The sequence below is a fragment of the Aphis gossypii genome, chromosome 2, assembly GCF_020184175.1.
Source record: "Aphis gossypii isolate Hap1 chromosome 2, ASM2018417v2, whole genome shotgun sequence".
Classification (NCBI taxonomy): domain Eukaryota; kingdom Metazoa; phylum Arthropoda; class Insecta; order Hemiptera; family Aphididae; genus Aphis; species Aphis gossypii.
In genome coordinates, this window is record NC_065531.1 from 52,529,296 (window position 1) to 52,592,492 (window position 63,197).

Consider the following 63,197-nt stretch of genomic DNA (forward strand, 5'->3'; position numbering starts at 1 on the left):
AGTTATTTTATATTTTATTACTTAAAAAATCGTGGTAATTATTTAATATTAGTGAAAGCTATCGAGTTGGTCTTAAAAGACGTGTATCTTGTTTCATAACAATAAATTTATCATTGTTGTACCTACCTAATTACCTAATACCTACTATATAAATCGTATTATAACACATCCCGATGTGAGTATGTGACTTTTAATGTATGGTATCGTGATGCTGAGGAAAATGTATATATCTTATTTTCAGTATTAAAATAGATATCCTTAAGCGTGATCGTAAAAATGTTGAAATATACTTGTTTTTTTTTAATCGAAAATCGACAAACGTGATCTTACTAGAGAATAATATTGATTTTATGGTGAGGTATAAGCATAAAACAATAAGTCAATAACAATGCCTATCTAATATACAGTGTAATACAGTGTCTTAATTTAAATTTACAAGTGATGAAAGTATGTCAAATGTGAAAGACACTCCTAGAACAGAATTTAAAATAAAAATTCGTATACCTAATATAACATTACTATTACAGAATCGTAATTATTAATTATTCAAGTAAATCTGAATATTATGTTTTTCTTATATGATTGCCACTGAAGTATAAGTAATTTATTTTTAAATTAGTAATAAGATAATATTATATTGAACTAATATTTGACAAAACATAAAGTAAAATATATTATTAATTATAGTAGAGAAGTTAGCCGACTAGACGAGAATATAAACGACTCAAATAACTATTGTTATTTATATATTAAATATTAAAAAATGTATAAGAAATTATAACCTAACGTCAGAAAACTACATTAACGTGTTTTGTTTTAAATCTAGACAAACGAATAATTTTACAAAAACATTTTTTTAATATTTCGAAATACTAATTATTTTACACAGAATAATTCAGCTAAAAAAATCAATTCTTCTATAGGAAAAAAAAGGAACTCTCAATAATGATTAGCTATTATTAGAGTTTGTTAATAAATCAATAAATAAAAAATTTTAATGGTATTTTTAAAGCAAATTTTTATTGTGATTTTAATTGCATGGCACTACTGTCACATACCGTACGACGCATTTGTTTAAATCTCTAAAATTTCTATATTATTACAGGGTCAATAACAGTATTTTCAAAATTAATTCGAATAAAAGTTTATCAAATATTTTTCCACTGTTAAATTGATTCAATACTTTGTGTATTTATTTATGACGTATTTCGTGTATGTTTATGATAGTAAATTATTACTGTATCTAAAATGTGATAACACTTCATATACAGTATTACATATACATACAATACTTACAATACATACATGCATCATGTCACTTACAGTAACTTTTTAAAAACAATAATTAAACTAAAGTTTTAAATTTCATTTCATGTTAACATTCAAATAATGATTTTTCTAAAAAAATTTCACTTTCGCAATATTGATTTAAGTATTTTTGAAGCTCTGTGCATGGATAATTTAATACCTATACATTAATACAATTATACATAATAAACTCATAATTTTATTTTATTTTGATAGTTATTTAAGTATTCAGATACGATAGTTTTAAATACCTAGTAAATTTGTAACAATTTTGGCTATGGAATAATTTATATTCACCTACAATAATTATCATTTAATGCATAAGTCATGTAAACATAATATGTATTTTATTATTGAATTTTCCATTGTGCTTTAATCTAGAATAAATACATTGATTTAATAAAAAAATAACGATGATTAAAAAGTTCTAATAAATCAAAAACAAATGCGTTTTAGGTATATTAACACAGCCTGTGTGTTATTAAGTAAACTAAACGTCATTAAATTATGATAATTTCATGTCAAATAAAATATTTATCACCCATTTATATTATATTAAACAGGTGTTCAAAACAATTATCGTTTGTAATTAAAAATATGTTGATGATACTGAAAACTTTTAAGTTATTTAAGAATATCCTAATATGTTTATTATATATATTATTAATTATTACTACCGTTAGCTACCAAACTAAGAACGAACCGACCTCTGAGCCACTGAATACTGTTGATGAAAATAATAATCCAAATGAAGATGTACAAGATAACACACGTCTTATTTCACCAAAACCTGATGATCCGACGAAGAATACGGAAACAGATAATAATAAAAAGGCATACATGAATTCAGTCGTTATGCAAGAAGCTCTTCAGAGGATTCGTGAGGCCAAAAATAATCCCGCTCAAAAAAAATCAAATGATGATGAAATTAACACTGAAAGAAATGATACACCTAAAACAAATACTGTTGAACAACAGCAACCAGTACCTAATAAAGAAGAATTACCCATTGAAGAAAACCCATTATCTCAAATAACAGTTGGCTTAACTTCTGAACCTGAAAATGAACAGAATACCGATTACGAAAAATCAAAAAAAAAAAAAAAAAAAAACAAGGAACAATTAGGAACTGAAGATAATGAAGCTGGATCGAAAGTAAACGGAGAAGATAATACTGAAAATCAGCAACCAGAAACCTCAATGAATAACATAGAAATCAGCTCAAATCCTGAATCAACCTCAATGAATAACATAGAAATCAGCCCAAATCCTGAACTGATAACCGCTACGAACGTTGAGTTGAAAGAAGCAAATGATCAGAGTACCCATGGAGAAATTAAACTAGAAGAAGTAAATGACCAGAATACCAATGACGAAAAACCAAAAAAAAAAAAAACGGAAAAAAAAAAAAAAAAAACAAGGAACAATTAGGAACTGAAGATAATGAAGCTGGATCGAAAGTAATTGGAGAAGATAATACTGAAAATCAGCAACCAGAAACCTCAATAAATAACATAGAAATCAGCTCAAATCCTGAACTGATAACCGCTACGAACGTTGAGTTGAAAGAAGCAAATGATCAGAGTACCCATGGAGAAATTAAACTAGAAGAAGTAAATAACCAAAATACCGATGCCAAAAAAAGAAGAAGAAAAAACAAAAAAAAAAAAAAAAAAAAAAAAAGAGAGAAACTGATAAAATTATCGTTAAAAATATTCCAACACAAAATAATATGGAAATTAATCCAACGGACATACCAGTATCTCCACTGGAGGCGGTTGCAATCGTAAAAATTAAAAATAACGATACAGAATCTGAAAATATAAGAAAAGAAAAGAAAAGAGGTAAGATACAAAAGTAGGTTTATTTTTAAAATTTTAAAGACTGTTTTGATCAATTATCTCATTCAAAAAACTTTTTTATAAGAGCTAAATTTATCAAGCATTAGTAAAAAATATTGCTATGAAAGATATATTAATTATTACCTAATTCTATATTATATTTTCGAATTATGAGATTCTTAAAAATTAAATTAACAAACTTATTTAAATTATTGTATTAAAATATCATCTGACTTTAATTTCCGATCTACAATAACATTTTGGGTAGATACCTAGTACTATTATCAATACTTGTACTTGACTTCTGAGAATCTAGAAAAAAAGCCACTTGAAAAAAATAGGTTTTTTCAATATTTTTACCTCTGCCAATAGTTTTAACGATATCTAAAATATTAAGTAAATTTTTTAAACAGCAGGACATTCATCTTGTAACCTAAAGCAAATATTATAGTTCATTAAATGACAAAAATAATTTTTGGTTACATTTTTTAACAACGATTACTCCAAAATCAGTATATTGTAGATAGAACTAAGTTCTTTTCAACATCTTCAAACCAAATTACTGTTCAGACAATTAATTGTTTAGTGAGGTAGATACAGTGGTCTTACATTATGTATAATTAGACAGTAGATCATCATAGATAGGTAAATTATATAATATACACGTTTAATGTAGCTATGAAGGTAGATAATAAATATTGATTCATAAACCAAAAGGATGTAATTTAAATAAATAACGTGATTGGTAATATATTTTTATTAACATTATATTTTGTATTCTAGTAATCTTTACAGATTATAAAATTTCGAGCAACAATACAGCGCGCATACATTGTACATTTCTAGGAGATGTGCTCAAAATGTACAACAAAGTAAAAAAACGTTTTGTTGGACATTTTTGTCATTCAATCATTATAGGCACTCCAATCATCTTAAGAGATTATCAAGTACCCCTGAGCGAGAAAATGAAAGGTATATAATACATATTATAATATATTAGATATAAATTAATAAACTGTATTAATTTCAAAAATACTTATCCTAATAATTTTTTTTCCATACAGAGAATTTGGAAAAAATACATCCAGATAAAAAAGAAAGTTTACTTATCGTAATTATGCAATATTCAAGCTACAGCGATTGGGCAAAAGCGTTAGTTAACTACAATCAATTAGTAATAAATATAATTCGTACGGTTGACCAATATAATATCAATGGAATATTATTTTCAAATTTGCAACCAATAAAGGTATGAATTATAATTTTACTTATTATAAATCCCTACAACTTATTGCTCAAACTATTTTAAAAGTAGGTCATATATGTACAATGGCTCATATAAATACATAAAATTTCAATTCATTTTCATTTTATGTTTATTAATGATTAGTGCTAATAAAACAAATCTATAGACAGAATACAGAGATCGACTGTTGAACAATTATGATTTTATTTTTCTAATATCGGTATAAGATAGTTGGATATTATAATTATTATAGATACCTACAAATATCTTTACTAATACCCAGTATAAATCATCGCTTTCATAATAAATTTAGAGTATAGATCACTCTTCACTGTAATGTTTACATAGATATTAAAAATGTTTAAGAACTCATGAAATGAAAAACAATTAAAGATCTTGAAGTTTAAGGTAACATAGGTGTTGAATAAAATAATATAAGTATGGACATAACTTTGTACTAAAATCGGTCAATCTAAAATTACTAATTATATTTTTAAATATGTTAAAAAGATAATAATAACGCTGTATATTGTATTTAATTTCCAGGTCTTTAAAGTATAACTGAACAGTTTAGTATAAACATTTATTCAATTTGATCCATCTTCCATTAAAATGATTTCTGATTACCAGTATTACAATTCACAATAATACAATTAAAGCCATTAGCCAATAACATTAAATACGGGTCTACTAAATTTTTTAAATTATCCAACACTTAAAAGGGTTCACCTATATGTGTTGTCTCTGTCTTCCAAACGTACGAGTATAACATGACAAATTTGCTTTTTTTAACTTTAATATTAGAGCGAATTAACCTATTGTAAAACTTAAAGGTAAAAACATTATCTGTAATCTGTTATCAACCTTAAGTGTTTTACGATATTTCAATTTTTAAGCAAGTATATGTATAATAGTAAAATATAAAAATGCTCAAAACTTTCTCAATACTTAAAATATCTTGAAAAACCAATGAGTGATAACAGATTATGTTTATATCTTTAATTTTAATAATAGTTAAACAAATTCCCTTTAATATTATTAACACAAAAATAAGTCTACTGCAGAAAGCAAATGTATTATGTTGTATGTAATCTGACGGAGACAATACATGCGGATTAGGTTACATTACTAAACAAGTAAAAATATAAATTAGGTACTAACTACTAATTACTTACCTCTCTAAAACATCAACTCAATAAAAATTACCAATCAAAAAATTGTATATTAAGATCCATGATATTTTGAATACATTCCTTTAACAACAGAATTATTGTATGAAAACGATAATCGTAATATATATCTGTGTGTGTGAGTTATTCAAAATGTCATATATTATTATAAAAGTATTTCTTAAATATTATATTATAAAGTAATAATATTCTAAATTTGTAGAGTAAAAAAAAACATAGCCTTTAATAATGCATATTTTAGATTGTGAGCACTGAATTAAGCATGAAATTTAAACGTAATGGTTTATGTATTTTTTATTTATTTACTTGTAGTTTTCAATTAAATATTAAATTATAAAAGTGCTATTCACTTTGTGATTAACAGAAACTACATTGTTTCTCCCATAATTCTATATATTGTTTTTCTTTTTTTTTTTGAATGACCAACTTAAAAAGTTATAAAAAATTATAAAAGTAAAACGTTTCATAGTATTATTTGGTACAATAATCATACATACAATATCAATATGCATATTACACTCAATTACAGGGATTAAAAAATTAAGAAACATTCAAAATAAATTTAAAACATTTCAAACCTTTAAAAAATACTGTGTATCTAATATATTATAATAATATGTAGGTACCTATTCATTTTTAATGTATAATATTGATAATATTATGTTATTATCATCAAATTAGAAAAAACTTCTGAACCTGTGAATAATTATAGGGACAAGATCAAATGGATGACAACATGATGAATAATCTAATAACGTTCATCGAAGAACTAACAAAAATGAAAGATAATTTAAAAATTGGCATAACCATTCATATGCACAGTCAATGGATCGTATCAAGTAAATAACATACCTACATCAAAAATAAAATGTGTATGATATGATGTTAATTATATATTTATTAAAAGCTGATAAATTTCCAGAAAGTAGATAAAAGTATTAAAAGTATTATTTTTTTTTTAACTTTAAAGGCATAATAATATTTAAACTCAATCGTAACTTAAATTAGTTTGTGATTGTATTTATACTATTTTAAACTAAATATTATAACAAAACTAACTTAAGTCAGTTATACAAGTTATAGTGTATAGTGAATACTGAGAAAGAGTTTATAAAAGCGGTCCTCATTAGGGTTTTAGAAAAGGCCAAATGTAATTTTTGAAAATTATTCACGGACCGCATACATTTTTAATGATAATAATTAAAAATATAAAAATTATATACAATATTATATATACATATATACATATACATATACATATACATGAATAATATTGTTAGGAAAATGTATTGTAGTGCAGTTATAGTGCGGGCCGCACTATATTTGTTAAAAGGCCACATGCAGCCTGCGGACTTTATAGTGGGGACCGCTGGTTTATAAGATCAATGATTACATTGATTCCCAAAATGGGAACTCAATATGTTATACTAAACAGTCTAAATTTAGTATTTACTATACAACATAGTGAATTTACAGTATTTTTTTATTAAATACATATACTTTTATATTTATTAGGTAGGTACCTACTTAAAATCTTTTTAAATATTATCATATCCCTAATATTATCTTTGTAATATAGAATTTAAATTAATGAATGGATATAGTTAAAATTTGAATTAATTTAAATTTTATAATAGTTCCTAATAATAATTTATAAAGTCATACTTAAACTGGAAAACATAATTTAAACTTAATTCATAATTATTTGAATGTTATAAAATAAGATACAGAATTTACTTCATTCGATCAATTAAATAAAGTGGTCACTTGGTATTCATACTATACGATTTCTATGGTAAAATGTTCAGATGCTTACATATCTTCAGGCACTTCTCCATTAGACGGAAAAGAGAGCTTTGTAAGTTTACTTTGTTGATTATGCAAGTACCTATGTGACTAATGGATATGTAGGTACTCTATCCAGCGAAAGAACGCGACGCGGGCCGACCAAAATCGTTTTTTCTACGCATCCTTAAATGTCACCCTACCATAGGGAAACCGATTTTGATAGCAGGGAGATGAAAGAGGATGAGCAGAATTGGCGCGTTCTCTCGCTGGACAGATAATATTATATATTGTTTTATTAACATGTTTAAATGTTTAATGTTCATTCATGAAAACACGTTGTATAATTGATAATTTATAATTTTTATTTTATTGTTCTATTACAAACATTTAACATCTATAATGTATCTTTTTATAATAATAACTGACTGACTTACTTTAAATAACAATTTCAAATGAACTTTTTATCAAACTTTTACATCTAAATAATATTACTTTAAAATACTTAAATAGTAAAATCTACTAAAGTTTCATAGCTTGAAATTTATTTAAACTCTTTTAAACAATTATTAAAAACCTTTCTACATCCATTAAATTATTTTAAATATTAAATATAGTTCAGAATAATAATTAACTTTTTACAATAAACATTAGATTATTTAATTTATAAATCAAAACTTATAAAATATAAATTACAAAATTCTATTAGCAATTATATAACATATAAATAGATACATTTTTAAATTGTAATCTAATTTTATAAATTTCCCATAAAAAACAAATATTATATTATTTATTTTATGTATTGCTAGACTAATGCACTTGATACAATACAGAAAACCAAAATTGATATGGCAAAACTTATAGTTGGTATACAATTGTTTCCAAGTAAAAATAATGAATTAGAACCATTTACATACGAAGAGGTAAGTTTGCTAACACAATTTTTAAAAACATTCAAATTTTTTATGATAAAAACTTTTTAAATTCTAAGCTAAGTGATAACTGAATTTATCATACAATAATGTTATTTACTTTTTTTTTCCTTAATATTAAGAAGATTCACGAATTTTTACGCAAAACCAGTATTCAATAGAATTTATTAAATTTTTTGATGTAACCAAAAGACAAATTACCGTAGAAATTTTCACTAAATGCTTATTTTATCATACAGCCTTTATTTTTACAGGTGTTATAATTTTCTAATAATTTTAATTCTTTTGAACTATTTCTAGACATTTGAAATTTTTATCTCTTTTTCTATAAATATTAATAAAATACAATTAAGACTGAAAAATGATTTTAAGAGTGCCCCTCTATCCCTTAAATTGGAAAATATCTATCTTAACCATTAATTCAGCTATGGCTTACCCAATTTATTTTATTTTCATGTATCTGCAAGTTCTCTTTTTAATTATTTCTTACTGAATATGAATTAAAATTGTTTTTAACACGCAGTGGCGAATTCTCCAGGCATGCTCAGCATGCACCGCATGCTTAGAAATAAAAATGTTATTAATCAAAATACAACAATTATTTTATAATCAATAATATAGTACGTACTTTAAAAGAAATATAATGTGTTACATTAATTCATTTATTTCTGTTATACCTATTTAGGTATCTGTGTTTATCTTTATTCTAACATTTAATGATAGAGCATGCGATAGATGTTTGCGCAAGCTAACGACCCTTATTATCGTTTTAAAAACCAGTTACTCCGAGACCCTCTCTACTAACTACCACGTATTAATCATCCGGGGTATGCTCATTCTGTTGCGCTTCTTCAACGTAATTTATAAAATTTATATGTACGAGTAAATGGCAGTTTTTTTTTATTTTAGTTAAAAGAGTTAGTCAAGTTTCAATTACAATTATTAAAGTATTATTTAAGTAAGTGCTATTGTATATAATATATATTAAATTAAAGTCTTATTTATAAATTAATACAAACTTGTGTATTATTTATTAGTTATAAATTAAATAAAACTATCATACATTATGATAAATGAGCATGCCTATACATCAGAGTCGGTATTCGCCACTGTTAACACGGTTTGTGTAAATATAATATAATGAAAAAAAAACTGCGTTATAATTTATAGAAAATGCAATATAAACATAAACCTAATTATATGTTTACAGTATTTAATATCATTTATTTTTTTAAGTTATGAAATAAAAATAATAAAATGACGCGTGTGTGTGTGTGTGTGTGTGTAATTAGTTTTGTTCAGCACCAAAGGAAACTTGGAATAATTGGTGTGCTGCGCAGCCTGAAGATCTTCGGTTAAAGGTATCATTATAATGATTGTTTTATTTTATATACCTACTGATCAAGACATCAAGTAAATACATTAAGGACCAATTAGCTACCTACTAATGTTCTATTATTTAATTATCGATAATCTTCACGTGATTTCCATTCACCACTTAGTATTTTAACAAAATATAGTGGAATTTTCGATTATAGTTAATCACCTGAAAATTGTTTCTTTTCCTGAAATAAATATAAAGATTTTTTTGTTACGCAAACTCTTAAGTCCCTTAATAACTATATTAATCGTTTCTCTAAAAATTCCAATAGTCACTCAATCAATATTTTTTTTTAATTTTGTATAAATGTTATCGCCAGGAGGTGGTTCTGCAATAATGTCACTGGCATAAGAAAGTGTATTATGTCTCCATTACACGCTCTCTAACCTATTGTAAGCGAATGTTAAATTTGACGGTATCAAATACGGATTTGACATTTATTTGTTTGGACCACAGTTTTGGATCTTGGGGTTAAATGGCATGGACACATATATTGTATTTCAGACTACAGTTAGGTGCAGTTTGTGCAGTTCTGTTGTTTCATGTTTATTAACGTATATTATTCTTTATTAAGATCACCAACGTGACCGAGTAGTTATATATTATTTATGTACCACAAATACTAAATAGCTACGACTTAAATCGAATTGAGATGTTTAAGTACTGAAAAAATAAGCTCAAAATGCTATACTTACTAGTTACTACAAAGCAGAAACGAGTTACACATTTTTTTAAATGTTTATTAATTATTTTACATAACAGTTATAACCGATATAGGCACATTTTATTACATTGTGGGTACTTACAGAAACTAAAAGTGCCCATTTCAAAACTACAAAAGTAAAAATTTACTAACTTGTACAAGGATAGAGTAATTTTACTAATTTTTCAAATTTTGTGTTTTAAAATCACGATAATATATTTTAAAGACCAATAGTCATTTGCAATAATAAATTAAAAATAAGCTCTATCTTATATAATACTAATGTTTTAACAATAAATTATCAACTTTTTGTATGATATAATATTATAGGGTATACGTTTGCGGCCTTATTCAATTTTAGGCGTTCAACTGTTGTATATGCACTCGGACGATTACAGGTCCACATGCGGCTGCCATTCATTCCCGTTGACCCGAGGACTTCTTCGTGGCTTATTTGGTATTGAGGATCAAGAAAAATGTGATTTTTATACTGCACATAACTAAATACCCACAATCGAATCAAAAGTCATTATATTATTGTTTTTCTCGTTAGTCACTTAGTCGTAATTATTTTTGGAATATAAACATTATTATATGAATGCTTTATGTAACAAGTTTTATATACGACACATTTGATCATTTTAATTTGCTAAACGTATTTTCATTATTAATTAATATAATATTACAGTTGTATAATTATTTTCATAACGTGTATAAAATACAAAAATAATGAATGTGTTTCATAAATTTAGTTTTTTATTATTATTGCAACTTATGTTGCAAGGTTAGGTAATCAAATTAGTTAAAACGTAAGTACCTACCTACCTTATGTCACATATCAAGACACATTATTCCTATAAGAACTAAGCAGTATAGTCTGTAAGTATTTATCTACTACTTTTAGCATTACCTATAATAATTAGTTATTATTACTACAACCTCGACTCTCGAGTATTTATAACCATATTTACGCCTTGGGAGCTTGGTTTTAATAATAAACCAAAATTTAAATAGTATAAATTATTTGAGGCCGTTTATATAGATAGGTACTTAATCCATTAACCTGATACCTCTATATAGTTAATTAAATATAAACTATGTTATTATTATTATTATGTATACTATTTTATTATTAAATACAATTCTTTCATAGTTTAATAATAAATGTATCATATTTAATTATTTGTTTAAACTTCTGTATAGACTATAGGCTCAAGAATATGATGGGTATGTTGTAAGAATAAATTAACAAAAAAATAATAAAAACAAATAGATAACATAAATTGACTTTATTTGATAATTTGCATTAGGTAGTAATAATTAGAAAGTACAGAATACAATGTGTGCAATTATACTGGTAAGTATTACAATTATCTTCAGAAGTAACAGACTATTTTTTAATGAACATGTCGATATTTATTAAATTATTGCATTAGCGTTCAATAAGATATCTTTTAAGATCCATTAGGTTATTATCAATATGATGTTTGATGCGTTTTATAGAGAAAATAGGACAGGAAAAAACATGAAATTGTACTAGTTCTAATCATTCAGGACAAGAAGTAGTTCCATTTACACAAGTTTGACTATGAAGTAAATTTCATTAAGTCGGCGTCCTGTGTACAGACATTCTAAATAGAAACTTTCTTAAATTATTTTTACTGCTAAAAACAAGAAAGGGGAAACACTGTAATTTGTAGCAAATATATCTTAATAATATTCTCTGAACACGCTCGATCAGTGGCGAGGTAAACGATTATTTCAAAAGCAATCTCACTGATCTCAAATCTTTGAATTATTTTTTAGCAGGGGGTGAGACGGGTAGATGGGAGTCAGTGCTAGTCCTTTAATTATAAATGTAATGACACTCAGTAGTAAATAGTCAATGATGATCTGAAATATAATTAGTTGTTTTATATTAATATTATTATTATGCATCATTAGTTATATCAATTTATATAAGCCGTCCCGTCCCTCCACCATTTTCTGCATCCATAGTGGTGGATGGGTCCTTGATACCTATATTTATATTGACCTCTGGAAAATATTCACCACGTCACTGAGTTTGAGTAATTCAGTTGAACCTATTTACGACGAAATCCTTAAATATTGGAAAATATTCAAGTGTTAACCTGACAATAAATTGAGACATTATAACATAATGTATAGATAAAGAGCTCATTCTTAAACTCTTTTGTATTTCTAACAAAAAAATAGTTTTAAAACAGACTAATTCTATATAAGATGAAAACAGTACTCGATGTTTTTCCTGAATGAACCTTTTCCCGATTGGTCTTTAGCCCAAAAACCCAAAACTTTTTTTTCCAAACGTCTTTTTACCAATAGTTATTGTTCCCTAAATAAAAAATTTTAAAATGTTGTTATTACGAACTACAAAGTGCTACAGTAGAGTATATTTTCTATGTATTATATTTTATAACTAAAACACCTGCAATTATTTCTAAAAACAAATATTGCTATACATTCTAATCTAATAATAATTATTAACAATTAATTATTCAGTGCGATAGTACATAAAGGGTCATTTAGAAAGTAAGGTTACAACATGTAGGTACCTACTACCTATGTAAAATTCAAAAATGCTTAAATTTTAATGAAACTTACAGGATACCTACCTATGTCACTAATATAATAAATAATTTTTCAATATAATCGACTTCAAGTTCGATGAATGTTTGTAGTCGGGTGGCCAGCTTTTATATAGTTGTGTTGTTGACTTCTCCCCCCAACTCAAACTACAACTTTACGAAAAAGTATGGGTATCTTTCCTTTATCTCACTTTACCGTCGTTACAATGATATATGCCTTTTAATATTTAATTATTACACAAAATAATTTATTATGTAATAATTAATTTTTATTTTTTATACATATTATAATTTATAGAAATATTGATTCGGGTAAAAGCTGTTCGGGAAAAAAGGTTACGGGTTTAAGAACTTTCAAGTAAAATTTCATTTGAAAACCGATGAAAACATCAGGTTTCGTTGAAATATCATACCAAAATCTCTAATATTGTTGACTTCTTTGACTCTATCACCAAAAATTAAGTATTTATAACCTATTTTTTTTTAAGAACAGTAAAATGACATTTTGACACATTTCGATAGGTACCTATGTTTAATCTTAGACCGTTTTTAACCGAACGCTTAGGGCTTAGGCTATTAACATCATTCTGTATTTTAATGGAGTTTTCACTTGAATTTATACATCAACATAAGTAAGTAGGTTACTACTTAAATTAACTACTGACTTTACACTTAATTTATCTAATTATGTCAAAAAGCTTGATAATTTAACAATTCAAGATAATTCAAGTACTTCATGAATTGTTTTTTTATAGTTTAAAATAAAAACGAAAATACTTACAAAGTTATGTTATTTTGTAAGTGTGTTAAACTAAAATGTTGATGAAATGTATTCAAATCTAAAATAACAATTTTTCTTTAAACAGATTAATTATGTATCCTACACTTATACATTGTACCTAATCTATTACAGGAGTTTTTAAACTAAGCACTATACAGCTATAGCCTATAGGCCAATTCTGACTACTAACTGCAATGAATAATCCAAAAATGAACTATTCATATTTTATTATGTTGTTTAATTTTATTATTTTCTTATGAAGTATAATACCACCCTAATACACACTAGGTATAATAACTATTATAATTTATACACATTTAATAATACAACTAAAACCTACTCCAAATTTAAAATACTTTAAACAACAGCAATAGGTACATAATAACAACTTGTTTTTATTTATTATAGTTATTGTATTTTTAATTTCTGTAAAATTAAAAATTGTAAGTGTAATAACTGATATAATTAATGTGAATTACAAACAATTTTTAATTATTCCCGAGTTAAGTTTGCTCCAAACTTCTGAATTCTATTTGAACAAAAACGAATATATTGTATTATAATGTAATAAATAATAATTTACTATGACGTACATGTATAAGATGGAGACAACACATGTGACTACAACATTTTCTTAAATGTCAAGTTTACAAATTCAACTTTTCAACGATTTCAATTAATGTAATGGTTACATTTCCAAATAATAAAAAAATATATAAAAATATAAAATCTTGTTCATAATAAGTACATTTTTATGAAAATAATATTTTAATTACTTATACAAATTCTATAAATCACATATTTGCAATAAATTAGTGATAAATACATATCTTCTGTGCATAATAATATATACATTATACAAATACTATACTTATTGTCCTGTGATAGGCCACTGCAAATGTTCAACTTTGATCTATGTTTTTAAATACAAAGAACATACCTAAAAATAAGAAAAGATTAGGCTATGTTACAATATTATACTGTTACATTATATTTTATATTATGAGACTTCATCATATGACAGCATTTTACAAAAATCATAATAATATTACTTCAACTTCAAATTATTGGTATAATATGAGTTTATGTTTTAAGTTTAAATATTAGAAAATAACCATGAAGTTAAAATTTTTATTTTCCAATGTTTTATATGGATAATCCTTTTAACTTTTTTTTTATTAAGCACCATATGGGTATTTTAAGAAAATAAGCACTTATTGACTATTGTACAACTAATAACCAATTATAAAACTTCTTTATAATAATAATCAGACAGCTTGGCCCACTGGAAAAACGAGAGGTTCGCTATGACCTGATATATTGGAATTTGTCATTGACATTACGGATATATTATATTATTATTTAAATTTTTAATTTCTTTATACTAAAAAAATATATATTAAAATATCTAATACATTTTACCGGCTAGAATTTTCATCTTAAAAAATATTGGATATATAAAATATTATGCATACTTTAGTTGTACAATATAACCATAAGAGGCGTTTAGGAGGGACACGAGGGGGCAGTTGCCCTTCCCCCCAGGAAAAATATTGAGAGGACAAACTTATCATTTGGTCTCCTCATAAATTAAATATTATTTAAATAATTTTTAATTATTATAAAATATTTATGTTGAAATTACTTTTGTACCATTATATAAGAAAAATATCCCCTATGTTAAGTCAGATTAATATTATCAATATTACCATAAATTAATATAAACTAATGTAAATTCTATAAAGCTGTGGATATTAATATAATATTATGATTACTTTTATAACATAACATATACCACATAATAGTTTTTTATTAAGATGCACAATCTGTACTATTTAGCACAATAAGTGTATGTGGTGATAGAACAAGTCAAAAATACAATGAAAATAGGAATAAGAAACCACCCATTAGTAGCACTTACTTGACTGGGAAATCATTTTAAATATAAATTATAAAAGTATAGAAGTGTGAGATGTTATCTGTTCTTATTCAGATAATAAATAAAATTTAGGTGGAATGTATTAAATAAGTTTAATATGAGAAGATTTTTAAATGTGTCAGTAAATTATTATGATTAATTTCCCTCCTCCCCAAATAATAAGAACCAAGTACCGCCTATGAATAAAATGCATTTAATGATCAAATAGTTGTCCATAACATAATATGTATTTGCCTGTAAATTGTTTATAATTTAACTTCCTATATTTTTAACAAATTAAATACATTTTTAAAGTAATTTTATGCATTTTTTTTCATGTTTTTGGGGGTAATCAAATTTTGGGTCCTACTTATGAATGTTTCTCTCAACAAATATTAAATTATACACAATATATTTATTCATAATTATATATTAATCAATGACATATTTAGGAGGCCAAGAGGGCTTGGGCCCGGGACGATACATTTTTAGGGGCGGTCAATTTTAGAGAACATTTAGATATAATACGGTACCTAGGTCATTTGGGTGATAAAAAAAAGTAATGGCAATCAGATAACCTGGGGTGCAAAATTCCTAAATACGTCTCTGATACTAATTTTATAATAGCCTCTATATTTATAATTAAGTTAATACTAAGTATTTAAAATTTAAAATTTCTGCTTTAGTATAAATCTAAAAAGTAAAATTAAATTTTAAATTTAAGATTTAGTATATAATTTTTCTATACAATAATGTATCATTGAATTTAAATTTAACACACTCATAATAGTAACCCACTCAATATCTAATAAACAGCAAAGCTATATGCTTATCAACCTTTTTTCTTGTAAATTGGTTTTTTGTTAGATTAGTAAATTTAAAATCAAGAACATTTTAAAAACATGAAGTTTGCTCCTACACGAGTCTTCTAAGTGGGGCCCAGTATTTCATTATATGAAATTAAAATTGAATTACTTAATTAATTAAGTAATCCAGACAGACGAATTACTAATGCAAACAAACTTAAGTCTGAATTCTTATAAATTATCAGAGTTCTTGTATAAGTTTGTACATTAATCTATTTTACAATTTAAACATTTAAATTTGTTATTTTACCGATTTAATGTTATGAACTCTTATTTGAATGTATCATGTTTCCCCAAATCTTTTCATTTTCTTCCTTAAGTTCTGAAAAAATTGATAAGAAATTATAATATTTTTTTTAAATAACTTGTGAAAATTCTGAATAATATATAGTATATATATCTATCACAACAAAATTTAACATTTAAATACCTATTGAAAAACAAAATTAATATATAGTAATAAGTAAAATAATAAAATTGTACCTAGTACAAAATATGTAATTAATAACCATGTTACTAACTTACTTTTTAAATTTTCTTCTTTAAGATTTTTAAAATGACGTTCTATATTTGAATTTGAGAAGTCCTAAAAACATTGGTAAAATAATAAAGTAATTATACACTTGTTTAAATATGAATAACTATTTATATTTACTAATAAATTAACTAAATTATACGTAAGTAAATAAAATATGAAGAATACATAAGAAAAATATATGAGGAGAACTAATTAGGTAGTCACCAACTACATAACGTATCTTATAAGTTTTAAATATATAAAAACAAACCAAACGTGAGTTGTTTTTTCTGTTTGTTAAAGACATAGATTCAGATAGTTGTTGAATGGCCATTCCTCTACCTCCACATTTATTTTGACGTAGTTCAGAAATTGTTTTTGGCTATTCAATCAATCACAAAAAATAAGATTATTATTTTAAAATAAATAAAACATTAAATATGCAATGGTTACAAAAATCTTAATATTTTTAAATTAAATTAATAGATAGTTTTATTATTTTTATTGTGAATAAATGCTGCTAGCGTATATTGTTTACGTACATTTGAATTCTGTAAACAACCAGATGCTACAGAATCACAGTTTGGTCTATCTTGGAAACGATATTTTGAACTTTCATTACTTCTTAACTTGCTAGTATGAGAATTTGAATTTATATTTGACATTCTAAAAAAAAAAAAAAAACTATTTTATTATTAGTATAATATTCTGATAAGAGTATCATGTAAAAACAGCAAAATCAAAAATGCAAAAATGTAAATATCAAAATAGCGACAGAAAAACAGATAAACATAAAATAACTAAAATATATAATAGGGTGTATTCAAAACAGCTAAAGTATATTATTTTAAAATTATTATTATTATAAGTATTTAGGTCAGTGTGAAACAGTATAATTTATTCTTGTAATGATTTAAATAATTTACAATATTTCTTTTCATATATTGTTTTTGAATTTCTACAATTCTTAATACAGTATCTTAATATTTTTTATTTTTTTTTATTGGGTTTTGTCCTCATATGCATTGCTCTACTTTCATTTCTGTATTACTATATTCTTGTTTGAACCATTCTATAAGTTTCAAAAGTGTTGGGCGATATGATTCAAGTAAATGATTAAAACCACAAATATAACCTCTTTAATATGCAAAACTCTATTAAACATACACCGTAGCTGTCGAATATTGTGATTGTATATAATCCACCTATTTTATAATTATATCTCATTCGAAATATTAGAAAACCCAGCTATAAAACTAATTGTGATAAATAATAAGAATAATAATTTTAAAATAGTATACTTTTGCTGTTTTTAATATTCACTGTTACCTTATATCTGTCTTTTAGCTATTTTAGGTTCGCTATTTTGACATTCATTTTTTTGGATTCACGGTTATGGCGATCTCTCTGATAAGTGTAAAATAATTGAGAGCAGTATATTTTTTATCAAAATTAATAATTAACAACTAAACACCTAAAAAAGTAACAAATCACCTAATTAATCAATTACTGTAACAAAATATTATGTTATATTAAAATATTACCTAAAACCAATGGTAAACAATATATAAACGGGAAATAATAAATAAAAAACGAAACACCAGTAATAACAATAATTAAATCATGGGATTAAAACAATTAAAAAAAGCTTAATATTATAGTAAATAATATGACGTACTATTATTAAATGTTATGTAATATTGTAATGGCATAACAATATTATAAAACCCACTGAGATAGATAAGAATATACTCTTATAGAATATAATATTCCTATCTATCTCAGTGATAAAACCATAATTTAGTAGTTATTTTTTATAAATAATAATTGGTCCGTGGCTTAATCTATTCTGTGATAATACCACAGATAATACCTTAATTCTATAATAATATAGAAGATATCTTCTAAGACTGTGGATAATACCATGAAGACCACGATTATAAAGAACAGGTTATACATCGGAAGGAATATTTTCGGTCAGATTTTGTTACAGTGGTGTAGTTCTTCAAACCGCCGAGCGCTGCAAGTCATCCGTGTTACATATTAACATTTTCCTATGCAAACCATGTAAAAACTAATTTTTTAATTATTAAATTAATTAACCTTTTGTTTAAATTTTAGAGTCGTATTCATTGGCAATTTATAGACTTGAATTTTGGGTGCTGTAGTCTACTGTATTTTTATACTTTCTTTTTTTTATTTCGCCCCTACGTCTCTAACAATGTAGAGAAACTTTGATGATAATAAATTATTTTTCATCAAACTAATTGAATTATTATATCGTTATTCTGTGTGGTACAAAGTAAATATAGTTTTAAAAAGTACATTTATAATCGTGATGAAGACTAGAATATTCTAGTCTTCATGGATAATACCACGATGTAGAGAATTTCTTCTCTACATCTTTTCTACATCGTGGATAATACTATAAAAAAAAAACAATATAATCACTGTGACAAAATCAGCGTGACAACAATTTTGACGTAAAATTTCGTCTAGTCCATGAAATAGATTGTGATGTATAATTCCTGCCTGACCTCCGACAAAGCACCAATAATGAAATTCATAAGAAAATTTTAGTATCTTCAGTATCTTGTCTCGCCACCAGCGATGTTCTCAGGAATTTTCAATGGGGGTGGCCCTGAAGGCCTGAAAATTTATTAAAATACAAAAGTGGGGGGCTCTGCACCCCACACCCTCCATAATCATAATAATTAGTGTAATTAAATATTAGTTATAACAATTATAAATGCCTATAAATAGCATTAAAATAAACGAAATATTTTGAAAATTAAATCATGTAAAGAAATAGCTAATCTAAATAACTGGTGAAATTTTCAAGTGTCTACGACTTATACTTTTTGAATAATAACAAATATATAAAATCATTTGAAGATAAATCGTTATCGTTACGCGATTTCGTAAAAATTTAAAATTCAAACGTTCATAAAATATTTCCTATAATGATGTTTCGAGTTTTCTCTATAGGTATTTGAAGGAAAACTTATGGAAAACTGAGTGTTGAATTTTTAACCTTAGAAATGAACAAAAAAAATTTATGATTTTTCAACTACTACAAAATAACTAGCAAATTTTCGCGTATTTGACATATATCGTAAAATTTTAAACTATAAACGCTTATAAAAAAAGTTGTGACCAACGATTTTTGATTTTCTTTTTTTTTTTTTAACTACAATAAGAACAACTCATAAGGAACCTTGTATTAAATTTTCAAGTTTTTTCGAACACCCAAAATTTTTTATCGACACTTCAAAAAAAAATTCTCAAAAAAATCAAAAATTTCAGTTGTCTTTAAATAGCTCAATTTGACTGTACATAGATAACACTAATATAAAGATTTGGTGAAAATTTCAAGTATTTACAGTGATCGATTTTTGTGATATAGGTACAAGTGTACAACCATATAAAAAATCGATTTGGTCAAAATTCCCGTTTTCCGTCACTTTTTTTTGTTTTTCTCGATTTTTTTGAAAAATGTTTTATTTTGACCTCTAAAATGCACCAAAGATATTCACTTTTCCATCGGAAACCCCCCTGAAGTTAAAATCAATACATTCATCATTTCGTTCAGAATCTAAAAAAATACGGCCAATGATCAAACCCCATGACCCCTCCCACCCGTGAGTACACCACTGGTCATTGCTCGCCACGAATGGTACGCACTCAACAACGCAGCGATATCGTCATTCGTCAATTAGTAATTATGATTTACAATTTATAATTAATAATCTAATGATTAGTATGTTTATCAGCAGTAAAGATTTCATCCAATAATGGTTGATGTACGACGAAACCTGTAACATTGAACCATGATAATTAAAATATTTTATTAAATTTTCATCTATAATTTCATTATATTATATGAAGGTATTTCATACTACACAAAACAAATAATTTTACGTCAAAATTTATAAATGGGAAAAATGGGAATTTGAAGCTTATTTCATCAAAATACGGGGAATTTTATACTCGATTTAAAATAATAAAAAAAAAAATTAGAAAAATTATAGAAATATATATTATATGACATTATATTATATAAATTAATTATAAACATTACACATATATATATCTTAATATATATAAATCTCGTGTCACAATGTTTGTCCTCAATGGACTCCTAAACCACTTAACCGATTTTGATGAAATTTTTTACACCGCGTGTAATTTGGTCCAACTTAAAAGATAGGATAGTTTTTTTTCAATATGTATTATTAATAATATGTGCTCAAACAGGAATATTGAGATTTACGAAAGAAATTTTTATTTATAAATGGTTGCTATGGGGGTTATAAGATTTGAGAATAATATTTATTTATTTGTGGTTGCTACCTATGGTAATATATAAAATTAATATAATGAATTACGGATTTTGATAACATTTGGTAACCATTTAATAATATGAATATAATATAATATAATATAATATAATTCCTCTTATTGGTCGCAGGAAAATATGCTTATGTAATACAATTTTAGGAAAATACACCAGAAAAGTTCAGAATCTGGGTGTAAAAAAACAACAACAACTGTCACTGCAGTTGTTCAGCAAGAAAATAAACTATATTAAGATCGCTATTGATTATGATTGAATATAATAGTTATAGACCTGATGTTATATTTTGTTAAAACCATTACAACAAAAATAAGAATTAACGAAATAAGTCAATGGCCACAGTAAATTTAAAATTCACAGCAATAGTTAAATTTAAATTAAATTAAACTTACCAATCGCGTGAATGCACGTTGTGACTACAATAACCTTGATTATTTTTTTGCCAGACGCATCATCGGCGAGCTGGACGCTCTCATCGGATTTTAGTGCGTTAAGGTTGGGTTAGGATTATGTACCTATTAATTGATTAATATAATCCACCGTACTATGTCAAACTTGGTATAACTTTGATATTTATTAGAGTTAAATCATACACTTACATACAAACAGCACTAGGTCCGCGATCTACCGCAGATAGATTGCCTACCTGATAAATGATAATATACTTCAGCAGTTCAGCGAATCAGAATTTTTATTCCGGGCAAGTGGGCAACAGAAAACTTAAGATAAATCTAGAACATAATCCACCGAATATTAAATAATGAATTGAACAAAGTTTGAGTCATATAGAGTTGGTATATTTAACGAGCAAGATAAATATTAGTTAGTAACATTATAAACATAGATCATTCTTATATTAATTATTTTGAAAATAGTGCTGGGATAATACACAATATAGTATGGTGTATCACATAGTACATAGGTATTTAAATGCAATTTTAATATAAAATTTTCATATCTCCGTGATAAACCATATTTATATGTTTTATTAAATTTTCTCATACATAATAACACTAATACATGGCCTACGAAAATGCAAAAAAAACCAACTAATACGCGGGCAACGCCGTGTCGGGACAGCTTGATTATAATATATATATTTAATATACATTTTTTTACAGCAATAGACTAACATAACAAGTTATACTAAGTTTTATTGTTTTACCAACAGGCAACAATACAAAAACCACTTGGCACATTATTGTATTTTACCCACTATAGTAAAAAAAAAAATGACATAACTTTGAAACTTAAGTGTTAGAAATTATAAAATTCTTATACACATCTCGCGGGGTCCGCAATCTACCACGTGTGGATTGCCTACATGATAATATACTGCTCACATAATCATAAGAGAGTCTCACGGCAACGGTAAGCAGAATGACTATAATATTATGACTTGAGTAACTCACTGACTGATAAACGTAAAGCCTGAACAATGATAGATCGATGCTTACAATTTACACGGTACATTCGTAAAATCGTATCACAAATTTAGTGTGTAATAAGAAAGCATTTTACAAAATTCGCATATTAAAGTGGTGCTTTCACAAGATTTTTGAGAATCAAAACAGTCAATGAAAATGTCTAAGTTTTGAACACCGTTAAACCGAATAGTAAATAACAAATTAATCAAAATTCGAATCATATTATATAGAATTTGCATTTTTAACGGGCAACGAAGTGCACGGGGTCAGCTAGTTATATATATATATATGAGTATAATTTAAAATTAAATTATGTTAAGTCTAATATTGCGAATTTTTAGAGTACAACCGTGGTAATGCGTGAAATGTGAATAATTAGTGATATATTGCCGTTCTAAGAAAAACGCCGTAAATAAAAAAAAAAAGGTATCTGTATTATTATATATCAATACAAAGCGCTGATTTTTATGTATTTGCATATTTATTCTGGTTGATCGTATGATACGTTATGATCGTATGATACGATCAACCAGAATAAAAAGGTTTCGTATGAATGTATGATATTGATGTAGGTATAGATAATAATAGATATCATAATATTTTCATGGCATACTGATTTAAAAAATTACTTTTTTATTTCATATTTTTGCATGTTTTGCCATTTTTATATTATAAGATTTTAATTGCACATTTCAATGTTTTTTTGTTGCTTTTTTAGATATTTTATAAATGTGTACTTTTGTCTATTATAATATGAGAAAAAATATGATATATTTATAGTTTCGTTTAATAACAAAATTAACTAATTGGTACACCGTATACTCGTAGGAATAGACGGTTTTACCTTATAAGACTTATAGATTAATAATCGAGGAAATAAAATACATAAACTAAAATAAAAAAATATCGGTTTTGATTATATGATCGAGCATTGACTTTATTTCACTATTGTTCAAAAAATATAGATAATATTTAGTATTTACTATCTACACTGTACAGCACGGTCTTAGATTAATACAGCTCTACAGTAATTTATAGTTATTATATTATTATTATATTTATATAAGTATAGCAATACTAGTGCCGAAACTACCGGGTGTGCAAGGTGTGCATTGCACATCGGCCCCGAACTAATGTAATATATATATAACCATATACGCCCCCAAATCAATGTGTTAAAAATGTTAAAATTATATTCAAGCCCTAAATTAAGGTTTGCTCATCTACTTCATGATGTCTAGTTGCGGCACTGAGCAATAGCCAATATACCACTAGTAGCGATGCTACTAGATTAAATTATATTGATTATAATATTTTTCATGGCAGTTATAGTTTTGAGATGTAACAATTATATCACCTACCTGTCCTACCTATATTAGATATGAAACTATAATTGTTTCAAATTGTCCTATATCTCTGATTCCTCTGCCACTGAATACCTACCAGTGGCCAATGGCGTATATAGAAATTATAATTATTTATTTAATTATATTTTTGGATTTTTTGTATGACCATAAAAATGTGCTTGGACTTTTTGTCCAACAATAAAAAAAATGAATCCGGACTTTTTGTTCAACTTTTTTTAAAATGAACTTTTTGTCCTAGGACTTTTCGTTCGAGATTCAGCAGGATCAATGTCTCCATTTGCAATACAGTAGAGTGAGTCCTAGATTTTTTTATAGGCTTACATACTTATTTCATTATATTTTAGGATTTTGATCGAAATGAGAATGAATTCGATTTCTAATGATGACGTGTGTATCAAACCCTCGTAGCCTCACCATTTTATTACCTCACATTTTGAAATAGAAAATGTTTTAAAAATCCAATGGACATAAACGTGATTTTAGGCGTGTGGGTATACTTTAAGTTAAAATTAAACAAAGTATATAGGTAACCATGTAAGAATGTACCTACAATAATAGCAATAATAGAGAAGCAAACATAGTGTAACCCATATAATAATAGAGTATAAGTACAATTTAATGATACATTCAAAAATCATTTTACTCACTATAGTCACTAGTACTAGCTAGTGAAATAGCTAGTGAACAATATCAGTAAATTACAAATATATGATAATACCTAGGTACACATCAATAGTTCAATTATAGTTAAATTGTTTAATATGTGTTATTAAATTAATTAAAAGATTATTATTATTATAATAATATGGTTATTGCGGGTTAGACACATTAGTAGCCGAACAACGGGCCATACCGAGAGTGATGCCCTGTGCCACGATGAAGAAGAGAGGTTAGTTTCTTCTCTACATCGTGCGCGTGCTCAGTGTCATAAAATAAAACTATAAAGACAGTTATTAAATATTAACCGGACGTTGTCATTGAAAACTAGTGCGTTACATAAACTTTTTTAAAAGACACTATAATGCCACGACAAACAATTTGTAATATTCAAAAATAAATAAAAGAAAACCAGCAATCATCTCCTGAAAGCAGTTAGCCGAACGTTAATTATGAGGATGATGATAAAGCTTATCATTTTTAAATGAGTATTACCATTACGACGTATACCTAAACAGCACAAATTATGTATTTAAATGAAATTGTAACAAATTATTATGGAAGGAAAACGCTGAGATACTTATGAAAACTCTAGTAAATCTTCTACATGTTCTTCAAATGCATTTAATCCTTATTTTCAAAGTCAACCTACCACACAAACGTCAATAGAAAACTACAACCAACAGTATCTTTCAAGTGCTCAACATAAAACGGACACGTCAGCCACGGATTTTATTTTTAGTAACTTGTAAATTGTAATAAGTTAATAATTAAAATTTATTTAAATAACCATTGGAATATTTCTAAAAGATTTTATGAAATATAAAAAGTGATATCTGAGTTTAATTTATTTTTCAAAACAAAAAAAATATACAATCAAATACTTTAAAAAAGAATCTAAATTATTTATTATATTTGATATTATAATAGCTTATTAAGTTTGTAGTAGCTACCAAAACTGTACAATTAACTTTTTCACATGAGTAATACATTTTCTAAAATTAGATTGTTTTTCCAAAAAAAGTTGGATTTTATGTAAAATATAATAAAATGTATCAGGGGACATATGCATGTTCTCAAAAAATTTAACTAGTTGGATTATACATTTTGGGAAAAGTGTGTGGAATTCTCCAAATTGTTCTCTACTAACCTAACTATTATTATAATATTAAATTATAAAAAAAATATAAATTAAAATTTTAATGATTTTATTGTTATCTTACAAAAAGATTTTGTCAAAAGAACAAAAATTATAATTCTTTAAAATAATAAATGTTTTCATTTGAACACTTTTTGTAAGACGGCTACAATATTCAACATTATTTTAATCCTGCAAAATATCCACAACGAAGTTATTTAAAAGAAATGATTGTGTAAAATTATATTAATTTTATCATGATAATATTGCTTTTATATTATAACATACTTTTTATACTTTTATAGTGTATTTTTATCTTTTAGATGGATTATTACAAATAAACCTAGCTCATAATAGTACCTTTAATATAATAGTTTATTATTAAATTCTAACTATTGTAAAAATTATAAATGTTTTGTTTTAATTGGCAATTTTTTGTGTTTTAATTTAAAATTCAATATTCAGATAAATAAGAGTAGAAATCTTTTTATTAATTTTGGTAAAAATATGAATTCTAATAAACTAACTATAGAAACCATTTCTTTATTTTAATTGTTTGAAAATGAATATTAGACAGTATCAAAGAAAAAATTGAATTATTTATTCGTTTTAAAATAGATGAAAAAACCATATAAAGTAAAAGTTATAAATGTAAATGTTTCGTTAATATTTTAAGCATAATAGTTTAAGTTAGATTTCTTTTTAGCTTGAACTTCCATTATGGCATCCATAAAATCTTCATGAGTAATAGTTGATGCACCTCTCCTCAAAGCAATCATACCCTAAAAAATGAAAAACATTATTTTATTTAGTACAGTATTACTAAATCAATTTGTTTTTGTATGCAATGATTTAACTAAAATTTAACACATCCATAACAGTAAGTTAACTACAGGGAAAGCAGCTATCTTAGTATTATAATTAATGTTTTACAAGATTCCAAAATAGCCCCAAGTTAAATTTAGTCCACTTTTTTAAGTATTAATAACACATGACTAACAAAATTAAAGTAAAAATAATAAAGTTTAAAGGGAGGTTTAAAACTTTGAATAGGGATCCAAGACATACCGTATTTGACACACATTATAAAGCATGAACCATAACCATTAATAACCACCAAAAATATGTAAAATTTCAAAACCTTATTATTTTTTTTTTTTTAAATTTAAATCACAAAATGTAAAATATATCCATGATTCTTATAAGCAGCATCCACTGTATTTTTAATAAACAAAACTAATCTGAATATAAGAAATAAATTCTAATATTAAGTTTTAATATTACTTATAAAAGATGGTAATATAAAAAGACAATTATTAAATATTTAACTTCATAGAGAAAAATTTATACAAATAGTATGAATGTATACTGTTTTATACGACAATAATCTCACTCAGTCAATGGTAATAGATAAGGTTAGTGCGTGCCAAGTGCAGTATACATAAATGATTCATTTTATTGTATATCTAGCTTAGATTATAACACTAAACAATTTTTTGAATGAGGATTGATCAAACCAGACAAAAATAAGCCACTACCTCAGTTCTGAGATAGTAATATAATATGAAACAGAATATAGAAAGAAATTTGTCTTTTTTACTTCTAACAGTTTGATCTATCCAAACATTTGAGAATATGATATATATATATATAATAAATATAAATGGTGATAATAGTTTACTTACAGCTTCAACACAAACAGCCTTGCATTGTGCTCCATTAAAACCATCAGTAGATCTTGAAAGTTCCTCAAAGTTGACATCAAATTTGTTCATTTTCCTTGAATGAATTTGCATAATACGTGCACGAGCTTCTTGGTTGGGGTGTGGGAACTCAATTTTTCTATCTAATCTGCCAGACCTCAACAATGCTGGATCCAAAATATCTACTCTGTTGGTAGCTGCAATAACTTTTATATCAGCTGTTGAACTAAAACCGTCCAATTGATTAAGAAGTTCCAACATTGTTCTTTGAACTTCTCGATCACCAGCTTTTTCAGAGTCAAAACGTTTTGTACCAATAGCATCCAGTTCATCAATAAAGATTATAGCAGGAGCTTTTTCTTTAGCTAAAGCAAACGCATCTCGTACTAATTTTGCTCCATCACCAATAAACATCTGTACCAATTGTGGGCCAGCAAGCTTTAAAAATGTCGACTTTGTTTGAGCAGCACATGCTCGAGCTAAAAGTGTTTTTCCAGTACCAGGTGGACCATACAAGAGCACTCCTTTTGGTGGCTGTATACCAAGATTGAGGAATTTCTCTTTGTGAGTCATGGGTAACACTACAGCTTCAATGAGCTAAAATAATATAATTTCAGGATTTAGTAGAAAGAAAATTTACTGAAATTTATAGCTGATAACTCACCTCTTGAATTTGTTTGTCCAAGCCACCAATATCTACATATTGTTCGGTTGGTCTTTCATCAACCTCCATTGCTTTAACACGGGCATCATATTCAGCGGGTAATGTTTCCAATACCAGATATGAATCTTTATTAACGCCAACCAAATCTCCTGGTTTTAATTGTTCTGGATCTACCAGACCAATAACAGGTAAGAAGTAAGTCTGGAATAAAAGCACCAGATTTTTATAATAAAGAATGTGAAAATAATAAAACTACATTATTAATATTTATAAAAACTACTAACTTGTCTTGTTGATGTTTTGATAACTGCACATTTCCCTGTTCTTTGACTGTCTAAATGAACAACAGCGCCGTCTTCTGCAGTATCTTGTGGGTCGGCATCTAATAATTCAATCACATTAGATACCAAATAAGGTAATGTCTTGTTTACTTTAATTTTTTCAGTGTTTTCTTTGATCTTGTCAGCTTGGGATTGCAATTCATGCGATATACGCATAACTTCACTTTTCATGACTTTTATGTCATGGTCTAAAAGATGTGTGCGTGATTTTATTTCTTCATTAGACATGAGCAAAATCTCATCTTCTACCCGATCCTAAATTAATAAGAGTTTAACATATAATGTAGTGTACTTGTATAATTGTATATACTAACAATAAATTTTTTTTTTTTTAAATGACACTTACACTGTCCTCCCAAACTGATGGATCTTCTAATGTCTTACTAGTTTCTTCTTCAGTCATCTTGTATTGTAAACCTGTTTTAAATTTTGGTGAAATTAATTATTTATTGAAAGGTATGAAATATACTAATTTAAGCTGATTAATATGGATGTTGTAATAGTTGTAACTTACTATACGAATATAAATAAAATAATAACTAATGAAATGATAAGATGACTTAAAGTTTTGTTTAGTTTACTACCAAAAACTATATGACTGAATAGTCTGTGTTTCATGTTTTCAACTTCGATCAATACTAGACATACACTATTGACTATATATTCGCGATTGCAAACAGAATAAGCGCTACCCTGTGGAAGTTTTCAGAATTATTATAATGGAGACGATGTGCTATCGGTGTATACTGTTGTATACGTCTGTAGTGTGTATAGTACCACTGAATAAATAAATCTAAACATAAATAAAAATAATATAAATATATACAGGTGGCTTTAAATTATAGTAAAAAGTAAAAAGTATAAGCAATATTCTTCCAAATAATACTATTTTAAATAATCTGTTCTTAATTTTTCGTAATTTGAAAAAGTAGTTACTTTGATACTACAAACAAAATTGTACTAACAAAATAATAAATGATATATAAATATTTTCAATTATAATAACAATGTTAAAAAAAGATTATATATATTTTATATGTATAGGAATTTGAGCGGGAATTTATTAGAATTAAGCATTGATATTAAATTAACGGATGCGGCATATTAACACAAAAATCTGTAACCTAACATAATTGATACCATTGTTAACCGCTAGATGTCATAACTGATAATTATTTGTACATATTATGTTTTCTTTCTCTTACAAGAGTTTTACTTTTCTTGTCACACAGAAGATTTGTGCGAGTGAGAACTATCGTTTCTCTCTCCGTTATGTTGGCCTAAACAGTCGTGTATGTAGAATGCATAATTAAATATAACATAATTAGTTAATATGTCTATGGTAGAATGTATAAAGGAATGCCGTATCCATATTATGTTTAATATATAGAATAATTGTTATTGATAACAATAAGCATACGGTCATGGATAAATAAACATCAATTTTTTTTCTACCTTGACCACCTTGGTCATTGACACCTTATCAATAAACCTTGGTCATTGATCTCGATTAATACACCTTGCGTAAAAGCCAAATGGCAAAATTTAAGGGATACTTTTCGAAAAGAGTCTAACAAACAAAAGCGTAATATTGGTGATGGGACACCAGTTGACGTTATATAATCTCAATGGAAATTTTATGAAAATATGTGTTATACATTAAGCCAATGGCGTATTGAAGAAAGGCAAAGGGGGCAATTGCCCCCGGCGGCAGATTTGCAAGGGTGGCAGTTTTTGTATATATTTATTAAAAAATAATAATAATAATAAAAATGAATTATGTCTATACACTATACACATGGTATATTTGTAATTTAAAATTTATAAAAGAGGAATAATTAAATGCGTTGGAAATCCTAAATATTGAAAATGACATAAGAAAATGAACCAAAAAATATTTTGAATGACTTAATTAATTTTCATACCTATATATATGTAATTATTTTTTTCATTTTTTTTTTTTTTTTTTTTTAGGGGGTAGAGACCGTAAAAATTTGTTGCCCTGGGGCGCAAATTTTCCAAATGCGCCCCTGCATTAAGTGTTAATTAAAAGATTATTATTAGAATATGGGTATTGAGGGTTGGGCACACTGGCAGCCGAACAATGGGCCATTCAGGTAATGCCCTGTGCCACGATGTAGAGAATTAATTTAATACTCATTTTCAAAGTAAACCAACCACACAAACAAACGTCAATGAAAAAGTACAACCTACAGTATCTTTCAAAGGCACAACATAGAACGGACACAACGTCAGTCACAGATTTTATTTTTAGTAACTTGTAATTAGTTAATAATTAAAATTTATTTTAATAACCAGTAGCGGCTCGTAGATGTTGGTGATCGCCCCTTTCTAAAATTATCATTCATTACTAAAAAGTTTAATATCAAATTTCAAATTTGAGTAGGTTTTGTAGTATAATAATATGGTCAAAAAAAAAATTGTGTTTCCTATGCTTACATTAGGTTAAAAATATTATAAAAATATTATCAGATAATGGGAGCTTAAAAATAAATCATTCAACACTGTACCGTCTGTAGCTTTTGAGAATTGATAAGCAATAATTTTCCGGGACCCGCGAGCAGCGAATACTTGGGCAGTTGGGCGATGTTAAAAGCCGCTCATCATAACTATGATCGGAATACAAAAACTAAGAAGGGGGAACACAATAATAATACTGGCCGCCGGGGCGATGATTTTATTCACCGATAATATGTGCAGACGTGCAGTGTGCACGTCGCACCTATTCCGAACTTGCGTGGTTCATTATTTACTTTGTACGGTAACGGTCGTAACATTATGACTAAATATATATAATAATTTATATGTATTAAATGGATTTAATTAAATAACAATTATTAATATTATTTGTGTTCAATACTTTTCATAAACAAGCAATTTTATATCACCCACCCACTTTCAAAGTATACGAGCCGTCAATGTAAATAACCATTGGAATATTTCTAAAAAGATTTTATGAAATATAAAAAGTGATACCTGGGATTTTAGTTTTGATTTATTTTTAAGATAAAAAAAATGCCATTTTTTTAAAATAAATTTAAATTATTTATTTTATTTGATATTATAAAAGCTTATTTAGTATGTAGTATTGTAGTAGTTACCTAAACTTGGCAGTTAACTTTTTCACATGTGTAATGCATTTTCTAAAATTAGATTGTTTTTCCAAAAAAAGGTTGGATTTTATGTAAAATATAATAAAATATTAAAATGTATTAGGAGACATACGCATGTACGATGTACCTACTCAAACAAATTGACTGATTGAACCAGTTTAGGGAAAAGTGTGTGGAATTCTCCAAATTTTTCTCTTCACAAAAATGTCATTAACTCAAAATGTCTTTTTTTTTTTTGAGTTAATAATAAATATTTTATTAGTGGATTAGTTTCTAACATGAACATTTCATCGGTGACGTCCATGCTACGTGTTGAACTGTAACTAATTTACTAATAGAAATAAATGTGTGTATAGGTACTGTATTATTTTGTGAATTTAACCGAAATCCGGATCTAGTTTAATCAATTTTGTCTCTGATAACCGTTGAATAATTCGGCAGATGCTGTTCAAAAAATATTCAGCTGATGACGGTTATACTCTGGTCGTAGCTTAATAGACTGTGTGTAGTAATAACCACGTACTAAGATATAAACAATATAGACAATATTAGATGGACAATAATGATTTATGATTGTCATTTGAAGTTTTTTTAATTAATTTTAAAAGAGTTAGCTTACCTGAAGGATGGACTACATATTCAAATAATAGAGAAATAGTATTTTATAAGTTAAAGTTTATTGATGGTAAATTAAAAATTGAGAATCAATTAGTATTTAAAAATACATTGGAAATTTGTTTGTATGTGTACCTACCAATAATTATCTGTCGATATTGATCTCCAAATCACTTAACTTGAATTTCCAGTAAATTTAAAAGATATATCAAGGTTTGTTGATATAATTGACTACAAGAAAATTTGTAGAGATGGTCCAAGCTTAATGAATTTTCCTGGTAGATACCCTACGGATTTCATCTATCACATGATTAAAGTAATAAAATATTTTTCATTCTGTTTGAATATATACTATTTAGAAATGTATGTATGACTTCCAGTGTTGGAAAACAATACACTGTGGCGTCATATAAAATGTCCAATTATAATGGATAATATGAAAAAAATATGTCAATCCTGTGGTTCTTTAATTTGGTATTTCCACAAACGTAAATCAAGATTATCTAAAATGGAGAGTCAGAAATCATACATTGGAGGAATACTTACACCAAGAAGGCGTAGATCTTTTGAAATAATTTTGAAGGATAGAAAAATATTATATTCGACATTCGATATTCGATATTATATTGCGACAATATTATATTGTATATTTATATTTATCAACCTGCTTCTGGTACATATTAAATGTTTATATTTTAAAAATAATTATGTTTTCAATTGAATCTTGGTGATCAATATAGTATATTTAATTTTGAGGTGAGTTATTCAAGCTTTTTTAGTATAAAAGTAGTTAAAAATGATTACAGATATTAATTTTAATGCCTATTCAATTATTTTAAATTCTAACTATTTTAAGTATAGTGCTTGCTCAATTAGTCATCAAAGCTATATGTTTATCAGAAAATTCTGGCGGAACATTATGGCTTTCATCAGAAAAACCTTTCATTAGATGGGGTCATTATATTGATGTATTCAATTGTGGCATTGCAAATGCGCCTACAAAAGTTGTTCCAAAAATAACTGAAAGGTATTTAACTGTAGACAGTATTAGTAATATGAATGTGCGGTTGGCAACTCAGGTTAATATATTCCAACATATATTGCAATATAATAATAGGTTTACAATAGGTATCTAATTTAATGTTTAAATTAACCATGTATTATTCATTTATTCTTAGATTTTAAGTAACTTTTTGACAAAGGGTATTGAGTTTTACAGGGAATAATATGCCAAAATAGACAATCTAAAAAATAGTAATGAAACCCAAAAATGTACAGATTATTTCAATAGTTTATTTGATATTTTAAACTGGAAATATCCTGCAGAAGGCAAAAAAAAAATAGTAAAGATTTTGAGGTAGGTACTATTTGATTAACTTAAAAAATGTATAAATTTAAATTATTTATTTATTAATTAGGTTTTAGAAGATGCTCTTGTTTGGTTAAATGAATGGGAAAATCAATTGACTAATCAATGTATAACAAAAGAAGAATTTTTAAGCCAATCAACTGCAGACGAGTTAAGGGTTATAATTCAATCTACAATAGAGTTATCTAGGTTTCTGTTGGAACAATGTCAATTTAAATATGGTTTGTCATCCAAGTTTAATCAAAATCAATTAAAAATAAGAATACAAAATAATAATAATATAATACTAATAGCTAGGTACCTACCTAATTAATGTATTTTTTTTTTTTGAACAAGCAATTTTTTGGTATTGCTAGACAAGTAAGTAGACCAAATGATCATCCCTGTTCATCAACATTTTTGCAAATATACAAGACTATCTGCACAATCTATTTCAAAGCTACCAAAAACAGGGAATTGGAAAATATTTAGGCAGTGGTACACCAAAAATAACTATTGATGATTTAAAAAATGTCTTTACTAATGATACAACAGAACGCACCAATAAAATGAATTTATTAAAACAAAAATTGGACTTGCTGGTTGTACAAGAAACAGAATTAGATATTGTGTTTGGTATAAGTATACACAGTTACTTTAAAGTTGAAACTAAAGACTGCATTATTTATTACATTTGTGGACATAACTAAAAACTACACCAAGCGCAATACTTGTGAACTTTGCAGAAAAGCATTAATTGGTACCTTTTAACATAGTATTATTAATTAAAAATATATAACAATAAATTTAAAAATGTGTTACTTATTATAGGTAAGATATTTATTATTATAAAATATTATATAAGTAAATTACTTTCCTAGGTTCAAAAACTTATTATTCAAATAAACTAGAAGCTATAAATTGATTAATCAAAAAATCAAAAGTGGTTTGATCCATCCAAATGAATTTATACTTAAAATATTGTCAGCTGTTGAAGACTCATTTTCAAAGTTTTGAGATAGTAATGACATCTTTGAGCTCACTTTGAATAATGTCTTTAAAGAATATAGTCCAATCAAATTTCCATATCCAGATCACATAATTGAAGTATTTTAGTTCATTTTACCTGATTACATTGTGATGAGAATGTGTCAGTACACAATTGTGATGAATAAAAATCAAAACATTCAAAATTATTTAATACATAATACAAATAAAAATAATAAATTATTTATAAAAGTTATGTATTTAAGTACCTATTTTATTTGTTGCCTACTTCTGACTTCATACTTGTGTAAATAAATTTTGTCTAGTCTATACTTCTGATTTCACTAAAAAGTAAGAATTAAGATATAGGTATAAAAATAAAAGATATAATTTACTTATTAGGCCGTTGTCAGTAGTTTAAAATTAAACCCACTGTGCATGCTAGTAACAGTTAAGTTCCCATAACAAGTGATAACACCAAACATTTGAAATCCACAGAAATTGTTTGGATGCCAGTCCATTATATCTTAGTCCGCGGTAATAACAGACCAGGCATACTGCAGTGATATTCAGTATATTATAATAACATCAGTTATCAATGTATGGTCTTGTTTATTAAGATTTCGCTTTCCCATTTATTTTTCCAAACACGTGGTGCTCTACATCGTTATATTTCAGTTTTACCATAGAACAATAGATTTTACGTTGTACTTACCTGTCACACGGTCATCGACAAATCATACATTTTTTCAATAGGTCTTTAAAATTATTATAAAAAATATTCTTCTATCATTTTTCTAATTGAATTAAGTTCAAAAATATTTTACCATTTTTTAAATTCAATTCAAATTTAATTTTCTTAAACAAATGATGCTGCATAGATATATTTCAATAATATTGTTAATATTCTATTGAATAGAGTTGATCTAAAAAACTATGTATGTTATTATAATCGACTTTATAAGCCGCTTAAATGCTCTGTAGTATACTCTTTAACTAATTATTTATAATATTCAATTATAAAAAATTGCAAATTAAAATTTTAATAATTTTATTGATATCTTGCAAAAAGTGTTTGTTAAAAAAACAAAAATCATTGTTCTTTAAAATTATAAATGTTTTCATTTTATCACTTTTTGTAAGACAACTATAATATTAAACATTGTTTTAATTCTGAAAATATCCAGAATATAGTTATTTAACAGAAATAATTGTGTAAAATTATACTAATTTTATCATCACAATATTGTCGTTATAATACATAATACTTTTTATAGTGTATTTTTATCTTTTAATAATGGATTATTACATATAAACTTAACTCATAATAATACCTTTAAAATAATAGTTTATTTTTGAATTCTAACTATTGTAAAAATTATAAATATTTTGTTTAAATTGGCAATTTTTGGTGTTTTGATTTAAAATTCAATATTCAGATTAAATAAGAATAGAAATCTATTTATTAATTTTGGTAAAAATATGAATTCTAATAAACTAACTATAGAAACCATTTCTTTATTTTAATTGTTTGAAAATGAATATTAGACAGTATCAAAGAAAAAATTGAATTATTTATTCGTTTTATAATAGATGAAAAAACCATATAAAGTAAAAGTTATAAATGTAAATGTTTCGTTAATATTTTAAGCATAATAGTTTAAGTTAGATTTCTTTTTAGCTTGAACTTCCATTATGGCATCCATAAAATCTTCATGAGTAACAGTTGATGCACCTCTCCTCAAAGCAATCATACCCTAAAAAATGAAAAACATTATTTTATTTAGTACAGTATTACTAAATCAATTTGTTTTTGTATGCAATGATTTAACTAAAATTAAACACATCCATAACAGTGAATTAACTACAGGGAAAGCAGCTATCTTAGTATTATAATTAATGTTTTACAAGATTCCAAAATAGCCCCAAGTTAAATTTAGTCCACTTTTTTAAGTATTAATAATACATGACCAACAAAATTAAAGTAAAAATAATATAGTATTCTTGTCGTACGCGGCCTACCGCGCACTTGTCATCTACTACGCATGTTTTTAAACATCTATGTAGTCTACCACATTTCTGTCTAAATATATTATATTGTTATTCCACATAATGCTACGATGATTAGGTTATATCTCAACTAAGAAACTTCCTAGAAAACTTCCATACCAATAATATAACCTAGGCCTAACATATCAGATAATTAGTTAGGCACGGTTCAGTTTGTGCTATAACCTGTAATACATTTTTCTACACTCAACTAAAGGGCACATACATAAAACCGTCAACCATTGCCAATTAGCTGTCAATCCCACCAGTGGTGCTCACATCCAACAAGTAGAAAGTTTATGGGAAGGTTTAAATTTTTGAATAGGAGGTCTTAGACATCCCGTATTTGAATGAAGAGTCCCGGCACAAGTTAAACAATAACACTTTTGATCCATATTTTAGATAATCTGTTTCGTATGTACCAAATTTTGAAAATTAATTTTTTTTTTACCATTTAGCTTTTTAAATTTTAAACTACTGATAAGCTATAATATCTAAATCAAATGATAATTTATAATAAATAAAAATTTGACTATAAAAAATATCTGAAAAAAAATTAAAATAATCTCTTATAATTTGTTTATTGTTATTGATGTTTAAACTAAGGCCAAATGTAATTTTAGCTACCTACCAAATATTTACATAGAATTTTTATTACAAATATCACATATTTCATTTTGTAATGAGTTAGTTACTAACATAAATTCATTCACTCCCTCCCCAAATTAACACCAATATGAATTATAAGTATAGACATGATTTAAAATGTACCGTATTTTAAAAAAATAAATCTGGGTTACCTAACATTCAATAGTTAAAAAAAATGCATGGTACAATACCATCATGTAACTATTATTGTATTATATCATTGTACCTATTATTTAATTATTACTATAATTATATATTATTAAATGTATTATAATCTCACATTAGAAGAAACATACATGGTAGATGCAACAAGTATACGAACAATACCGTTAATATTAGTGTGTACATTTCATAACTCATAATTATTGTAATACCAGACTTATAAATGTGGTCAAAATAAACTCAAAAGGAATCAGAATTTTAATTTTTACAGTAGAATCTTTTAGTCTTATGTTAATATATAGTGGACACTGCTAATATAACTCACATTGTGATCTGCACAAGGGAGTCTTATAACCAAATGAATCTTATAGGAGAAGTGGAAATTATGATACTGTACCAGGTAAAGTATATTTATACCTCACACTACAATAACAATAATTATGATAAATTTGAAATGTGATGAAATTTGTTGTGCATACACACATTATAAAGCATGAACCAAAACCATTAATAACTACCAAAAATATGTAAAATTTCAAAACCTTATTTTTTTTTTAAAATTTTAATCAAAAATGTAAAATATATCCATGATTTTTATAAGCGGCATCCACAGTCTTTTTATTAAACAAATCTAATCTGAATATAAGAAATAAGTTCTAAAATTAAGTTTTGAACCTACTTATAAAAGATGGTAATAGAAAAAGACAATTATTAAATATTCAACTTCATAGAAAAAAATGTATACAAATAGTATGAATGTATACTGTTTTATACGACAATAATCTCACTCAGTCAATGGTGATAGATAAGGTTAGTGCGTGCCAAGTGCAGTATACATGAATGATTAATTTTATTGTATATCTAGCTTAGATTATAACACTAAACAATTTTTTGAATGAGGATTGATCAAACCAGACAAAAATAAGCCACTACCTCAGTTCTGAGATAATAAAATTATATGAAACAGAATATAGAAAGAAATTTGTCTTTTTTACTTCTAACCAAACATCCAAACATTTGAGAATATGATATATATATATAATAAATATAAATGGTGATAACTGATAATAGTTTACTTACAGCTTCAACACAAACAGCCTTGCATTGTGCCCCATTAAAATCATCAGTAGATCTTGAAAGTTCCTCAAAGTTGACATCAAATTTGTTCATTTTCCTTGAATGAATCTGCATAATACGTGCACGAGCTTCTTGGTTGGGGTGTGGGAACTCAATTTTTCTATCTAATCTACCAGACCTCAACAATGCTGGATCCAAAATATCTACTCTGTTGGTAGCTGCAATAACTTTTATATCAGCTGTTGAACTAAAACCGTCCAATTGATTAAGAAGTTCCAACATTGTTCTTTGAACTTCTCGATCACCAGCTTTTTCAGAGTCAAAACGTTTTGTACCAATAGCATCCAATTCATCAATAAAGATTACAGCAGGAGCTTTTTCTTTAGCTAAAGCAAACGCATCTCGTACTAATTTTGCTCCATCACCAATAAACATCTGTACCAATTGTGGACCAGCAAGCTTTAAAAATGTCGACTTTGTTTGAGCAGCACATGCTCGAGCTAAAAGTGTTTTTCCAGTACCAGGTGGACCATACAAAAGCACTCCTTTTGGTGGCTGTATACCAAGATTGAGGAATTTCTCTTTGTGAGTCATGGGTAACACTACAGCTTCAATGAGCTAAAATAATATAATTTCAGGATTTAGTAGAAAGAAAATTTACTGAAATTTATAGCTGATAACTCACCTCTTGAATTTGTTTGTCCAAGCCACCAATATCTACATATTGTTCGGTTGGTCTTTCATCAACCTCCATTGCTTTAACACGGGCATCATATTCAGCGGGTAATGTTTCCAATACCAGATACGAGTCTTTATTAACACCGACCAAATCCCCTGGTTTTAATTGTTCTGGATCAACCAGACCAATAACAGGTAAGAAGTAAGTCTGGAATAAAAGTAACAGATTTTTATAACAAAGAATGTGAAAATAATAAAACTACATTATTAATATTTATAACAACTACTAACTTGTCTTGTTGATGTTTTAATAACTGCACATTTCCTGTTCTTTGGCTGTCTAAATCAACAACAGCACCGTCTTCTTCAGTATCTTGTGGGTCGACATCTAATAATTCAATCACGTTAGATACCAAATAAGGTAATGTCTTGTTTACTTTAATTTTTTCAGTGTTTTCTTTGATCTTGTCAGCTTGAGATTGCAGTTCATGCGATATACGCATAACATCGCTTTTCATGACTTTTATGTCATTGTCTAAAAGTCGTGTGCGTGATGTTATTTCTTCATTAGACATGAGCAAAATCTCATCCTCTACCCGATCCTAAATTATTAAGAGTTTAACATATAATGTAGTGTATTTGTATAATTGTATGTTCAGACAATAAATTTATTTATTTTTTTTAATGGCACTTACACTGTCCTCCCAAACTGATGGATCTTCTAATGTCTTACTGGTTCCTTCTTCAGTCATCTTGTATTATAAATATGTTTTAAATTTTGGTAAAATTAATTATTTATTGAAAGGTATGAAATATACTAATTTAAGGTGATTAATATGGAACTTGTAATAGTTGTAAGGTACTATACGAATATAAATAAAATAATAAATAATAAGATGATAAGATGACTTGTAATTTCGTTTAGCTTACCACCACAGATTTCGATTAATACCAGACATCCACTACCATATTATCATATACAATGATTGTTGATTTTTTGCTGATATCACTGAACTAAAATCTGTCCTAACCTCAAAATGTTATTTTTTTGGAAATTTGGATTGCAGTGGAACCGTAAACAAAAATACCACTACCACAGACTGAACAATCATACTACCAGCTATTATATTCTTCATAGTCTGTGGTAATAATATTATCTTAAAAAAATTGTGATATAGAGCCATAGATAATATATATTATCTCTGTATAGAGCTGTAGTCCTTATCATATTGTTTAAGTAAATTAAGAGTTCTGGTCGTTCTGGACTATAAAGGAGTAAGGAGATTAACTCTGAAATTATAACTTATTACTTTTCAATTTATTTTTAATAGTATTTACAATTAATTATGTTTGTCAATAGTCAGTGTTAAGAATTAAGTCAATTTTAATCGTACTTAGTTGATTAATTTTGAAGTTCACGCATATCTACTATATTTACATTTTTTACAGCTTTACAAAATACGTAATTTAATAACAATATTGTTCAATATTTTCTATTTTGTGTAATTTAACAGATAAACTGTAGTATCAGTGTAGGTATAAAATGTCCGCGTTCTCCAAAAGTTTGTAAACATTTTTAAAGTTTTGATTTCTATTACCTACTAGTTTAAATTAACGTGTTGAATTATGCTTCCCGGACGAGGAGTAGGTTGTTTGCCAGGTAAGTCTCTAGCAAATATTTTTTTTTAATACTAAAATTTTACTAATTCATTAGTTATTACTCATTACTAGGTAGTATATATTATTTTTCCCACTATTTTTTGTTTAATATTTTGTCTTACAGATAATCCTTTGGGTCTTTCTTGGCATGACAGTAATTGGATTCCAATGCTCAACTCTAATAACATACTAGACTATTTCTCAGAACGTAGTAATCCATTTTACGACCGGAGCTGTAATAATGAAGCTATTAAAATGCAACGTCTCAGTATGGATCAGTTGAGGTAAGTATTCAACTCAAATTCATATCATTTTCCATCACTAGTAATATATACTTTTAAAATAATTAGTAAATAATAAATATTTTTATTTTAAATTATTGAAATAACTAACTTATGTATACAAATTTTCTTTCTGTTCAGACCGAAACCTTTAGAAATTAAAATATAAAGTTTTAAATCTTAATATCTTAACATTATGTTTTATGTTGTTTATTTTAACATTTTTTTTTAGTAATATGATTGGATTGGAGTATTGTCTTCTTCATGTACAAGAACCAATTTTGTATGTCGTGCGTAAACAGCATAGACATTCTCCAACGCATTCTACACCAATTGCTGATTTTTATATTGTTGCTGGGATTGTTTATCAAGCTCCAGACCTCCTTTCAATTATTAACTCTCACATGGTATGTAACATTTTGACATATTATATATTATATGATATAAATATGTATTTTATATATTAATATATTAGGTACAATATGTGTGTTATAATTAAAGTATAAAATCTATTAATAATATTTTGTTTTATCTATTTTTTTTACATAGTATATAGTAAGTAGTAGATGATTATTTATAAAATGTGAAAAAGCATTAGCAATGTGTATATAATTATAAATTTCCAAGATATATAAAATGATATCTATCAAAAATATAATCTATATTATCATTTCAAATATTACTTTTTTTTTTTGTGGTATTGTTCACACAAATGATAAATATGAAATAACCAACTTGTTTTTATATATTATCAACTGAGTATTAACTCTTAAAACGTTCTATAGTATATTATACTCTATTTAACTTGAGAAACTTTATAATTAACAAAAGTAATGATTTCTAACCGTTGATAACATGAAAATAATAAATAAAATGTATAAATACTCTACTCCTAAAAATAATTTCAATTTGTCTATTTAACTTTCAACTATAACTACTTTAATACAACAATATTAAAATGTTTTTTTTTTTTTTTAAGATGTCTTCAGCATACCATTTAGAGACTGCATTTGAAGAGCTAAACTCATTAGCTAGATTCCATCCATCTAAAGGTTATTCGTGGGAAAATCGTAGACCTGGTCAGCCAGCTGGCCCTGTAACTGCTCCTCCGCCATCTCCAGTTAAAGTTACTGGCAAAAGAGACATAGAAGAAGCTAGTTCCCAATTTCAAAGATTACGAGTTGATATGTTGTTAGTTGAATTAACTAGGAAGTTTCCTTTACCTTTACCTCAAGCTCTGCAAGCAGCACCTCAAAATAATATAAATAATCAACAGACAAGTAAATATATTTTTTAGAACTAAAATTGTTATATTTCAGTTTAAGTACCATCTTATTCTGTATAGTGTTTGATTGAAGGTGGTACACTGTGAAGTATAGAGAATCTCTTTTTTTTAGAAATAGTTATATTTAACTCTTCTAAATTCTCTTTATTTAAGTAACACTAAAGATGAGATATAAAAAACTCATTTTAACTTTTATTTTTATAATTATTATGGGTTATAATTATATTATTTATTGCAACTTGTAGTAAAATTATTTATTTATTTATTTATGATGTATTAGAATGAAAATAATAGTTTGGTATTTGTTTATAACAAAGCTTAAATTATAAAATAACTATTTTTTTATTATCTTTCAGATGAAGTAAGTAAAAAAGAAATGAAACAAGAAATAAAACAGGAAATGATCCAAGACATAAATATTAAACAAGAATCTCAGCCTACTAACTCCTTATCGCCACCAATGAGACCTCCTCCAGAGAAGAAATTTAAACCGGCATGATCCACTTCTATAATGTATTTAAATGTTATTAAACATTGCTTATTTATATGATTTGTATTTTATATAGGGATTAAAAAAAAACATAAAGAATATACTTACTATATTATTTTACTTAAAATAATTTTGATTCAAAATTTATTATTAAGTTATTTTTGTACCATAAATGATAATTATCTTAAAACGAAAAAATATGTTCAAAATAATTATTCTGTTTTTAATGTTAAATATGTACAATAAACATTTATACAACATGTACTGTATTATGTATATAATATATATGGTGTATTTTAATTGTTGATATTCATTTTATCAAATTAATCCCAATTTGGATTAGTATTTCTAATTCTTCTTCATTTTACTTCAGATTTTCATATTCAAAATACTTTAAATTTAAATAATTTATTACATTATAAATATTCTTTTAGTGAATACGCATAAATATTGCTTGATTTCTTGTATTAATACATTTATAATACATCAAAGTCACAGAAATGTTTTGTGTGCGATGTACCAACATTTAATACTATAAATTAGTAGTAAGTCAATAATTACTTTAATTGGTCTGAAAATAAATTAAATAAAACTTGATCTAGCATTAGAGCAAAAAATAACCAGGTTTATGTAAAGGTACTATCATGTTTGTTCAAACAATTTTTATTGTTCATATTTTCATAATACCTATATGATTATTGCAAAATTAATAATTTAGATTGTAGATCATCATCATAGATAAAATGTGTAATATAATAATCTTCCATTATCTATAGTCACAATAGATGTTCGGGGATAAATATTAGTCATGATTATGAAAAGAGTGAAAAGTATAGAGTGCTAGTCTAACTTTATATAGTATATTATAATATGATGTATAGGCAATAGGCATGTATGTAATACAATTTATAATAATTTAAAATTCATGAAAAATCTAAGATGTGAAATCAAATAGATATTTATTATGGGATTTGTTACGACAAAACAATATGTACATAAAATCATAAAGTACCTATATAATAAATATTTAATTTCAGTGAAAAAAATATAAAATGTTATTTTAAAACAAGTTAATATAAATATTACGTATAATTAAACAATAGGTATTTATTTTAACAGAAAATTAAAACAATCTAATATGAATAATTATAATAATAGTAAAATACTTAAAATATTATTAAGAAATTGAAGGCAAAGCATTGTTCATATATTTTTTTTTATGTAGTCTTCTACCGACAATGAATAAGTAAACAGAAAACTTTTTTATCTGTTCATCAAATCTGTTATTATTTTTGTTATTCATTTGATTATTTGATGTGCAATCATTCAAACATTTTAATAATGTATTTGAATCTAGTACCTTTTTGTCTAGAGCTAATATTTTATTATCTTCAATATTGTTAATTAAAAGGTTGGGTAAATTTGTAACTGCAACTGCATTGGATGTAATAGGCGTTTGAACAATTAAAACACAAGAATTTTCCGCTTCAATAACTCAGTGTTCATGAAAATCTTGTTGATTTTTAATTGAATTAGATGATTTTACAATATTTGATGTAACTTTTGGTTGATTAGTAGGTAGATGATTTGATTAATAATATTTTTTTGGGCATACAATTAATAAACTTATCGATGCTCTGTATAATTTTCTTTTCTTCTCTTCTAGTTACTGGAGATTTTTCTTTGTGAATTACCTATGACATGTTTATAATAGTTTAAAAATAACCGTCTTTTTGGATGTCTTATGGACAAATTGGACTTGCTAATTTCATTATTTTGATTGGTAATTTGCATCTTGCATACAAAACATAATACAATTATTGAATTATAACAATATAATTTTCACAATTTTATTTTTGAAATAAATAAATAAAATAATCAATAATTTTAATTTTTTTTAATTAATTTTTTAATTTTTTTGTAATTATTTATATAGTTCTTTATCATTAAATGTATCCATTGCATTTCCATTTACCCAGTCAGTTATTCTTTTTCGCACAATAGCTCTTTCTGCAATTACATTTAGAACTTTCGTACGAGACTTTTTTGAAGAAGGTACATCGACATCATCTAAATTACCTACTTTTATTGAGTTATCGTATACTATTACTGTAGGTACTTTTTTTTTACTTTTCGGTGCTACAAGTTGGGTAGAGTTTTTTTTAGCTACCTAACTTATCTTTATAGAAATCCGGAATTCACAATAAAAGTTTTAATATCCTGTTAAAATTTGAAATTTTTTAAAATTTTAGATTCTGAACGAAGTGATGAATGTATTGATTTTACAATGGTGTGTGTTTTTTTTTTTTTTTTTTTGTTTTTGTGTCTGTGTACAGCATAACTAGTCGAAATAATGCTCCAATTTCAAACAATGGGGGTGGTTTCCGATGTAAAAGTGAATATCCTTGGTGCATTATAGAGGTAAAAAGTTAACATTTTCCAACAGTTTTCAAAAAATCGAGAAAAACAAAAAAAAAAATGACGGAAAAACGGCAAATTTTTACGCAAAACCAGTTTTCGACCAAATCGATTTTTTTTATGGTTGTAATTCAAAAACTAATCACTGAAAATACTTGAAATGCTCACCAAATGTTAATGTCAGTGGTATCCGTATATAGTTAAATTTTCAAAAAATTTTGACTTTTTTTGAGTTATTTATAATTATAGACCACTGAAATTTTCGATTTTTTGAGAAATTTTTTTTAAAGTGTCGATAAAAAATTTTTGGATGACCAAAAAGTTTTGAAAATTTAATACAAAGTTCCTTATGAGTTGTTTTTAATGTAGCTAAAAAAAATTAAAAATCGTTAGTCACATGTTTTTTTTATAAGCGTTTTTAGTTCAAATTTTTACGAAATCTGTCGAAAACGCGAAAATTTGCAAGTAATTTTGAAGTTGAAAAATCATAAAATTTTTTTCTTTTATAACTAAGTCTTGAAAATTTGGTACAAGGTTCTCCATACCTTTTTCTTCAAATATCTGTAAAAAAAACTCTACCGGATTCAGACAAAAAATTTTTATGAGTGTTTGAAATTTAAATTTTTACAAAAACCGCGTTAAATAACAGTTTAGCCTCAAACGATTTTTGATATTTGTTATTATTCAAAAAGTATAAGTCGTAGATACTTGAAAATTTTACCAGTTATTAAGATTCGCGTTTTCTTTACGTGATTTAAATTTCAAAATATTTTGACTTTTTTTGAGCTATTTATAGACAACTGAAATTTTCAATTTTTCTGAAAAAATATTTTTGAAGTGTCGATAAAATTTTTTTGGCCCTATCAAAATACTTGAAAATTTAATACAAAGTTCCTCATAAGTTATTCTTATAGTGATTAAAAAATTATAAGAATACATAGGCACAATTTTTTTTTATTAGCATTTGAAGTTTAAATATTGACAAAAATTCGTCAAAAGCATGAATATTTGAAAATTATTTTGAAGTTGAAAAATCATAAAATTTTTTGTGTTTATAACTAAGGATTAAAAATACAACACTAAGTTTTCCATAAGTTTTCCTTCAAGTAGCTATAGAGAAAACTCGAAGCATCATTATAGGAAAAATTTTAAGTGCGTTTGAATTTTAAATTTTAACGAAATAGCGTAACGATAACGATTTATCCTCAAACGATTTTAAATATTTGTTATTATTCAAAAAGTATAAGTCGTAGATAGTTGAAAATTTTACCAATTATTAAGATTCGCGTTTTCTTTACGTGATTTAATTTTCAAAATATTTTTAATTTTTTTGAGCTATTTATAGAAAACTGAAATTTTCAATTTTTCTGAAAATTGTTTTTTTATGTGTCGATAAAATCTTTTTGGCCATATCAAAATATTTGAAAATTTAATGCAAAGTTCCTCATAAATTATTATTATAGTGATTAAAAAATTATAAGAATACATAGGCACAATTTTTTTTTATTAGCATTTGAAGTTCAAATATTGACAAAAATTCGTCAAAACCATGAATATTTGCAAATTATTTTGTAGGTATATTTCATAAAAATTTTTGTATAAGTAGCTAACAGTTGAAAATTTAATACAAGGTTTTTCATAAGTTTAGCTTACAATTATTATAAAAGAACTTAAATTTTGTTGTATTCAGGCCATTAAAACATAAACCACCTTTTTTCACCAACCACTAGAAATTATATCCTAGGCTGACAAATCATCTTCGTTCAGAATCGTTTTTCGTATACAATGATAACTATCATTGGATTCAAATTTAACACTTCTATAATATATAATAATGATCCATACGACACCTAATGTACAGCAGAGCGGTACTCACTTGCCCGCTTTGTTATTTTTTTATTTATATCGTAATATTTTGAAAATTTACCCTCATCAATCAGATCTGGTGATAGTGACGCAACTAGAAAAAAAATTCGTGGGGAGGGGTTGCATAAATACAATATATATCATCAGGTGTACCGACGTGAGGGAGTACTGTGGCCTCGGAGAAATTACGGAGGGAGGTTAAAACCCCTTAACTCCTCTCCTGGTTGCACCACTATCTGGTGATATACCTATCCCTAGCAAATAATTCGGTTGATTCAATATCACTTTCATTCATTTTTGATATTATAAAATGATCTAAAAATCCATTTTGCAATGAATACTTTTTTTTTATAAAAGCTGCAAGCAGTGACGAGTTTAACCTATTTTTCAGCGTTCAGCCTCTTCAAATGGACAATGGAGTTACATCTCTTGAAAATTTGGTGTCATACGCGTCATTCAATACCAATATCTATCTCAAAACAATTTTAAACTTTCTAACTAAGATATTTACTTTTAACTTTATTAGTAAAACTAGAGCTGTAAATCTAACATATCTTCTACAGTTCTGCAGGTTTATTTACCTAACATTTTTGTCATCTTGACAACGTTCAATTTTCCATAATATTGTATATTATACAATAATAAAATAAATATGACACTAAATAAAATAAACTCTTTAAAATACTTACCTTGCTAAACATTTAGTTGGTACAGTACTTTAAAAAACAGCTGTTTAAGTATTTTTCAGAATCTTCAAATGGACATTTGAACTTAAATGTCACATATAATAAAACAATAGGTATTTATTTTAACAGAAAATTAAAACAATTTAATGTGAATAAAAATAATAACGGTAAAATATTTAAAATATTATTAAGAAATTAAAGACAAAGCATCGTTCATACTTTTGTGTTTAAGTCTCACAGTGGCGAACGCAGAAGGATTTTTTCAAGGGAGGTTTCATAATATACATGAATGGGATGACCTTTTAGCACTTAAGAAAAAAAATACAAACAACAAAATAATAATTTTTTTCTTCAAACATTGTTATTTATACCTGTGCATAATGCATATTTTTTAGAATGAACCGTGATATAACAGTTTGTTTTGAACCTTTAGTTTTATCAATAGACAAATAATATGTGGCTTTAATACTATTTGTGTCTATTTGAAAAGATACTTTAAGCCATGGTCTTAGAGGGTATCTTCTAAGACCATGATTTAAGCTATTTAAGGGGGTGTCATATCTCCCTGACACCCCCGGCGTACGCTACTGAAATCTCATTAAGTAGTCTCCCACCAACAATGAATAAGTACATAAACAGAAAACTTTTTTAGCTGTTCATCAAATCTATTATTGTGTTTATTATTCATTTGATTTTTGATGCGCATTTATACAAACATTTTAATAAAGTATTTGAATCTAGTAATAATTGTTTGTCTAGAGTTAATGATTTATTTAATCAATCGTGTATGCTAACTATGTCATACCTGTATTTTATTACATCCGTCTTAGCTTTATTAGTTTTACGATTAAAATTAATTGGCTTATTATCAAAATTAAAGGCAAGAACATTTTACTGTATTTGTATTTCATTTTTTTACAATAATTACATTTTTAAGCTAGTTATCAATATTTAATTGAAATTTTAAAATAATAATTGTTCAATTAAAAATTAAAATGTCATATTAAAACTTATATGAAAATATAGATTATTTTTTTACCACATCCTATCATCATAAAAGTAAAAAATATAAACTTGATTCAATCCACACATTGAATATTCTGAAATCCTGTGGTATTTTTTTTTTGTGGGGAATGTCTTCCATATCTGTTATACACGATACAACCTTAACCTAATCTTTTTTAAATACGATTCCGTACTCCCTATTGTTCATTGAAATATAATAGGAATTGGGTGTGACGGTGACGTTGTCAAGTTTATTTAATAAAATGTAAAATAATGTACAATTTAATATAATTTTTCCCTTGGTACATAAAGCCACTATATTGGCTATAGAAGTTAGATATTTTGTAATATTTTTCTGTATTTTATAATACAGAAAAATATTACAAAATAATACAAATATGTATTTTATACGTTAATTGATGAGCACTATGACATTGACCGTTGTACATTTACTAAATTTTATGGAAACTTTCTGCTCCACTTAGGGTTTTAACAAAGCAATTCTTTTCAGTATAAAATGTATTATAAACATTTAAACTTAAGTTACGTACGACTTTTTGATGATTCACTTGCATATAATTCAGGTAGAATTAGACAACCAGGTTCTATCGTGTTCCAAAAAAAAAAAAAAGTGCTGAATTATATTCCTAACATTGCAACATAGTATTCAAATACAGTATTACGGAGTTGGGCAGAAAAAAAGGTTGAAAATAATTTAACATCGAACAATTAACGTGCAGAGTTGTGTTCTTCCCATTATGTTTATGTACCTATTAAATATGCAACGGTACTTTAGGTATATATGTAGATGCTGTGTTTCTAAGATAAATTCAATCGATTTATAAACTTGTCAGTTAAAATGTTTATTAATAATATTTTAATGAATTCAACCATTCAAAAGTATATTCACATATTACGTTTCTTTTAAGATAAATTGAAACTCGGTGTCCTACGGATAAAAATACGAGTCAACAATAACATACTAAATGGTATTGTGAGATCCTTCGACCCTCGTGTCAATAGCCCCTACCACGACCACTTGCTACCTGCATAAGGGAGACCAACGCAAGAATTCGCAGATGGTTAAGAATATTCGAGAAAATCGGAGGAAGGTCGTAACATTACTGACTGTATTGTTTATCATTTATTTGGAGTCAGGCCATAACACCGCTTAACATCTTATAAGCTTACATATTGTATTTGTGTATTTTAATTTAACTTTAAATTGTTCAACACTTATAAAATTACGTTTCCATTTGACAACGACTAGAAGCAACGAAATGAACACAGTAATCTTGTAAGCATAAATTATATAATCATCTCCTTTGGTCTATTGTTCCATTGTAATTGGAAAGTTCTTTTTTTAATTGAAAATTAAAATTGAGATTTAAATAAAGAAGTTAAATATCATAATTATTTTATTATCTTTTTTTAACTACATACCTATGTCTTAAAATTTATTTATTTGTAAAAAACATAATTTTCGAAACTAATTATTATTTAAGTTAAAAAAAATACTCTAATACACTTATTATATGTTACAGTGACAACATCAAATTCGTTATAGTGAATTCAAAATTCACTGTTATAGATAAAAAATATTTACTATTAATATCAGAAACATTATCAAACAGCCTGGACAACGATCGACCAATTAAGTTAAAAGGCAAGCCGATTGCATTGACAAGCACTAATAAACTAAAAATTTTACAGTATCGGGAGATAAAACAAGTTGTGAGAAGTGTTGGTAAGACACTTAAAAATAAATCAGATTTATTGAGCGAATTAGAAGATTGTCTTAAGTTTAAGGGGGAAATGACTCTCTCTATTATTTATTTGAATCAATACCTACATTCCGACAATAAAACACCCATTGTCATTTTTTGGAACGGTACCACCGATAAAGAGATATTTAAACGATTAAAGTTAAATATTAAGAAAATGTGGTCAATTAAATGTTACAGTGATAATAATGATAATTATTTTAACATGAAGCTTTTTGATATAACCGGAGTAACCAATAAATTATTGTATTCCTCTAAGATAGGCTATCACCAGAAAAATGGAAGAATGTTGAATTTAATAGAAACTCATGGTTTAATTTGTGAAAAAAATCATAACATAACATATAATGATGACCCGAATATAGCAGATAATATAATTATTAAATGTATTTTTAACTATATTATAAGGGATATGGATCCCATAAAGTTGCATAAATTGTGTAATATAAGTTCGAACTAAAAAATTATATGTATACTAAAATTACGTCATTCAATATGTGAACCGAGAACCGAGGGGGTGATTTAAGGTTTATACAATAAATTATTATTTGAGTGAATTTACTTTGATTACATAAAACAAAAAAAAATTAATAATATTGTAATTATAATTTCATTAGTATTTTTTATTAAGAATAAGCCAATAAACTAAGTACCTATAATAATGTGAAAATGTATATGATTTATGTTAATAAAAATTTATAAGTATTGTAAAACATTTATTGTAATAATAATAAAATTATTGTTTTAACTTATGTAACTAAGTATGTGAAAAATATAAAAGAGAAAAAAAATGTAATTATTAAAATAAATAACACTGATATTAATAAACTAATTTTATAAATTGATTTTAAGATTTCTGTTTACCTATGTTATAACATTAGTCCTTTTTTTTTAAAAAAGGAGCTATAAGATGTTACGAACCTTTCGTTCTTACAATATATATATATTTTGAAATTCAATAATAGAAGTATATAACCCTCACACATTATAAGGTGTGGCGACTAGTGATACGTTTTTATAAAATAATACAAACATGCAAGATCAGGACAAAGAATCTGAAAATTATATTATTTTTTAATTCAACCAATATTCACTTATACTACATATATTCGTATAATGTATACAATACGAAAAATTGAAACTCGGTGTCCTACAGATAAAAATACGAGTCGACAAACATACTAAATCGTATTGTGAGATCCCTCGTCTCAATAGGGTCGTTACCACTACAACCACCTGCTACCTGCATTCTTTATGATCTAGTCATAAATAAGGGAGACCAATGCAAGAACTCGCAGATGGTTAGAAATATTCGAAAAATTCGGACTGAATTTAGGAAAGCAGGTAGTAACAATAAAATGTCTGGAATAGCTAATGGCAGGTAGGTGTATAGTGTATAGTCCAGTGGTTCCTAAACTTTTTTTAGTTTACACCACCCTAAAAATAAAAAAAATAATTGCGCCTCCCATGAATAAATAAATATCAAATTTATAGTATTTAAATATATAAATATTTTTATTGTTATAACAAAATAACACGGCTCGCGCATCCCTTACTACTTGCGCCTCACAGTTTGGAAACCACTGGTGTATACTGTACATTGTCAATGTCACTGTTTATAAAAAACGGTTTACGTTTTATCAAATATTCATAGGACAAAGCACATATTATTGTGTCCAAATACGTCCTTAAGGAGCTTTTCTTAAAATCTATTATCACAAAAAACTTTAGTTACCTATATGATTTATAATATTTTTAGTATTATCAAAAATCTCAAGTCATTGCCTACTATTATCATTTTGAATATTAAAGAAGCTGTGTGTTCATTTAGTATAAATGTATGGCCGTATGGGTATACTTTATATTATACAAAATACCCAAGTCTCAAATAATTCCGTAAACACACTAAAAAATCCATGTAGGTGTTAATAATTAATATATTTATAAACATATTATATACCTAACAATATGGGTTTATTCATAAATATTGCAAAATTTGTTCTTTAACTAATAACATTGGCATGATTAATACGTTTTTTCATCTGAAATAAATATATTAATAATCCTCTGTAGGTACTTATAAATTAGGTAATAAAAATTAATATGATATTCCAAAATTATTCGTAATTTCATGAACTAGGTAGGTATTTAAACTAAGATTATTTTAAGCTTGGTAACGATATTGGTACCTATCGTACTAATAATTACTTTATTAAATAAATAACAATACATTTTACAGTATTACAGTAAAAATACTAAATTATATAGCAACTATGTAAGCATTGAAAATTTGAAAGCATAAGTAGTATTGAAAGAGTGGTTCTGCTGCCTACTCCTGTCGTTCTTGCTCGTCCGCTCATACTTGCTCGTACCCTCATCCAGGCACGTACACAAAAAAATTTTCGGAGAGGGGGGGTTCATAAAAAAATGTACAATAGTCAATAATCAATATTTATCAATTAAAGATGACATAAATTAACTACACAACTATTAATTTTCGTGGGTTAGGTTGAACCCCCCCAATGTATATATCCTTGCCATCCTATCCCTTCTGACCCGTTTCGTGACGTATATGACATCCGTTATCTCAACCAGAGGTTATATTGTTAAATTAAGGTGGATAGATAAGTACCTAGATAGTAGATAGTAGTTTTGTCTTTGTATAATTATAATATTATAGGTTTTGTTAATTTTTCATAATTATGACTATAATATTAACTCTGTAAGTTATATTGAAATTGTCACCCGAATTGGCACATTAAGAGTAGGGTCAAAGGTGGAAATTTTTTTATTTATGTTATTACTAATAACTATGATAAAGAATGATTGACTCGGTGGTTATAGTTCAAGGTTTATAGATAATTTCTATAAACCTTGGTTATAGTTGGGGGAATAGTGAGTATGCTGCAGGCTGTAAAGCTGTTGGGCTACGGGTTTTGAACCTATAAATTTTCATACTACTTGTGTCCATGAAATTAAACGAATTTAGAATTAATAGATTAAGTCATGTTTAATTTTATTTTTAAAAGAAAACAAAAGTATAGAAAAACGTACCCTAAAAATGGGGTAGTGGTAAACTCCTCCGGGTCAATATTATGTTTACTTGTAGTAAATGTGTAAACTCTTCCTGGTCAACATTTTGGCCAACGATTTACGAATTAAAATAAAAATTTATAAGTATTTTTTAATCCGTGTTATGGCCTAAGGGTCAAAATCAGGGGCGTATCACTCGCTGACTTCTATACCAACTTATAGTTCTTTATAGAAATCTGTGGTATCACTCTACAGCAGGCTCTACAGTCTATAGGAAGGATCTGATAGTGACTACGACATCCAGCGCACCAACACAATCAAAATAATCTACAATATTATACAACAATTTTGCTTTTTTCTCTATAATTGGTACAACTGTAATCGTTCATACCGTTTTAATACGATTTATGCCGTTTCATTTGTGTACATCTGTTTATTTGTATTATAATAGTAGTTATAGTTTTTATACATTTTTATAATTATTATGCCTTCCAAACAATGTGTTGTTGTTGATTGTGATACGTCTTATAGGGATACGATAACACTACGTCATCGTTTTCCAAGAGATGAACCCACATTTAACATTTGGGTAGAAAGGTCTGGTAACCCACATTTATTGAATTTATCAATCGACGACGTTTACAAAAGTTTTATTATGTGTGACAAGCATTTTGCGTCTAGTTGTAAGAGTCCTGGATGCAAAAAGCTTATAAAAACAGCTGTCCCTACTTTGAATTTACCACGTAAGACTTCACCTAAATATTTTTAGTTTAATTGATTTTAGTGATTGCGGTTAGTCCGTACACCCTCAATGTCCCCTATTTATTTTATTTGCGTAATTTTATAATATTTTTATTGTTTAATATATTAATTTTTATAACAATTTCTATTTATTCTAGAAAACGTTATTGTTCCACAGTAATGCATTCTTTAAAATGTATTAATAACTAGTTATGTATTTTCAATAAACCTTAAAGCATTATGTAAATATTTCCTACTATTGGATCTGTGTACATTTATAAATTAAAATGGTAATTTTTGTTTTGTTAACTATGTAGTTTCAGTTTTAAATGTGCACTAAGACTTTTCCAAAGATGTATGCATGTGTATTGCATCAATATAGCTAGACACTTAAAATTATATAATATGCTCTAAATAATTTATGCATGACGTCTAAATTGTTGTATTTATATTATTGGCTGCTATAGTAGTTATATCAATTGTATACTAACATAATATGAATTATACAATTTTATTATCATATTTTATAGTCTGTACGTAAATTGTAGTGGCTTTTAAAGATAGTTTATTGAATATGTATTAAACTCTGTTGTTATTAAATGAGATTAAATGTAAACATTTTTATGGATATAGATTATAATGATATGGGAGATGACACTGACAATATGTCTATTGAGTTTGTAACTGAGAATTTTTGGGAAGATACTAATCGGCAAATGTCTACTGAATTTATAAATTGTATAAAGTCTTCTGATATAGATGTTAAATTAAATACAGGTAAGATACTTGAATTGTATTAATTCTTTAAGATGAATGTAAAATTTGTGTATACATAATATATTATGTAAGACATGGTAGAGTGGCATACTAATTGCATCAGGTATACCAAATAATAATACCTACCTATCAAATTAAAAAACTTATACTGGGCTGCGCAAACAATTACTTAACATTTAATAAATCAATATTGAGGTAATGGTCTCTTAAATATGATTTAATTTTATTCATTAAAATGTATTGAACCATTAAATTAATAATTGTTTCATGCAACTCATATTATAATATTTTTGGTTATTTGCTCTTTGCAAATTTTGATGCGATTCAAAAATATAAAGATGAACTGTTGACTATAACCGTTGCAGATATTGACGGCACTTTTAAAACAGTTCCAAGAAGTCCGCCACAGTTAACTTAAGGATGTCTATTAACATTTCAAGTGATTTTAAAAATGTAGTAAGTATAATTAGTAAGTTAGTCTATACCTCTATATACCAATAGCTTCTCAAGTATATATCTATAGACTAATCTAATAGACTTCTATTTAAGTCTTTTCCGATGATTTATGTGCTGACTTCCCTAATAATTCAGGTTACATATGAGTCATTTTTGAGGATTGTTAGTAAAGTTTTGCCATTAAATTATGCACAGCTAATAATAATATCGAATTTTGAAAGGGACTTAATTAATACGGTAGAATCAACCTTTCTCAAAAGCAGATTTCAGGATTTTTGGTTCCATTAATGTCAAGTAAGTAATGTATTAAGGTACTTAAGTAATTTTTATCAATCAAAAGTTATTTATTATTTGGAACTGTTAACATAATGTACAACATTTAATTATTTTATTAATATTTTTTAGTCTGTTGTAAGGCATTGTAGAAAGAGTCTGAACAGTATTTACCATTTATTTCAATCAAATCTTGAAGCAGCTACAATATTGCGCATGGTAATTTAGTCTGAAATTAATAAGAATAAAATAATACCTTATAATGTTTTACAAAAATGTCTGTTATAGATCTTAGCTTTACCACATTTACCGGCTGAAATAAAACGCAATTGAAGATTTACAATTTATAACGAATTTTGAGTAATTGTTAAATTTGCCGACCAACATCCAAACATCTACCAACAGTGAGAAGTTTTTCTGAATGGCTATATTGAAGAATTTCGGTTTAAAAAAATTGGTGCTGCCTCAATAAGCGTCTATGGCCTATGGGTATGAGAATTATATAAAAAACAAAACATTTTTACTAGGTACCTAATAGTTTTAAAATGTATAATATACTTTTTAGTTCAGATATATGCACCAATAATTACTTGGAGTCATTTCATGCTACTTTACTGAACCAAATGGGTAAACATCCAAATATTTTGGATTTTTCGTGTAAACTCAATTTTATAAAATATTTGTTAACTAAAGCCGCCTCCAAAGCTTACCGTGAAACGTGATTTCATGAAGAATGTCTAGAAATAGTAAGCATTTTTTAAAAATTTTTATGTACCTATCTAATTCAATTTTCAAAATTCAAATCAAACCAGTAGTTTATTAGAATATTTTTATTCAAAATAATAATTGTCCTTGAACATGGTTTTACAATAATATAAAATAATTTTAATATGATCAAGTATTTAGCTGGAAAATGTTAAACAAATAATCATGTTTGTAGATTCTGTACAAAAAAAAAAAACTTGTTACAATGAGTTTTGTAAGGATATAGAACTTACAACTGATGAAACCACCGAATTATATACAGTCATTGATGATACAACCATTATAACACAAATTATTTTTGAAATGGAGAAAAGAAGGCCATTATAGGATCATCGACTACCAGGCCTGGATTGAACCAGCGAGCTACCAAGAAAATCTCGGTGGGCCGTTTTTATTTTTGGACAAAAGTAGTTTAGTCTTTTTAGATAGTCATATAGTAAAATATAAATCCAAATACAAAGTTAATAACAATAAATGCGTCAGCTGTTTAATACCCCTGTATAGTGTATTGGTTATTCAATTCTCAAGCATCGTCGATTGATAGTAGAAGTAAATAGCAGTTGTTTGTTGTGTACTTGTTTATAAAAATTAATAAATTCTAATTGACCGTAATTATTCTATAGATTAAAGGTTTTAGGGGGGAAACATTTTCAAAAACCCTCAAATTATTGAATATTAGGTTTGTAGTCTTAGTAGCTTATCATGTATAATACAATTTTAGCCTATCATAAAATTTGATTAAATATCTACCTATGATTGGGCCCATAAAAATTTAAAATCTTGGTGATCCGAAAAGTCTCAATCCGGCGCTGTCGACGACCAAAAATGCAAAGGTATCCCAACGTTGTTAATAGATTATGGGAAGAAATTGTGAAAGAGTTGAATTGTAAGTAGTGTTAAATACCTATGTAATAAAAATATAACTTTATAATATACAATTTTATGTTTTTAATTATCATGAGTCAAAAAATGACTTAAATAATATCATGTTTCATGAATACATTTTTTATGGCAAAATTTTTGACAGTTTTAAGCAGGAGACTAAGCCTCCAAACATTTGACAATTTATTTAATTTCTTTTTTTTCAAAGGTGCATTCTCAGCTAAAGAATTGAAAAAAAAGTTTGTATACTTAAAAGATCAGTATAGCAAAATCAAATCAAAATAAAGTAACAAAGCAAGTGGTTCGAAAGGAGGAAAACCTCAAAAACAGTGGAAACATTTTACTAGTTTAATGTTTTTGGATGATGCTAAAATAAGTAGGTGACTGGAATAATCAGTACAATTACTTTTTTATTAATTTTGCCTTAAAAATGTTTTTACTAATAGGACTGTACAAGTATTGGAGAATCAGAAGGCATTAATCCTGTGATGGATTTACCAACCAAAAACGCAGTAACACTTGGAACTGAAAATATTAAATCAAGTATGAATGGAGAATTTTGTATCATTTAAAACGTTGATTATAATATTCATAGCTCCAACCATTGTATATAAAATAAGAATATGAGTATCTAGTACACTAATCAAAATTAAATGATTTTTTATTTAGAGAAATCTGCTAGTAGCCAGAAGTTTGAAGAAGCTTTACTAGAAGAATTGAAAACTTTGAGACCAAAATGTTCAGTACCAGTAGAACAATCGTCAGATAAAATATTTTGTAATTATATTGTCAATTTAATATCTGAAATACCACAAAATAAAAAAAGGAAATTACAAGGAGAATTAGTTAAATCTATACTTAGGGAGATGGATGACTAATTTTTCATTTTTTTTATTTTTATTACGTGTTTTTTATTTTATAAACTAAAAGCGTTGTTTTTTTAATTGTATTTTTGTTTGTTTTATATCTGTATGTAATTTTCATGGTTTTATTTATATTTAATAATTTAATATGACATTTTTAAATAAATAAAATATTTTAAGTTTTATCATATTGAAATTGTAATTCTCCTTCGTTCATCAAATAGTTTATTATTTTCTTTCTAATCACTTTTAGCTGTTTGGCCGTAGTTATTTAATCTCATACCTCTAATAGGTGCCAATGCTCCAATTTCATCCATATTATGAGATTGATTTCTTATATTATTATAATATTATCACAATACATTTGAACACCTAAAGTAAGTTTTAATATTAGGAGTAGTATTAAATATTGTAAACAAAATAGTAATAATTAAATTATTCATTAACCTTTTCTACTTTCATATTTTTAACATAATTATGAAGCACAACAGAAGCTTGTACAATAGCATTAACCGTTTCTTCAGTAGCTATTATTGGTTGTCGAAATATAAGCCATTTAGAGGCCATTATACCAAAAGTATTTTCTATGCATCTACAAGTTCTGCTTAACCTTTAAAAAATAAATTTATTACCATGATAGTTTGATACATAATAATATATAATACATTTTATTTTGTCTATAGTTAAAAACTGCTTGATCAATAGGCAAATTTGCCTTTGATCGGCCAGGATAGGGTCTTATTACATTTGGTAACATCATGAATGCTCCATCTGCTACAATAAAGTATGGGATAAGCCCATTATAACTATCAGTTGATGCATCATCAGGAAAATCTATTTCATTGGTTAAAATTTGTTTGTCTAAATTACATTGTCTAAAGACTCCCCCACCACTGTACCGTCTTGGTGTTCCAATATCGACAGCTGTAAAATTGTTTTTGGCATTGCATATTGCTAAGAGTACAATGCTGTGTGTTCCTTTGTAATTGTAATACATCGAACAATTATTAAAAAATGCCTACACAGTTGAAATAATTATTTAATATTCATAATTATATCAAATCTATGATTTAAATTATAACCTGATGATTGATAAACAATATATTTTCCATCCATAGTTCCCACACAGTTAGGTATATTCCAATAATTACTGAATCCTTCAGACACTTCCAATCAAGCGTCCTTATTAGGAGTAAAAAATACCTATAAGATAAATGAATATGCAGTCAGAATTTTATTTTTGAAAAGATCTACCTCAACAATTACAGAGGGTATGTCAATATTATTACTTTATTTTTGAGTACTTTCCATAGAACCAAACAACATTTTTTAATAAGTCCTGATATAGTAGACTCTCCTATTCTAAAAGAATACATTATACTGGCGTCATACTATCGCCAATTGCTAAGTATCTACATACACTACAGTGCCATATTATGTATTAATATAATATATAAGGGTAAAAGACTTGCAGTTTTTAATATTTGCATATTTGTTTTAACCTAGTTCAGTAAATTTCTACGATACAAACTATCAGACATATTTAATTATATAAAAAAAATTCAAATTAATTAGGTAACTATTTTTTATTAAATTCAATAAAAATAACTTAGAGACTAGACTAGAGAATCATAACTATTTGACAAAGAGTTTGTGTTTTGGTGCGAATTTTTGCCAGAGTGAAAATAAAATTCCAGTTGCATCATCCACTATTATTTATCTATACGACTCACAGATACAGTGGCGGACTTATCTCCTAAAATCCTTTACCCTTATTATATTAATTTAATAAAAAGCTTATTGTAATACATATTTATATTATGCTTTTATAAAAGATAATACAAATAATTATACAATAAATACTATTTTTATTTATTTATATATATTAAATATAAATATATGTTAATTATCATAATATTATAATAGCATTGTCCACAAATATTGTTGGGATAGCTTTAACGTGGTTCTGGTGCGAAATTAGGTACCCTTTCTTAGAACTGCCATACTTGATTCTGTTTTTGGTTCGTCAAAACATTTTCAAGTTTAGGTATATTATCTTTAAATTCAGTCAAGTAGTCTATGTCTGGACGTCTGGTGTATTCTAATTTGGATAAGTTTTAAACGTTATGTTAAACGGTTTTAAAAATGATAACTCGGTTAAAGATTATACTAAAATTGATTCAGATATTTTATACGTTTTTGATGAAAAATATAAAAATTTTTGGCGGAGGTTAAAGGTACACGTGAGATCGCGATGATGGACTATGATGATGACGCACGTCAAGAGCCGTTAGTCATCAGGGAATGCCCCCCCACCAAAGTCCATTAGTGGGGGATCCCAAAGGGTGAGACGGGTATTAGCTATTATGTGTACACTGTGGATTTTGTCGGGTCGAATTGTACATTTCACGGTGATTTCTTTTAGGAAACGGAATGCTGATCAACAACTTTCCACTTCCCATAAATCTTATCGCGCGAGCTGTAATCATACAGCAACAGTAAATCAACTACTTTCAACTCACCAGGTGGCCACACAATAACCAGGCCCCACCCTCGATAGATATACATAGACCCTAAACTAGTTTTGAATTAGGTTTAGGATAATTATGAAAAGGAATTGAAGTGTAAGGTCCTTGCACATCCATCAGTGATCATCTCTCCTTAGTTATTTCACCATACGGCGATTTCGGGCAGTTTCACGTGTCAGACCTCACGGGGTAAGGAAGTCGAACGAAATTAATATATACTATCAACTCAGGTTCCCACCGTTACGCTGTAGAGCGAATAACATTAATTCTGTCTATAGCTGATGACTGGCTCATGATTTGAACACTAGAGAGCACTGCGGTATATAAAATATGTAATAGCATTGGTTATAAAATACAAGTAGTATTATTTTTATTTTTTTATTTACATATTACATATAGTGCGGCCAGCGAGTGTAAAAGTGTGACCGTCACGCTCCCGGTAAAAAATTTCTTTCAGGGTTCTTACAAGTTACAACTTCCTTCTCCGAGTAATATAATATATACAACAAACTGAACCAGTACACTTCGTTGCCCGTTAAAATGCCAATTCTATAATATGATTCGAATTTCGGATTTTGATTAATTTGTTATTTAATATTCAGTTTAACGGTGATCAAAACTTAGACATTTTCATTGACTATTTTGATTCTCAAAAAACTTGTGCAAGCACCGCTTTAAAATGCTTTCTTATTGGACATTCAATTTGTGGTACGAATGTACGATTGTACCAATGTACCGTGTAAATTGCAAGCACTGATCTATCATTGTTCACGCTCTACGTTTATCAGTCTGTGAGTTAGTCAAGTAATAATATTATAGTCATTCTGTTTGGTGTTGCCCGTGAGACTTTCTTATGATTATGCAACCAGTATATTATCAGGTAGGCAATTCACCCGTGGTGGATTGCGGACCCCACGAGATGTGTACGTAAGTTTATAATAAGTTTAAATTAAACAAAGTTTGAATCATATTATGCAGTTGGAATTAATTTGAATAGGCAACGAAGTGCACATGATCAGCTAGTCTTATATAATATGTTGAACTATTATGTAAATCTGTAACCATGAACTGCTCAACTATATAGTCATACATTTTATGTACAAAAGTCTTTAAGGTAAGTATACACTAGAGACTAGATAATGGAAAAGCCGGATATTGGGTATCCAAATCTTATTATTTGTACGATTATTCGAATTGCAAATATTAATATATTCATTCAACTATGCTTACCTATAATATTATATTGGACGGTGACTGGGCAAAAGGGAATAAGTCGATTATTACGATTTTTTTTTTTTAAGTCATATTCTATTGTAGATTATTATACTTCGCATCAATGTGTATTAAAACAATACAATTATAAGTTTATTTTTTCATAAAACTTATGAGTAAAAGATAATAAGCCATTATATATAAAAATGAATATTTTTTTTTAGTTTTCTCAAAACAGTGTTTTCCCCTTTGCCCAGGCACCGTCCAATTATTATTATTATTAGTATGATAAATATAATTATTTGGGTCATACATATATACCTGTAATACCTATGTTAACCAAGTTGGTTTGTTGTCTATCCCCGTATTTTTGGGTTATTTCACTTTTTAGTATACGATTTCAGTAATTTGTTTCGTTTGTTGATAGTAAGTTTCCTACAATTTTTTTACTTATTAAGTTTTAATTTTTGAATTTTTTATTTCTAAAATTTGTATTTGTTTATATATTCGGCCAACGTCTAAACGACCACGTTCAATAGACTATATCTATATACTTATTACTATTTGCCAAGACGCCAAGTGTCTACAAATTACAATACTATAGTTTAATATATGCAGTTCAACTTGACAAAATATTATGTCACGGTTTACGGAACCTGATTATTGTCTTAACTTGTAGATATATATAAAAATACATAGTATGCCCGGACAAAATTCTGACACTAGTAGCGGTCGGCAAAACCTAGGTTTTCGCCATGATT

At 26.6% G+C, this 63,197-nt stretch overlaps 6 protein-coding genes and 1 pseudogene across 7 annotated transcripts; 3 read left to right on the top strand and 4 right to left on the bottom strand.

Annotated features, from left to right (window-relative positions):
• The first annotated feature begins 1,872 nt into the window (after window positions 1-1,872).
• On the top strand, window positions 1,873-11,132 carry LOC114121828 (uncharacterized). Its single transcript, XM_050200205.1, has 9 exons — window positions 1,873-2,737; window positions 2,931-3,152; window positions 3,933-4,121; window positions 4,214-4,398; window positions 6,298-6,424; window positions 7,310-7,443; window positions 8,183-8,296; window positions 9,598-9,666; window positions 10,720-11,132. The coding sequence occupies exons 1-9, from the start codon at window positions 1,906-1,908 to the stop codon at window positions 10,891-10,893; spliced, it is 2,046 nt and encodes a 681-aa protein (XP_050056162.1). The 5' UTR covers window positions 1,873-1,905; the 3' UTR covers window positions 10,894-11,132.
• A 3,022-nt stretch (window positions 11,133-14,154) lies between these two features.
• Window positions 14,155-18,774, bottom strand: LOC114121835 (uncharacterized). Of its 2 annotated transcripts, XM_027984317.2 has the most exons (7): window positions 18,625-18,769; window positions 18,410-18,554; window positions 17,623-17,746; window positions 17,352-17,462; window positions 17,089-17,149; window positions 16,814-16,885; window positions 14,155-14,719 (listed from the first exon to the last, which is right to left on the bottom strand). In XM_027984317.2, exons 3-6 carry the CDS (start codon window positions 17,743-17,745, stop codon window positions 16,824-16,826), a joined length of 357 nt encoding a protein of 118 aa, XP_027840118.1. In that variant the 5' UTR covers window position 17,746; window positions 18,410-18,554; window positions 18,625-18,769; the 3' UTR covers window positions 14,155-14,719; window positions 16,814-16,823. The 2 variants fall into 2 exon arrangements, with proteins under 2 accessions (XP_027840118.1, XP_027840119.1); XM_027984318.2 differs by lacking the exon at window positions 18,410-18,554 and having other exon boundaries at window positions 18,625-18,774.
• A 7,831-nt stretch (window positions 18,775-26,605) lies between these two features.
• On the bottom strand, window positions 26,606-29,522 carry LOC114121789 (26S proteasome regulatory subunit 6A-B). Its single transcript, XM_027984251.2, has 6 exons — window positions 29,249-29,522; window positions 29,081-29,151; window positions 28,678-28,989; window positions 28,394-28,594; window positions 27,712-28,326; window positions 26,606-26,808 (listed from the first exon to the last, which is right to left on the bottom strand). Exons 2-6 carry the CDS (start codon window positions 29,135-29,137, stop codon window positions 26,698-26,700), a joined length of 1,296 nt encoding a protein of 431 aa, XP_027840052.2. The 5' UTR covers window positions 29,138-29,151; window positions 29,249-29,522; the 3' UTR covers window positions 26,606-26,697.
• A 6,850-nt stretch (window positions 29,523-36,372) lies between these two features.
• On the bottom strand, window positions 36,373-40,403 carry LOC114121841 (26S proteasome regulatory subunit 6A-B-like). Its single transcript, XM_050199985.1, is given in 6 exon segments — window positions 36,373-36,575; window positions 38,758-39,372; window positions 39,440-39,640; window positions 39,724-39,755; window positions 39,758-40,034; window positions 40,128-40,403. Coding segments are annotated over 6 exon segments (1,293 nt in total). The 5' UTR covers window positions 40,185-40,403; the 3' UTR covers window positions 36,373-36,464.
• Window positions 40,404-40,652: 249 nt separating this feature from the next.
• LOC114121790 (mediator of RNA polymerase II transcription subunit 6) lies at window positions 40,653-43,407 on the top strand. The gene is made up of 5 exons (XM_027984252.2): window positions 40,653-41,092; window positions 41,216-41,375; window positions 41,605-41,779; window positions 42,352-42,652; window positions 43,014-43,407. The coding sequence occupies exons 1-5, from the start codon at window positions 41,059-41,061 to the stop codon at window positions 43,154-43,156; spliced, it is 813 nt and encodes a 270-aa protein (XP_027840053.2). The 5' UTR covers window positions 40,653-41,058; the 3' UTR covers window positions 43,157-43,407.
• Window positions 43,408-54,354: 10,947 nt separating this feature from the next.
• LOC114121808 (uncharacterized) lies at window positions 54,355-58,838 on the top strand (annotated as a pseudogene).
• A 293-nt stretch (window positions 58,839-59,131) lies between these two features.
• On the bottom strand, window positions 59,132-59,641 carry LOC114121840 (uncharacterized). Its single transcript, XM_050200207.1, has 3 exons — window positions 59,596-59,641; window positions 59,362-59,530; window positions 59,132-59,306 (listed from the first exon to the last, which is right to left on the bottom strand). Exons 1-3 carry the CDS (start codon window positions 59,639-59,641, stop codon window positions 59,132-59,134), a joined length of 390 nt encoding a protein of 129 aa, XP_050056164.1.
• Window positions 59,642-63,197: the final 3,556 nt, after the last annotated feature.

What these genes read in the sequence shown, in the direction of transcription:
- LOC114121840 (XM_050200207.1), bottom strand. Translation starts at nt 59,641, where the DNA reads ATGCCAAAAACAATTTTACAGCTGTCGATATTGGAACACCAAGACG. An exon ending in GATATTGGAACACCAAGACG is followed by an intron (nt 59,531 to 59,595) that starts GTACAGTGGTGG and finishes CCAATGAAATAG; the next exon opens with ATTTTCCTGATGATGCATCA. An exon ending in AACTATAGACAAAATAAAAT is followed by an intron (nt 59,307 to 59,361) that starts GTATTATATATT and finishes TATTTTTTAAAG; the next exon opens with GTTAAGCAGAACTTGTAGAT.
- LOC114121835 (XM_027984318.2), bottom strand. Translation starts at nt 17,745, where the DNA reads ATGTCAAATATAAATTCAAATTCTCATACTAGCAAGTTAAGAAGTAAT. An exon ending in GAAAAAACAACTCACGTTTG is followed by an intron (nt 17,150 to 17,351) that starts GTTTGTTTTTAT and finishes CAATGTTTTTAG; the next exon opens with GACTTCTCAAATTCAAATAT. An exon ending in TAAAGAAGAAAATTTAAAAA is followed by an intron (nt 16,886 to 17,088) that starts GTAAGTTAGTAA and finishes CAATTTTTTCAG; the next exon opens with AACTTAAGGAAGAAAATGAA.
- LOC114121789 (XM_027984251.2), bottom strand. Translation starts at nt 29,137, where the DNA reads ATGACTGAAGAAGAAACTAGTAAGACATTAGAAGATCCATCAGTTTGG. An exon ending in TCAAAACATCAACAAGACAA is followed by an intron (nt 28,595 to 28,677) that starts GTTAGTAGTTTT and finishes CTTTTATTCCAG; the next exon opens with ACTTACTTCTTACCTGTTAT. An exon ending in AGGCTGTTTGTGTTGAAGCT is followed by an intron (nt 26,809 to 27,711) that starts GTAAGTAAACTA and finishes TTCATTTTTTAG; the next exon opens with GGTATGATTGCTTTGAGGAG.
- LOC114121790 (XM_027984252.2), top strand. Translation starts at nt 41,059, where the DNA reads ATGCTTCCCGGACGAGGAGTAGGTTGTTTGCCAG. An exon ending in CAATTATTAACTCTCACATG is followed by an intron (nt 41,780 to 42,351) that starts GTATGTAACATT and finishes TTTTTTTTTAAG; the next exon opens with ATGTCTTCAGCATACCATTT. An exon ending in TATAAATAATCAACAGACAA is followed by an intron (nt 42,653 to 43,013) that starts GTAAATATATTT and finishes ATTATCTTTCAG; the next exon opens with ATGAAGTAAGTAAAAAAGAA.
- LOC114121828 (XM_050200205.1), top strand. Translation starts at nt 1,906, where the DNA reads ATGTTGATGATACTGAAAACTTTTAAGTTATTTAAGAATATCCTAATA. An exon ending in AAAAAAAACAAGGAACAATT is followed by an intron (nt 2,738 to 2,930) that starts AGGAACTGAAGA and finishes GAAGTAAATAAC; the next exon opens with CAAAATACCGATGCCAAAAA. An exon ending in CCTGAGCGAGAAAATGAAAG is followed by an intron (nt 4,122 to 4,213) that starts GTATATAATACA and finishes TTTTCCATACAG; the next exon opens with AGAATTTGGAAAAAATACAT.